The sequence below is a fragment of the Trichosurus vulpecula genome, chromosome 3, assembly GCF_011100635.1.
Source record: "Trichosurus vulpecula isolate mTriVul1 chromosome 3, mTriVul1.pri, whole genome shotgun sequence".
In the NCBI taxonomy this organism is placed as follows: Eukaryota; Metazoa; Chordata; class Mammalia; order Diprotodontia; family Phalangeridae; genus Trichosurus; species Trichosurus vulpecula.
The window spans coordinates 210,715,125-210,780,256 of record NC_050575.1 but is presented as its reverse complement, the minus strand read 5'-3'; the positions used below and the strand labels follow the sequence as shown (position 1 = coordinate 210,780,256).

General features: G+C 40.8%; 1 protein-coding gene across 1 annotated transcript; it reads right to left on the bottom strand.

Annotated features, from left to right (window-relative positions):
- Positions 1-17,928: 17,928 nt before the first annotated feature.
- Positions 17,929-48,782, bottom strand: DPYSL5 (dihydropyrimidinase like 5). The gene is made up of 9 exons (XM_036752665.1): positions 48,724-48,782; positions 47,730-47,774; positions 45,758-45,833; positions 41,503-41,659; positions 38,626-38,767; positions 36,750-36,892; positions 35,641-35,848; positions 24,348-24,516; positions 17,929-21,216 (listed from the first exon to the last, which is right to left on the bottom strand). Exons 3-9 carry the CDS (start codon positions 45,762-45,764, stop codon positions 21,131-21,133), a joined length of 912 nt encoding a protein of 303 aa, XP_036608560.1. The 5' UTR covers positions 45,765-45,833; positions 47,730-47,774; positions 48,724-48,782; the 3' UTR covers positions 17,929-21,130.
- Between the last annotated feature and the right edge of the window lie 16,350 nt (positions 48,783-65,132).

The following is a 65,132-nucleotide window of genomic DNA, read 5'->3' as shown; positions in this document are numbered from 1 at the left end:
TGGATAGTGAGCCCCTGTTCTACCACTGGCTCTGTCTTCCACTGGTATTTGTTAGACACAAAGTGCCGATAGGTCCCAGATCAGCCTGTATCCTGGGTACAGAGCATTAAGCTCTTCAAGGTGATTGGAGGGCTCATATCAGCTTTCTGCAAACCCTCAGAACCCTGGAGTGTGTCAACTGATAGCTGACCTCCTTGGAGGAGCTTTTCCTCACATCTGGGCCCAGAACTCCCTGAGTTTAACTTCTTGGGGCCTCTTCACGGGAGTACTCAGTATAGTCTTTGACTGCCTTGGGTTTCCTGGCTGGAGTACCCTGAGGTTGAGGGAGCTGAAAGGCCTCCAAATAACTACTGCTTGACTCTTCCCAGTTTCTCTAGCTGTGATTCTGATCTTAATGCCTGTAAGTTTTTGAGTATCCCCTTTTGTTGACCTAGGCTAGATGATGGGATTTCATTGTAATTTCTCTGTTTATTTCTTTTTTTTTTAATCTATTTTTTGTGGGGGGGGGGCGGGGAAAGGAAGGGCAATTGGGGTTAAGTGACTTGCCCACGGTCACACAGCTAGTAAATGTGTCATGTGTCTGAGGCCGGATTTGAACTCAGGTACTCTCACTGTGCCACCTAGCTGCCCCTTCTCTGTTTATTTCTTAATTATTATTTAGACTGACACTTTTTTGGTTTTGTCTTCTCTGGAGTTCATGTCTGGGATTTGGTCTGTTTTGCTCATACTTCACTGGGATTTCCCACCGATACCTTTTTCTTTCCTTTTTTTTCCCCAATCAATCAACAAAAATCTGTGCCCAATTATGGGGAACACAAAAACAAAAATGAAACCAGTCCCTGCCTTCAAGGAGCTTACATTCTTTTGGGGGAGACAACATGAACACCTATAAATATATGCAAAATATATTAAAAATAAATACAAGGTTTTTTGAGTGGGGAGGGGAAAGGCACAAGGAGGACTCATGCCTTTGGATGTCAGACAAATCTACCCAGAAATTTTCCCTCCTTTCCCCCACACCGAGCACAAATTTCCCCACTCCGTTCCTTCCATTTCACTTGTTCTCTTCGGGCTTTAGCCTCAGATCCCAGAGAACAGTAGAAATGGCTGCTGAAGACTTACTTTTTAGCCTGTGCTCCTCCTTCCTCAATCATAGCCCATTACTGCTGTAGTCCCATGTCTGCCATTAAGCTGGTGAGAGTCTAAACAGACTATGAGTAGGATAAGGATTCTTGATTTCTCCCTTCATTCTTCCTTGGGACCCCTGACTAGTTGATTCAGAAATAGGGGGTGAGAATCCTGAGAAACAAAGTTGATTAGGTATAATTCCTGCTTTTTAGCATGATATTTTCAGTCATGTTGTCTAATGCTTTTAATGAGGATGAATACCACATCAAAGTCAGCTACCACACTCATGGTAAACTCTTCAACTTGAAAAGGCTACAAGCCAAGACCAAGGTGGAGGGAGTGTTGGTGCATGATTTTTTGTTTGCAGATGATTGTGCTCTCAAAGCAGCCTCTGAAGCTGAGATGCAACAAAGTATAGATCACTTCTCTGCTGCTTGTGCTCTATCAGCCACCACCATACCATCCATATGTGGAACCATTGGTTACAGCAAATGGAGAAGTTTTGAATGCTATGGATAAGTTCACTTACCTTTGTAGTGTACTTTCTTTCCAAGGATGTACACATTGATAATGAAGTTGACACACTCATTGATAGCTCAGTGTTTGGGAGGCTCTGAAGGAAAGTATGGAAGAGAAGAGGTATCAGACTGATTACCAAGCTGAAGGTCTACAGAGCCATTGTGTTGACCATATTGTTGTATGCCTGTGAAACCTGGACAGTCTACTAGCATCATGCCAGGAAACCGAATAATTTCCATTTGAATTGTCTTAGGAAGATTCTGAAGATCACCTGGCAGGATAAGGTACCAGACACTGAGGTCTTTGCTCAAACTAAACTGCCAAGCATTCAAACTGCTTCAGAGAGCATAACTTCAGTGGGTTGGCCATGTTGTTTGAATGCAAAAGTATGCTTGCCAAAAACACTATTTTATGAGAACTCACACAGGGCAAGCTTTCACATGGTGGTCAGAAGAAGTAGTACAGGGACACTCTCAGGGTCTCTCTCAAGAACTTTGGAATTGTGTGACAGGGGAGACACTGGCATGGGACCACTCAGCATGGTATGCCCACATCAGAGAAGGTGCTGTGCTCTCTGAGCAAAGCAGAATTGAAACAGCTCAAAAGAAATGCAGGATGTGCACATTTAGAGTATCCATCCCAAATGTTCACACAGACTATTTGTGCCCAACCTGTGGTAAAGCATTCTGAGCTTGTATTGGTCTGATCAGCCATAGTCGGATACCTTGAATCTTGACTCTAGCATAGTGATGTCATTTTGGTCTTCTTCGAGAACAAAGGACAGCAACCGACCACATAGACATTTGTCCTGTTTCTTTCCCAACCTTGCAGCTTTGTCCCTCAGTGACCTTTTAGGTTTTGGGCCGATTCTTTCTTTCCAGGGGGCCTAGTCTCATTCCATTCCCCTTCTCAATGATTCCAATCCTTATCCCTCTAACAAAGAGCCAACTAGCCATTGTCCTTCAATCTCAGGATCTTTTCTATGCCATGGAATATTTGCCTAAGCTGGAAAAAAATCTCTTAGGTTCTGTCTCAACAACTGCCCTGTTCATTTCATCCGATTCTTTTCATGATCTGCTGGTATGAGTGGCTGGACTCTTTACCCTTTCACACCTGAAGATCTGGACAGGATCCGAGAGGAGGGCTAGGAGATGGTTGTAGACTAATAGACTAATGCCTCTATACAGAAATGTTTGGTATAGTTTGTTTTTTCAGGTTATTCTCTGCAGAATAAACAATGTGATTATAGCATGCTAAGTCTTTGAATCTCTGAATGCAATAGACAGTGATTTGAGAAGGTGCATCACAGACTGTATGGACAGCTGAGCCAGGTACCGATGACATCTTTCATATTTTTATGTTTTAAGTAATATTTTATTTCATCCCCTAGAGTAATTTTAGATCCAGCTAGGAAGGGATTAGTTCAAAAAGAGGGCCTGGGCTTGCCTATAGGAAAGTCTGGGTGTTTGTTGGCTGAGTGCCCTCTGGTGGCCAAAGGGGATATTGCATGGTTTTAGAAAAAGACCATCTTGTCGAGGTGCCTGAGAGAATACTGTAATTTTCAATGCTAAGCTAGAGACTCAAGTAAAGGACTAACTTGTAGACAATTCACACACTGTACGCTCTTTATGGATAATTAACCCTGTCTTTCTCTAGCCTAGTGACGTATGAGTCACTACCAAAGGGACGCAAGTGAGAGCCAGTGTCATTTATTAATAACAATTTAATAGCCTACTGTGCTGTTATGCCAGGTACTAGGAATACAAAGATGAAATGAGACTGTCCCAGTTCCTTTACCACCCCCCCATCCACCAAGAATTTGCAATTGTATAGAGGAGCTTATAGTCTACATTTTGGATCTTTATTTCTCTTCCTTCCAAAGCTTAATCTTAAGCATTCCAAAAGTCTATGTCAAAATAATTTACCTCACTAGCTATAGACTAGCTTACCTCCAAGGACCTGTACCTTCTCCAGACAAAGTATAAAATCCTAGAAGTCCCACACTTTGATCTCTCCTTGCTCTCCTTTTTGGTAATTACCATTGATTCTTTCCTCTTTACATCAGGAGATCTGGAAGAGACCCAGGAAAAGGGCTATGTCTCCTCCTACTACATTCTGAGTTCTTCCAGGAGTGGAGAACCTGCAGCCTCAAGGCCACATGTGGCCTTCCAGGTCCTCAAGTGCAGCCCTTTGACTGAATCCAAACTACAGAAAAGTTATTAATATTGTTCTCAGAGAGTGTGAACCCCAGGACCACTGTGGTTAAAGCATTCAGTTTAATTCAGAAACTTTTTAAGCCATGTACTAGGCATTGTAAAATTCAAAACCAAAAAAAAAGTTTCCGTCATTTAAAACAAAAAATAAAAGTCTCTTCCATTAAGGAGTATACATTTTATTGGAAGCCTAACAGGAAGATAAAAATTCTGAAAAGCTAGTGGAAGTGTGAATGGATTGCCTTCTTGGCAATGGAGGACAGCTAAGGAGAAGGCCTGGAGAAGCAGAAGATGGAAGACACAGTTTGGGGTAAAGGCCAATTTGGCTGGAACATAGAATGAGTGAAAAGGAATAATATGAAATATGTCTACAAAGGTAGGCTGGAGCCTCATTGTAGAGGAATCTCTATTTTATCCTAGAGACAATAGGAAGCCACTGACACTTCTTGAACAGGGGAGTGACAGGGAGTCACTTATGCCTTAGGAAGAGTATTTCGGTAGCTGTGCAGAGGATGGATTGGAAAGGGAAGAGACTGGAAGTAGGGAGATCAAATAGGAAGCTAAACCACAATAATCCATGTGAAAGGTGATGATGGCCTGAACTAAAGCTTATCCCTACTGAGGTAATTTGCTATGACAGAAGAAAAGCTCATGGTGAGGGAGGAAGTAGGGATCTGGGAGAGGTGAGGATCATTGCTTGTAGTACTGGAGGAGAAAAGGAAAGACCTAGGGGTTAGTGTGGAGGCTGAGCTTAGCACTCTGCAACCCTCTAAGCCAAAAAGCAAAGGGAGGACTTTGTTTCGTCTCACGTAGAATGGGACCTTCTTGAGGGAAATGCATCAGGGAGAACACGGAGATAAACACTCAACAATTCCCTAAGCTATGTTCCTTCCTGGTCAAGGAAAAGGTGGCATACAGACACCTGTAGGTTGTATCCCTTCCTGGGGTGTTCAGGGCCAGCCTCTGGTTCCATAACTGGGGTCTGATGAAGTACTGGATACATGAAGAATCCTTAGATAAGACATTTTTTTTTTAACGTACTCTACAGGCCTGCCAGTCCTAGCTCAGATCCAATGGTACAGGTTCAGACCTAGGTGACCCTAGAGGAAAAGTTATGATTTGGAGTAGCCTCAGAAAATCTAATCCAGCTTGGTCATCCTTGGTCATGCATGATCTCCAAATGGTTGGAATGATATAGAAATAAACAAGGCACATGTCCATTTTTTGTAATCTGCCCTAATGTGCAGATGATTTGTGGTTTTCATACTTTTCTGGGGAAGTTAAAAGTATGTAGAGGGATTCAGTGGTATTCTGTGACGCACTAGAAATTGAGAGAGTAAGATTTTAGTTTGGAATAATAAAGCCACATTCTACTTTAATGGTGGGCTTGGGTCTTAACTCTGCAACTAGCTAGTTACATGACTTTGGACAAACCTTTTCATCCCTCTAGGCCTTAGTTTCCTCATCCATAAAGTGAGGGAAGTAGGCTAAAAGAGATTCCTTTTAACTCTAAAATTCCAATATTCTGGGAATTTTAACATATTGTAAAGCTTCTAGAATGTCAGCAGTACTTGATGAGATTGAAATATTCATTTGATTCCTATCTTAGGGTAAAGTTAAAAATGGGAAAGGGCCTTGAAATTAAAATGGATCAATTCCATATGTATGGGATGTATGATCCCATATGTGTGGCATATTTGACAATTGTGTCCTAGAAGAAGAGGAATTTGCTTATTTAGTTTGGCTGAAGGAGTTCAGTGTAGAAAGCCAACTTGTTGAATGAATGGGTGTGCCAAGGATGGATATGCCATTGTGGTTTGGATTTACCCTTGCATGAACTGAGATGACCTTCAAACTCCCGGGCCAGATGACCCATGTTCTTATCCTCGAGTAGATCCACGTATTCAGGCTGGCCTTGGAAGTGACATAGTGTTCCAGGAAGGGGAGCTCTGTATGAGGAGGGATTATCTGAGGCTATTATAGCCCTACCTGACCTCACAAGGTTGGTCTATGGAGTGGAAGGTCAAGGTATTCTTGACACTGGCACATCTACCTTGTTCAAGGAGCAGCCTGTTCTCTCCTGAAAACAGAGCAGACCCAAGTGGGCTAAAGGGACCATCTGGAGGCCTCTACTGATAATGCTGCTGCCCAATAGGCTCCAAAGACTACAATCCTTGCCCCAAACAGAAAAGGAAACCTTGAGGAAGAGGAAAATAAGGGTAGGAGCTGTGTCCTGTGTCATATACAAAATAGGTATGGAAGAGGTGACTAGTTGAAGCTGAAATAGAAATAGGCAGGTCTTGAGTGTGGAAAAGAAATATTTCTTCTGGGCTTTTTCTTCATGCATTTAGTGCTTCATTGGATAGCATATGGACTGAAGGCCTTTCTGAGATATAGGCCGTTAGGAAGGGGCATTGTTAGGGCCTTCATTTCTAGTGGTCTGAGCTTCTTTTGACTCTTCCCATCTTATCTGCAAAATTATTGTTTCATGAGAGACTCCAGTATGGGAAGGGTGAGCACTAATGGCACTCAAAGTTGAATTTTAAGGATAGGTTCTAGCAATCCCTCTATTACCCTTTTAGCTACTATCTCGTGTGGACCCCCAAATCCTTGAATGAGATCAGCATCACAAGATCATAGATGTAGAGCTGGAAGAGATCTTAGAGATCATCGATTCAAATCCTGCACTTAATGAATGAGGAAATTGAGGTCAGTGATGGAATCTTAATTTCAACATATTCCCATTTGCCATCTATCTCCTTATTCTCCCACAAGGGTCAAGGAGATCCATGGTTAGACATTCTGGTTGCTTAAAATCCTTATGGTAAACTCTTGGAGCACCGAGGCTTTTATCCAGAAGAGAGAGGGAAAGGAAACAGATGTAATGATGTTTACCTCATCCCCACTTAAGGCTCTGGGTGGGAAGATTTTTTTAAACTTTTATTTTAAGTATTTGCATTTTTATTTTTTGCTTCATGAGGTGACAATGTGATGAATACTTCACAAATACATCAACAAATCTTGAAGGTTATTTATGAAGTTATAGATGGGCCATGATCTGTATTGGTGGGGAGAAAACACAGATTACCAAACTAACAAGTAATGACCTATTAAACATGATACATATCTATTCAGAGGGGCTTCTGTTTAAGTTTCCTCCCTCATCCCTCCAACCAGAGTGGACCAAGGAAGAGCAGGTCTTTCCTTTGTATATTCCTCTTCTTCTCCATGGTAGAGCAGGCCTGAGCCACTGTGGAAATACCGATACTTTTAGCTCACCTTTCGAACTGGTAGGTAACATCTAGCTTTTCAATGAACTATCCCCCCAAGCGGTCAGACTACTGGAAACCTCACCATCTTCGCTAGCCCCAGGAACGTAGGGCTGAAAGGTACTGTCTTTCATACCCTGGCTCTAGATAAATTCTTTGGGGATCATGGGGCCGTAGATTTAGAACAGAGAGGGAATGTGGGGTTGCTAAGGCAGGGGTGATGTCACAGCAAGACTCACCAAAAAACCTACTCAAAGTTGTTCTTAGAACAATATTGCTGTTACTGAATACGGCGTTCTCTTGGTTTTACTCATTTTGCTCTTCATTATTTCTTGGAAAGCTATCCATGTTTTTCTAAGATCATTGAGCTCATCATTTCTTATAGCACAGTAGTATTCCATTACATTCATATACCACACTTGTTATATAACCCAATTGATGGGCATCCCTTCAATTTCCGGTTCTTTGCCACCACAAAGAGAGCTGCTATAAGCATTTGAGAACATATAGGTTCTTTTCCTTTTCCTAACCATTTTTGGAAATAGACCTAGTAGTGGTATTGCTGGATCAAAGGGTGTATATAGGCAGTTTAATAATTCTTTGGGCATAATTCCAGATTGTTTTCCAAAATGGTTACAAATGAAAGGTCTTTCAAAGGAACAGTTGGTAAATGGATAGACCAGAAAACCAATCAAGACCAAAGAAGTTAGGGCAAAAAGCACTTGCTTTGGAGGGTTGGGGGATTAAGGCGTCTCACCCAGGTACCATGATTTCCCTACTCATTCTGCCTCCATTTCCATTCATGAAGCTAAGCTGTGAATAGAATTCTGAGATCCAGTTCTTTTCTACGGAAGGCTCCAGCCCAGGAGTCGGGGCTAATTGGCTCCTATAGGAATGATCCAAGATAATTTACCATCTACGGTAGCTGTAATTGTCCTACACTAAGAAGAGAGAAGAAGTCTGACTGTCAGTGTGAATAATTGTACATTTAAAATGAAAAAAAATTGGTGGTCAATTAACATCGAAAAAAAAAATGAATATTCCCAAATACAATGACCAGAAAAAGAGGATCGCATAAGAAACTGTGATTCTCTATTATGTACAGATTTTTTTTAAGTCCATGTTAAATTTAATATGATAGTATCAACATTTCCAGGCTTATCTGGGGCTCCTTCTGAACTTTATTTTGTCTTCTTCAGTATATTTTTTTAATGTTTAGTTGGATGTTCTTTTCCTCCTTTTCTTTGTTTCTTCCCATCATTATCATTACTATGGCATAGTAGATAGAGAGCCAGCCTTGGAATCAGGAAGACCTGGGTTCCCTACCTCTTACACATTTGGCTATGTGACCCTGGACAAATCACTATACATCTCAGTGTTCTAGGCCAGAGGTGTCAAACTGGAGGTCTGCATGCAGGGCAGCTGGGAACATGTTAAAATGAAATTGGGAAATGTTTAACAAGATAAATAAAAATACAATACAATATAGATAATGTCAATTTGTGGTTTTCTAAGTTAATATGTGGTTAGCAGGGATCTATTTTAATTTGAGTTTGACACTACCAATAGAAGATATTCTTTTATTAGGTGGAAGGTTGGGCCAAAAGACCTCTAAGTTCTCCCAACAAGACTATTCTGTGATTATTTTCCCTGTAAATACCCATAATTTTGTCTTAGCACAGGGCAACCCACAGCTAGTACTGTTTCTATCCATCCCTCCATTTCTGAGATTCTTTCTGTCCTCAGCTAAATATACACTGTCAGAAACAAATGGTGCTATCAAGAAGATGGTCTGTTCATTTGAAGGCTTTTGCCATTTATGGTAATTTCTGCTCAGAAGGAAATGCTTTAAACTTCTAGTATTGTTTTTTGTTTTTTTTTTTGTTTGTTTGTTTGTTTTGGAGGGGGAAGATGACAAATTCTTATCCATAGACTTACATTATTTAGACGTAGAAGAGTTCTTAGAAATCATTTAGTCTAGTCTTCATTTTACAGATGAAGAAAATGAAGGGCCTAAGTGCTTTCCAGAAAATGCCAAAGCTAGCAAGTGGTATACCTGGAACATGTACTCAGGTCTTCTGATTTGAAGTTCAATTTTATTTCATTATATTATTTTGACTTTGTATTTGCTTAGTTTCAGGGTACATTCCTCACTCTTAAAAGTAATATGTAGCATTAAAAAATGAAATAAACTGAACTGCTTGGGGAAATTTTTTTGAGAACTTCATGCTATTCAAATGAGAAGAGGAGACAAAAGACCAGCCTTGGTGCTAGTCAAAATATAAATCACTGGATTATTGTCAGTTAATACTTGAAACTGAGGAATCAGGACAACCTAGGTTCAATGCTTGCTTCGGACATATATTGGCTGTACGGCCACTGGCAAGTCACAACCTTTCAGTGTCCTAGGTAACTCTGTAAGGCTATTAATTGCAGAATGGTTGCTAGATTGATAGAGGACATTTCCTCTTTGGGAGCTCCGTATAATGGTGAAATCACAGATCTGGACAAAAATAAAATTGAGGACACCTTATAATATTGCAAAACCAGCTTTGGGAGTAACTGCCATAGAATATAGAAAGGAAGAGGTGTGTGTGAAAAGGAAACTGCTACTGTAGGCTGGTTTCTAGGTTAAGTTCCTAGGATCATAGATTTAGAGCTGTAAGGGACCTTAGAAGCTATATAATCCAATCCTCTCATTTTATAGATCAGGAAACTGAGACCCAAAGAGATGGAGTGCCCAAGGTCACATACATAGTAAGTGGAAATGCTGAGATTTGAACTTAATGTTCTGTGACTCCATGTTCAGTGTTCTTTATGTTGTATCATGGTGTTGGAAAAATAATAATAACTCATGCTTGTAAAGCACTTTAAATTTTATACTTTGCCTACATTATCTTATTTGATGTTCATAAGGACTCTGTTGGTACTATTATCATCTTCACTTTACAGATGAAGACACTGGGGATCACAAAAATTAAGCGACTTGACACAGCTAGATTTTTGAACCTGGGTCTTCTAAATTCCAAGTTCTGCACTCAATCCACTGTGTCATATTCTCTCCCTATGAATGTCTTGCTGGGCCAGACAGTAGTGCTCAAATGACAATTATCTTCCAGCAATTTTATGAAAGCACTCACAAAAGACATCTTTATAGCTACCACAAAAGCTAGGTCTCTATGTGCTGGGTAAGAAAGACAGTTCATATTGGAGCTGTGAATTTGAAGTTACCTGATCAAATCTTAAGTATTAGCTAGCACCATAGTTCTGGTACAGCTAGACCCAAGGAATAATTTTGGTGTTTCAACATCAATTAGGCTGAATTCTAGTCTGTTCAACATATGGTCAGAATATTGTAGTCTCTGGGTTGGGTCTACCTGGTCACTCTATAAATTCATTCCTTCTATGCAAAAGTTTATAAGAAGATAGAAAAAAATTGTGATCAAGAGCATTGAAGGCATATGGTATATATATATATATATATATATATATATATCCTTCACTTTAAGAGTGGGCTCAGAGGTTGAATTTAATGACAATCTGGTGCCTACAGAATGAAAGGAAAATTTGAAGAAGAAACTCAGTATTAGGACTCTTGTATTTTCACAGCATGAGTGAAATGTCCCCATGGAGTAATGGGAGGGGGAGAGAACAAAGCATTTGTTGTTTTTGTTCAGTTGTGTCTTACTTTTTATAACCACATTTGGGGTTTTCTTGACAAAGATACTGGAGTGGTTTGCCATTTCCTTCTCTAGCTCATTTTACAGAGGAGGAAACTGAGGCAAATAGGGTTGAGTGGTTTGCCCAGGGTCACACAGCTAGTAAGTGTCTGAGGCCAGATTTGAACTCAGGAAGATGAGTCTTCCTGACTTGAGGCCTGGTACTCTGTCCACTGAGCCACCTAGCTGCCCAAGCATTTGTTAAGCAACTACTATGTGCCAATTATCCCAGAGTCCACCTCAATGACTCCCACTCACGTCAAAAGTAGTTTCAGAAGATTTTCCTTTCAGAGATAAAAGACCTCATCTCTGAAGGAAAAACCCTGCAGTCCAAATGCTTTTCTCATAGTGATGGTATGGAAGATAATCTGGAAGATCTGGATTAAGATACACTAGTATTCTATTCCACAAAGTCAAGATGCCCTGCCTGGATTTTTTATGAGGTATGTAGTAGTTTTCAATGCAAAATCTCCACTGAAGAGGCTATCAGAATCTAAGTGTAGCAGAAGATAAAGAAAGGACAGCCTAGTAAACTTACAGGAACTGCCATGTTTCAATGACTTAGACAGAAAGGAGTTGGAGATATGAATAATCTTGGGGGTTGTTATACTTGAATGGTCTTGTTGTCTTTTGGAAAACACTGAAAGAACATTTAAAAAGACAAATGAAAGTGTTAGATCAGGTAGAAGACACTGGCCTGAAGTTGTTAATTGACAAATGCTGTATCTACAAAGGTTCTGTCAAATACTGTTACATTCTCAGTAGGAAGTGAAAACTGATTTAGAGAAGATGGTACTTGTTAACTGGTTACAACCAAATAACATTAAAGAACTAAGGGTTTTTCCTAGGATTTTGTGGCTGTTCTTAAGAAATAGGTGAGGAATTATACTACTATCACTTAGCCACTCAATTACCTCTCTCACTCATGAGTACATGGTTGGGAAGAACTGAAGGCAGAAGGGCAATAAAAGGCAATGTGAGCTGGTCCCTTTAATATCATTTCATGATCATTTGGATAAGAAATGCGAATGAGCTTTTAAGGACCCGACCAACTGTCTCACTCATGCATCAATATTAATCTCTGCAAACTGACACAAGTCCTTTCTACTACACTCTGAGTCTAGCCTGGAAGGCTTGAAAGTAGTCTTGTATCCAGACAGTAATGACCATTAGAAACTTATTACATTTTCCAGTAGAAAACTTACTGATAGTGAGTCTCATTTTCCCATACACAAATTAAAGTTCTTGAGTTTGTGGACTGTCACTAAGAAGTTCAAAGATTATGTATATAGAGCTCACTTTCAAATATGGACTGTCAACAATCCACTTCCATTTTGACTAACACTAAGTTGGATTCTGCTTTTGTAGAAATGGGAAAGGGCATTAACCAGTTATGAGTGAATGAGGCCAAGTAAGACTATGAGTACGGATGCTCTGTTCTGTAGTCTATGAGTCTAAAGTGATGCAAACAGTTATTGAAAGAATGAAGGTGACCTGTGACAAGAAGGGAGATAGGTCACCTGAAAGTATATTTGAAATTTTCGGTCCCTCAACTGCCTTAACCCCCAGTACCTACTCCTGGACTTTACCTCAGCCCCACCCAGGGAGGGGGACACATTTGATTTCACCATTACTCACAAGGGTCCCATTTCCATAATCATGAATTCTGAAATTCTTTTGTCTAATCCTAACTTGCTATCATTCCATCACTTCCTATTAATTACTCCTCCTAAACCTATTTTTCATACTCACAGTCACCTCCATTCCCTCATTACTTCACTGCTTTTCCTGTCTATCACCTCTGCTTTTGCCTCTCTTTCCTAGAGGGAAACATACAACCATCTTGACTGGATCCATCACAAATTTATGTTATCTAATCTCAACTGGTCCCTCACTGCAGCAAGGCAATCCTTTTACTCCTGCCCAACTGATTCTCAACTGATTGTCTATTGAACTCATAGAGGCTGGTACAAACTTTTTCTTCTCTCAGACTTCCAACAGCATGTCTCCCCCTACCCCTCAATTGACCATCTTGAAACTTCTACTAGAAAAATAAGAGGTCAGTTGCCATCAGGTTCCTCTTCTTCACTTCTCTATTCTCAAAATCTATTGATATCATCCTCCATTCTCAACTGTTCCTTTACTTCACCCTCTGATGAGGCAGTCCTTCAGGAAGCCAAGGTCAAGCCCTCTACATGAACCCCATTATCTCCAATCTCCTCAGGCAGTTTGCACCCAGAATCAATCCTCTGTCCCTCAATCTTTAATCTCACCTTATTTACTGATTCTTACCCTGTCTATCCCATCCTGTTAACACCTAATATACCCAGTCCTCAAGCCTTAAAAAAATCCCTCACTTGACTACCAATCCCCCAAGCTACCATCCCGTATTTTTTTTCTTTCATAGACAAATGTATTGGTAATTAAGGTGGGACTTTTTTGTTACTGTTTTAGAAATGCTAAAGTAATCAAATGCCTTTGCTTAAGCCTTACTAGGTACAAAGCCCCAGGCCCACACCCTTTTGCTGACTAGGTTTACCTCAGGCTCATGCCCTTTTGCTGATTGGGTGTGAATCCTTTGAGCCCTGAACAGAGATCATGGCATTCTGTCTGGGGCTTTCACTCCTGAAGGAGTGTTGATGTGGAGACTCTGGGCAAGCCGTAGTTAAGAGCTCCCCATCTTGTGAACCCAGATGTTGATGCTTTCCTGCTAACTATGAATTGTGATTTGGTTTGTTTCTAATGTATGTTTGCAATTTGTTTGTATTTGCTCTGAAGTTCAGGTTGCTGGCTTTTCCTCCTGAACTACACGTGAATGGTATTTGTATGTTGGATTAAAGTAAGATTGTTAACCTCTTAACGTTACTTTCCTTAGTAAAGCAGATCAAAACAACCTATGCTGGCAGCTGTTGTTGCTGGTCTTGTTGGGTCTTATACCCCACAACAGCTGCTAGCCGAACTGTTCCAACACCAAACTTCCAGAAAAAGCCATTTACTCTCACATCTCAATCCTTTGCAATCTGTCCTCCAACTTCATCACTCACCTGAAATTGCTCTCCAAAGTGACCAATAGTTTCTTCATCACCAAATCTGAGGGATTTTCATTAATTCTCATCCTTCTTCAGTTCTATGTAGCACTTGACAGTGTTGACTTCCCTCCTCTCCTGGATACTCTGGGTTTTTGTGATGCTCCTCTCTTGATTAATTTACTATATTTCTGACCATACCTTCTCAGTCTTCCTTGGTATATCATCATTTGTATCTGCCCCCTAACAATACCCCCAAGGCTGTGTCCTCTTTCTTGGTGACATTATCATCTCCCATGGGTTTAATTATCTTCCCCATGCAAATGACTCCCAGATCTAGATATCTAGCTCAAGTCTCTCCTGAATTCTGGTCTTGCATCACCAGTTGCTCATTAAACATTTTGAATTGGATGTTCTATGGGCATATTGAACTTGATGGGTCCAAAACAGAATTTATCTTCCTTACCCCCCAAATCCACTCTTCTTCTTAACTTTCAATAATTCTGTTCAGGATACCACCATCTTTCCAGTTATTCAGGCTTGTAACCTTGGAGGTATCCTCAGCATCTCATTCTCATTTATGCCACATATTCAATCAACTGGCAGTTTTACATCCACATCATTTTTGTCTATCCCATTCTGTATTCCAAAGACTACCACCCACTTTAATCCTTTATCATCTCTTATTTGGACTCTTGCAATAAACTCTTAATTGACCACTCTGCCTTGTCTTGGAGAAAGTTAGGTGGCACTGTGGATAAAACTCTGGACCTGGAGTCAAGAAGACCTGAGTTCAAATCCTGCCTTAAACACTTGCTAGCTGTGATGCTGGTTGTCACTTAATCTCTGTTGGTCCCAGTTTCCTTGTATGTTAAATGAGAATTATAGCAGCACCTACTTCCAGAGCTGTTGTAAGAATAAATGAGACATCTGCAAAGTGCTTTGTAAACCTGTATGTGCTACATAAATGCTAGTTTTATTGTAATCGTCTCTCCCTCTTCAAGCAATCCTTCCAACAGGAGCCAAGGTGATGTTCCTAAGGCACAGATTTGACCATGCCACTTTCCAATTCAATAATCTAGTGGCTGTTCTCTCTAGAATCAAACATACATCCTTCCTTCACAATTTGGCTCAAAGCTCTCTCTTCAGTCTCTAGCACCCTCCCCACATATGCCTCATTTCAACCAAACTGGCCACCTTGCAACAACAAGGTTATCCACAACAGCTCAGTTTCCATCTTTGGAAAGGTTGCCTCTAATGCCTTGAATGCACTCCTTCCTCACCTTCATCTCTTAGAAGCCCATCCCCTTCAAGGCTTGGTTTAAGTACTACTTTCTACCCGAGGCCTTTACTGATCCCTCTAGCTTCTAGTGCCTTTTCCACCCCCATAGAACCTTGTATTAATTTTGCATATACCTTACTTACATTACATACATGCTGTCTCCCCCAGTAAAATCTAAGTTTCCCAAAGGCAGGGAATTTTATTTTTGTCTTTCTATCCCCAGGGATTAGCACAGTGCCTGACACGCAGCAGATACTCAATGGTTATTAATGTTATTATTTTATTCACTACCTGCACCTATTAGATGTATGTAAGTCTAATGTATTACATAGTTGGGATGATCATCTGTGACTATTAAAATCAAGTTATATCACAACCTATGCAACCTGTCTGGGGTTGACATGTACCTCTTCCCAGGCTATCCAGCATGAGGAGGCTGGGCAAGGGGGTGGGGGGAGGGCTGGGCAGAACAAGGAGGGAGAACATGTCAGACTGAGCAAGAACATACACACTTTGGTGTAATAGAAGAGATAGGAAATTATGGTGGTAGCCTGATTTACAATCCTGATGATTTCTTAATTGTTGTTGTCATTTGGTCGTGTCCAACTCTTCATTATCCTATTTGGGGTTTTCTTGGCAAAGACACTGGAGTGGTTTTCCCTTTGCTTCTCCTGCTTATTTTACACATGAGGAAACTGAGGCAAACAGGGTTAAGTGACTTGCTCAGTCACACAGCTAGTGTCTGAAGACGGATTTGAACTCAGGTCCTGTGGACTCCAAGGCCAGTGCCCTATCCACTGTGCAACCTAACATATGACTTTTAGTATTGATGCCAGTGTACTCTTTGTAGACTAGAGCCAAATAAGAACTGAAGGCATGGCCAACCTGAGTGACTTGTAGCAGTGATGACAATGATCGAAGCAGGGACCAGAACACAGGCTGATGAGGAAGGATAGCATCCATGTGTGATCTAGCCAAATACCCTCAGTGACTAATTCTGCCATGGCTAGTTAATGCTGCTCCCTCCTTGTGGTGGAAGGAGAAAAGTTTGATTTCAAGCACTTGAATTGTTTCGTTTTCAGTGGGTTTTGGCTTGCCTGTGACAAAGTGGGGAAGTTTGAATTTGAGCTCCAAGGTTTTTGGCGGCCTCATCTAGGAAGGATTTGTAATTTGAAAGGCTGCTCATGCCTAGTGCCTTTGATTTTTTCCCCTTCTTAATGTTATATTTCAAGAACTGTGTGTATCTCTGTTACAGTTTTAGGAGTAAATTCCATTGAAACAGCGGGCACTGGAGGAGTGGCATTTTTGTCCCCTAGTGGGTGGGGGCATCAAGCCAAGATTCTGAGTGAATAAAACTACACTAAAACCTTAAAGATAAGCAAAGCCACCACAAAAGGGGAGAGGCTAGGGAAAAGAGGGAGCCAGCTTTCTGACAGCCCTAGCCCCATTTAGGGTTCAATGCAGTGCAAATCCCATGAAGATGAGCACTGGGTTGACAGCAAGGTCCTCATGATAATTATATGGGACCTGGTCAATGGCCCTCCTTGGTAATTAAAATTCTATAGTAGTGAAATATTCTGCCCTAACTATAGTATTCCACGTGGTTCTTTCAGTCAAGGCCTATCATGTCAGTCTCAGAGTTGTTTCCTTACTTTGTATGATATAGTAACACATGACATGTATGATATAAAATCCTAAGACCCCTTTAAATATTTTCCCCACATTCCTTGAATTTTTTCACTTCATCACGATTTTTAAAAATCTCACCATCAGAAGTTCTTTCTTTTAGGTTAACCCAGATTCTTCTAAAATTTACGAATGTGTTTTACCCTGGGAGGGTAATTCTGGAACTCGGGGTATTGTTAGGGAGGGCAGATGTAGGGCACTGAAGGGTGGGATTTTGGACAACCAGATGCAGTACTGAGAACCTGGTGGTGAGAAGAAAGAAAGGGGAACAGAAAGGAAGGTATGTGGGATTTAGGGACAAATTTTGTCTTTTCACACTTTTGACTAGAATCAATCCCACTTCTAGTCACTTAAGTGACCAATCTTTACCATAGGAACAGAGGTTTCTGTGAGTTTTATAAAAAAGGATGGGTAGAGGATTATCAGTTGGAGAACCAGCTTTTAAAAGTACAGACTAAGAATGGGAAAAGGTTCATGAGTCAAGGACTTCCAAATGGCTAAAAAAGCAAGGTTGATTAGGAGTGGGGGGGAGTGGGAGATAAATCAGCAGAGGACACCTTTGTTCTTTCCTAAAATGTCTTTGCATATTAAGCATCCCAAGTTCAGTAAGAGGTTCCATGCACATTTTTCCCTTGAAAAAATACAACTGAGACAAAGTGAGAAGTAGCTACAGTTTAATACAAACCTGCACCAGAACACAATGTGTTGGGGTGTTTTTTTTTGTGGTGGTGGTGGTGTTTTGTCTGAAACAGGTGGCTAAAGCATAGGAAAAGTGTGTCATTTTGGGACTGACACATTCTTAGCACCATAACATTTACGGAGGCATAAGGAAAGTCACTTGGGTGTCTGGGCTGTGGGGTGGTTCCATGCTGACCCCAGACCATGCCTGCCGCCTTTGCTGCTGCTGGAAGAAGGTTTTGGTTTCAGTTTGGTTCTGTTGGTTTCTGGGTCAGAGTCCAAAAAGCCCTCATCACGGTACAGACTTGACAGAGACCTACTGTGGATTCCTAGCACTACACACGCACACACACACACAGTAGTAGCACAATGTTCCCATAACACAACCCCACAAACCTAGAGAGCAGCTAAGGCAAGAAAAACAGCATTTATTCCAGCAAGTACAAGACCAGTTTGAGAGCTGCATTCAATGCAACCAGAGACCCTTTTACATTCCAACCATGAGAGACAAGTATGTCTTCCAGGTGGCTCTGGGCTCTGTAAAGGGGCAAGGAGAAGCGGGACTGGGGGAAGAGGAGACACTGGCTATTTCTTATGACATTTTGGACCACCTCCTGATTTTTCCAGCTAGAAGCTTTTTGGTGTGGGCAGGTCATGGATAGAGGTCAGGAGGGTTGGGGTGCGATGGGGGAAACAACAGCTTCTCAGACCTGCAATTTTGGTGAGAGAAGGAATGTGGTTCCACTGCTCCCCTTTCTCCCTCCTCCCTGTACTGGGCACTTTAATTCTAAAATTCTAGTATTGGGACCTGTATGGAAAAGCTCTGCCAGCAAAAATATGTGGTAGTTCTGGCCTGCCATGCTGGTCAGCTCTCTCCTATGCTCTTTGGCATCTGCCCAGTCCCACTGCATAGAAAGTGGGGAGAAAGGTAATAGCTGTCTTATTCAGGACCACAGAGAGACTAGAGACCAGAGCAGCCATAGTAGGCGTTTATAGCCTTATGGGGTTAAGTTGGAATTCACTCCCCACCTCAGCTGCAGTCATTACATGCTGGGTCCTGACCAACCTATTGCCTACTTGGCCGCCACATCTATAACCCCCTGTAATCTCCTTTGGCCCCACCAACTATTCCCCTTTCATCTTCTGGCTAGCTGTGACTCGCCCTCTCCAGTGTGCTAATGAGAGACTGAAATTGGGTTGGGAGTAGAGGCTGGGTGTAAAAATGCCACAGCAGGCTAGAGTTCAAAACACAAAACAAGCTTCTAATATCCTACTAGTCTTAGCTTAGACACAAAGGACTTAGTTTTAAGGATGTCTGCATTAGACTGAATGGCCATAAGAGGAAAAAAACAACCAAACAAACGCAGGTATGCCCTGCCAATATAATTCACTTGGGAGGCAAATTTTGCAAGTGATTTTGCAATTATTTGGTGAGGTTTGGCAACCAGAAGTTGTCTCATGCCTCCTCTCCACAGCAAGGGTGCAAGATCAAAGCTGTTGGGGGAATTCTGGCAACTTCTGGCCTGAAACTAACAAGGGGGCATTGCTGAGCTCCTATGAGAGCTTGGGAGCTATGGGGGATTGGCTTCCTGTGAGCTCTAGGAGATGGAAGACTGGTCTAAGCAAGAGCAGGGCTAAAACTAAGAAACTGGAATAGAGCCCAAGAAAAGAAGGGTATCTCCCGGCCTGGGTAACTCCTCTTATCCTTTCTTCTGTCAAGAGAGAATGTCACTCAGTAATAGATGGAGACTCCACCCTTATGTAGTTGAGGTCTCCAATGGGTCTGAAAAGCCCAGTTGGTCTTCAATGTTGGAAGGCAGACCGTCTCTAAGATTTCATTTCCTTTCAAGTAAAGAATCCCCTCAATGTTGGGGAAGGGCTTGACTGAGACATAAGGAATCTTGAGAAGAGGATGGCAGCAGGCAGGGATGGGGGTGAGGCTGGCTGGAGGCACAGGGGAGGGGGTGAGGCTGGCTGGAGGCACAGGGGTGGGGGTGAGGCTGGCTGGAGGCACAGGGGTGGGGGTGAGGCTGGCTGGAGGCACAGGGGTGGGGGTGAGGCTGGCTGGAGGCACAGGGGTGGGGGTGAGGCTGGCTGGAGGCACAGGGGTGGGGGTGAGGCTGGCTGGAGGCACAGGGGTGGGGGTGAGGCTGGCTGGAGGCACAGGGGTGGGGGTGAGGCTGGCTGGAGGCATAGGGGTGGGGGTGAGGCTGGCTGGAGGCATAGGGGTGGGGGTGAGGCTGGCTGGAGGCATGGCCACAGATGTCCTACATACAACCTTATAGGACCCCGTAGCTGCAGCCCTCCTGCCTAAACTCCCTCTCTTCTTATCGATACCCTTCTCCCTTCCTACTTCTCCTTTTCCCCCTCTCTTGAAAGGCAGGAGGGTTCTCACCAGTCACAAAGGAGGACAACCCAGGCCTCTGCCTGAATGCTCTGGCCAGCTCAGGGAGCTCAGCAAGAAGAGGGTAAGACCATACAAGTCTGAATTTTTTAAATAATAGATGCCCAGGCCATTCTTATAGGATCAGGTTCCTGATTTTGGTCCACGTGAGGATCTGGGAGCTGTGTCCTTATCTATCAGGCTTGGGGGAGGGTGGATCCAGGACTTTTTTTGCCCTTTAACCATCGGGAACACCCAATGTGGGGGACAGGAGGATGGGGGCTTTTCTATACCTGCCCTGCCTCTTGGGTTGGTGTTGACTGCAGCATCTCTTGAGGATCATGTCTATCCTCATTTCTATCCTAACGCTAAGTGACACAAAGCACTGTTTTTTTTTTCACATGATGCACTAACAAATCAAACCAAACCACTGCTCAAACCAAACGTGCAAAACAAAATCATTTACACGCGCATGGCACGAGGCCTCGCACCAGCTCCCAGCTCTTTCTTCTTGGCTGCTTGTTCTTTGTAAGTGTGGGAGGGTGACTGGAAGGAAGAGGGAGGGGAAGAGGGAGCTGGCAAAGGGTTCATTTGCTTCATCTGTATAAATGCCTTGGCTTGGAACAGGGACCACTGATGAACTCAGTAACTATGGGATGGGGCGGGAGTCTTAGACATGGCTGGGGAACAAAGACTCTAGCAGGATCGGGAAATATGGTTACCAAGGAGGGGGAAGTGACAGGAAGGAGCATGGGAAGGAAATAGGGAGGCCTTTTCTTTTGAAACACTTCTGCCAAAGTGCCCTGGACATTGGCTGGCCAGGCTAGGAAGAAGACCATTCAAGCTGGTGCTTTCTCACAAAGCAAACAGCCTGAGGCAAGTGTGAGAGTTGGGGCGAGGTTGCTGCCTATGCATTGCGGTCAGTGCATAGTGCCGGGTCCCCCCTGGCCCACAGATGCAGCCTGCTGAGGCCAGGAAAGGAAAGGACTACAGCAAGAGGAGCATCGTCCCAAAGTGCTTGTTAGGATTGGCTCAAAGCATAGTGAATGACGTTTCAGACATGTGAAGTGCTCCCAAGTGTCCTGTGTGCCCTTCCCTTCCCCCCCCTCCCGCCTTCTCGGGTGTTGGACTGTCTGGCCCAGCCTCCCCATGCAACCTGCAGTGGTGGCCAGAAGGTGGGTTGGCTGGCTGCTGCTGCATCCTTAGTTGGGAGGCTGGTCAGCGTCTTTACCAAATGCCGCTCGACCTGCCACCGGGGGGAGCGAGAATCCGAGCCGAGGCTCGCTTTGGAACATGGTCATCGATTTGAGAACCTGTAAGGGCAGAAGAGCAGAGGGTGAGATGCTGCTAACTCTCACTTAGATTGCTTTCATTAGATTGTAAACTCCCTGAGGGGAGGGATTGGTTTTTTTTTTTTGGCCTCTTTTTGTATTCCCAGCACTTAGCACAATGCCTGGCACATAGCAGGTACTTAATAAATGTTTACTTACTTATTTCTTATTGATTGATTCATTTGGACAGCCCATTCTATATTCTATAGATCTGCCCTGGGTACCCAGGGATTCTGGTGGTGTGTACCAAGTCAAAGGGTCTGAGCAGGCAGGGACCCCTCTCTTGGAAAGGGTCTGCTAACATATAAATCCACCTTACCAAACTTCAAAAGGTTGTTTTCATTTCAAAAATCTTTCACTGTACTGAGAAATTAAAGAGCCAGACCCCAAAGCCCCTGGATAAAGGGATACCAAAACTTAGTTATTAAAAGAGATTCACGAAACCCAGTAGAACCAGCTGATTTCTAGCTCTAGACTGCCAGCACAGGATTGATGTCCAGGTCATTGAGAGGGCCAGGGAACAGTTTTAATGTGGTGAGAAACACAAATATCTCAGAGCTAGACAGTTTCTCAGAAATATAACCCATATTCAATAATCCTGTCTACAATTTCCCTGATAAACGGTCATCCAGCCTTGGTTCCAGTGTTGGGGAACCCAGCCCATTCTACTTCCAGATAGCTCTAATTGTCAAGAAGCTTTTCCTGAAATCTAACCTATATCTGCCTCTCAATGACTTTCTCACACTGCTCCTAGTTCCACCTTCTATGGCCAAGTAAACAAGTGTAATCCCTCTTCCACATGATGGCCCTTTAGATACTTGAGAAACGCTCTCATGCCTTTCTTGAGTCTTCTACAAGCTAAACATCCCTGGTTCCTCCAACTACATCTTATAGGGCAATCTCTCTAGATCTCTCACCATTCTCATGGCTCTCTTCTCCTAACTGTCTATTCTATGACCTCCCCAACCTTGAGAACTCTCTAGCACATGTAAAAGCAATACTTTTTTTTTTTTAGTTCTGCCCAGAAAGCCGGGGATTGGTGGCTCAGACAACTAGGGTGAGGATAGAGGGTCTATTTCCTTCTGGGCAGAGAATGGAGAGGGCCATATATGATTCTGCATGGGGAAGGGTTTATTTTCTACAATTGTGGATGCATTAATTTAATGAAGCCCTGGGGTAGTTGGTGGTTCTGGTAGACCAGAGGGCAGGAGGAGATGGGTAATCAATACAACTTGCACCCTTTCAGTTAGGCTGCATGATGGTAACAAGAAACCATCAAATGTGTGGGCCAGTGGCAAACATTCTGAATCTCAAATAAAGTACCATCCCCCACTTTTTCCCACCACACACTACAGAGGGGTGGGCTTCCTCTTCTATTTTGTTTTCCACTCCTTATGACTGGTGGGAGCAATGACAGCAGTGGAAACTTTCTCCCCTGCCAGAGGGTTTGGATTCTTTTGCATACCTCTGACAAGGTAATATCATGACACTATATAGGCACTGAGAGAAGCAGGAAATTCTTAGAAAAGAGAGGTTAAAGACTCCTACTCCTGAGAACAAAATATACAATGATTACAAAAGAAAGCTGAATTCTGGGTAATGGAAAAACTAGTGAAGGTCCTGGAGGAGAGAGCTTGTAACAAACCTTTTCCTTCACAGCAGAGAAGTGGGGAGAAGTAGTCCCTCACTAAGACAGAATATTAGACCATATTAGACACTGTCAGACAAGGTTTCTAGATTGGATATTTTTCTTAATTTTTTTTTTTGGTCACAAAGAAGGGCTCAATATAGGTGGTAGGTGGTTGGGAAATAACTACGATAAGTCACTAAATGACCAGTCACTAAGCTGTGCATACCCCCTTTGGCCAGAGGTGGTCAGAAGGGAGAAAAAAAATATATTCTGGTTAAATGAAAAATAAAATTAAAATTTCTTAAAAAGGAAATGACTAGGATGTAAATACAGGGTCAGGTTCCTCATCTGTTAAGTTAGGGGTTGTACTACATGACCTCTGAGGTCCCTTTTAACTCTAAATATATTAAATTATTTCAATAAGCATCAATAGAAATACTTTTTTCAAAGGAGAAAAGACCCTTTCTACTCCTGGTTCAGTGTATCAGATCCTTTCTCAATCCAATTACCATGCTGCTACAGCTGGTGAGACTCTAGAAATGAAGTCAGATGAAGCATCCAATTATGGAGCGCCAGGAGAGCGGTCCTTTCTAGGGGAGAGATGACAGTGGATACAGTTCCTCCCAAGGCAGAGTAATTTGGAGGCCTCAGCACATTTTATAAACTTCAGAATCTCTGAGCTTGCTATCAAGAGGTAGCAGCTTATCCATACGTAGCTACTACATGTCAGAACATATGAAGACACCATCCTCGTCAAGAAGCAGCCCATGGCCCCAGGAAGTTGACTGGAGGAATTAGAGACGGGCTCCCAGAATCCACAGGGATGACAACCACCAGGGCACTGAGACAGTGCTACAGTAGACCTTGCTATATACAAGACCCTCAAAAAGATGGAAAAGAAGGAGACTTGCTGGGCTGGGAAACACTAGATGTTGGTCCAAACCTGGCAAAGTCTCAGGTGAGAAGGTCTTGGATATATCCAGAAGATCCCTCTCTTTCTTTCTCTCATCTCAGCATCCGTCTAATGTAATATCTATCTACATAAGAATTTTGAGGCAATGAGGTGTAGTGCTTAGAGAGCTGGCCTCACAGGCAGCAAGACCTGTGTTCAGGTACTGTTTTGGATTCACATTGGCTATATGAAGCTGGGCAAGTCACTTAATCTCTTAGGACCCTAAACAAGTCTAAGACTGTAAGTGGTAAAGAAGGCAGTGATCTACACTGACAAAGGGAATCAGCTCCTGGGGAGTTCTCTAGTCACAAATCAGATTGTGTCCTTGCCTGCTCCAAAAAACACTTCGCTATGCTATTCTAGCACTTGCTACTAGAGAGTGGGGGAAGGGATGAACAGGTACCTCAGGCAAAGTTTCCTACTACCTGATGTAGCTGTATCAGTTTCTTCTCTTCCCTCTGCCCTCCCTCCCACCCTGCCCCTCCCCGGGACCCAAGTGCTGATACCACACTGTGCTGCCCTTGCTCTTACCAGACAGGCTGAAGCTGGACTCGTGAAGGTCCCTCATGCCCCCATGTCGAGTGACTGGCCGAGTGGGAGTGTCTGCAAGTGGAGTTCCCATCTCTTTTTTCCCAGCATGCACAACCACAGCTACATCCCCCAGGTAGGGAGTGCGGTCCACTCCCTTAACCTTTAAGCTCTAATAAGGGGGGGGGGGGTGAGAAAAAAAAAAGACAACACCATCAGAGCCAAGTGGTTTGACTTGGGGCTTCTTCCAGGGATGTTCTTGGTGGCCTACAGAATACTGTATATAGCCACACTCACCTCATTTTTATGATAACTCTATGTAGCCAAAGATGTATACATTCTGATTTCTAAGGAAGAATTCTTTTTCTGTGTCCTTGAATTGTGTGTGAGTGTGTAGAAAAAGCCCCAGGCTCATCTCCAACAGTAGGGAGCCCCAAGGGTAGAGCAGAGGTACCTGCTGTCAATGGAGTATATAGCTCCTGGAGATATTAAAAATTAAGAAGCACTGCTAATATAGAATTAAAACCAAATAAACTGGGTGGTAGTTCATACACATTCCTATTGCCTAACATCTAAAAGGCAATGACACTTATTGTCATTGTAATTTCATTATGGAAACGGCTCTTATATAAATATTTCATCTCCTGGCATTGTCCCTTTGAAAAGGGAGGCATCTCTCATGTCTGGACTGCTCTCCCTTCTAGCTTTCTCCTCTTGAAATCTCTTGCTTTCTTCAAGGCCCAGCACAGGGGCTGTCCCTTACAAGAGGCCTTTTTTGATCTGAAATCCATCAGTTGTTAGTGACCCCCTCCCCATTACTTTGTATTTACTTATCTGTCTACATATTGTAATTCTTCAAACTTTTTCCCCCTCCCCATCATGCCCCACCAGCATGGCACCTGGCACCATGCCTCAAACATAGAAGGCACTGTATAAATGCTTAATGTATTGAATTGATTTCAACACTGATTTCGAGGATTGACCCAAAGAGATAAACAATTCTTTCAGAAAATTTGCCATGCTGCAGGTGGAGAGACACAACTTATGGGTGGGTACCTATTTCCACTACAGAGCACCAATGTTTAGAGGAAATTATTCATTCAGCATTTAAAATTTAGATTGTGGAAACAATATGCCAGGGTTGTATCTTACTAGCTGGTTAGGATGATTTGGCTGGTTCCCTTCTTTGCAAATTGTAAAACTGCTCTCAAGGGGATGACCGTCTTAATCAAAGGAATAAAGAGAAGCATTATGTAAGAGACCTCAGAGAAGACCATACTTAAAAATTGTTAATAAGTAGAGGAGAGAAAAATGAATGGCCTCATTAAAGAAATATGATGTTGTAAATTTTAGTTTTTTAAAATACTGGTGTATCAAATTTCCCCATAAGTCTTGGAAGTATCCACTATCACAGACAAGTGAAGCTGACCCTCTCTAATCCTACAGCAGCCAAAAGTCTATCATCTTTTCCTGTGCTCTCAATGAAATAGATTTCCTAGTGTAGGGGTAAAATTAGGCATATATCCTATGCAGATCCATGCTACTTTGCATTCTAAGGATAAGGCAGGGGAGGTGCCGTATTCACGTTCTACATAATTCAGTGATGAAGAGAAAGGCTCTTTTTCTTTCTTACCTTAATCTCAATTTCAGGTTATGGTTTTTTGGTCCCCAGTAAACACTGAGATTAGGTCACCTGTGTGATAATTTAAATTCTCTCTCTCCCTCTCTCATACACACAAACACATGTATATTTAGAACTGGAATGGACATTAGAGGTCACCTAGTCCAACCCGCTCATTTTACAGATGAGGAAACTGAGGCCCAGAAAAGGGATGTCTAAGGTTGTACAAGTAGGTCACACAGAGTCAGCCAGGGAGGCAGGCAACAAGCATTTATTAAGGGCTTATATGGGCCAGACACTTTGCAAAGCACCGAGGATACAAACACAAGCAAAAAGGGAAGACAGTCCTCTGCCCTCATGAAGCTTACATCCTCATGGGGGAAGGAAACACACAAATGGCTGCTAGAAAGCTGTGGGTAGGGGTGGGGGAAAGTATCTGTTTTTGAGGAGTAGGGGAAAAATGCTGGCAAAATCTGCAAAGTCAGAAGCAGAGGAATGAAGCATGGTTGGCCTAGGTGCCTCCCTTAAATGGAGGCCAAAGAGGGAACTCACAAATGGCAGAAAGGGGGCTGGAGGGAAAGAAGGACGTTTCAGGGTGAAAAGTCGTCTTCTGCTAAGCTGGAATTTGTCCTCGGGGCTTCTGGCTCTGAATCTAGGACTTTTCCATAGCATCATACTAGATACAGATGCTGGATGAGACCAGTGTAGCTATAAATATCAGTAATAAGCTAACTTGTCTCCTTGAAGAGTATTACATAGGAACAAGGCTCTGGAAGATGCTGGAAGCAGATATGGAACATGATAAGCTATCACATTCCTTTTATGTAGATCTCCATTGACTTCTAGAATGCTAAACTCCAAAGCTTGAGATAAGGGATGTCAGGGGAGAGAAGGAGGAGCAAAACAAGTTTCCTTTGGAAGAAAGTAGAACTTTCTGCCCCTCTGAGATCTTCCTTAATGGATGTAAAGACTCTTTGTAATTAAAAAAAAAATGCAGGTTTCCATTATTACCAACACCTTCAAAGAATAACTTAGTATAGTATATGCCTGCCCAAAGATTCCTTGGAATTCCTTAGAACATTTGGTTAGCTGTGATTTCTAAAATTGGTATTCAGCCAACAGAAAGCTCAGACAATGGCTTCCCACATTACTTTGCTTCCAGTAAGAAAAACCCTATAATTTAATAGTCTTATGCATGTACACACATTAAGAAATGACCTTTCTTCTCTCTCCTTTCTGTCTCTATAATCACTCACATGATGAGTATAAAACCCTTTAATAGTCCCTCAGTGATATAGATCAGTTATGATATATGTTGCTTTGGGCGGGATAACTGGTTAACCCTTTAGGAAGAAAACTTCACATCAATCTTTTAAACAGGAATTTTTCTAAAATGTATTTCGAATTTTCCAGCTCTAGTAAACAAGAATATATTGAATATATAATTTAACCGTTTTTTCAGGACCTCAAAGTTATCATTATCATTACTGTATTGTTCAATCATGCAGAGGTAATGGGGTATTTAGCTAATTCCACACTAATATAAATTCACCTTTACTTGTCTGCTTGAAGCAACTCCACCTAGCAGCTTGCTTTCTTGTCATTTGCCTTGTTCTCAGAGAAGTGGGGTATGGTATGTAGAGCTAATGATTGTTCTGGGCAGCATAACATAGCACCATTTTTTTTTAAACAAAATTTGTTCCTAACAGTATTCATCTTTTGCCCAAATTTTTTCTTGATCTCAATTAAAAAAACCCAATAACATTCGGTTTTTATCAGTATCCTCCTCGTATGGAGGTGATCTGGGCTCTGGAAGGCAATGCTAACGGAATGCAGCTATGGCTAGTTCTACCAAGCTGGGAAAATTTTAAGGTAATGGGCGACAATGTGTTTATCATCTGAAGACCAGTCTAACTTAGTTGAGAGAAACTCATGGTTGGATGTTGCCCACCAAGTACTAATACTTTTGATCACAGAAACTTGTGGAACTGCATACCTAGGCACAGAGGAGGTGCAATCTAAGTCTGTAGGGTGCATACTGAAACTGATGAAACACAGATCCTTGAAGTATTAGTGATCTTTGACTTTTTAACAGCATTCAACATGCTCTCCATTGTTTCAGCTTCGGTTGCTACCTTGAACCCATCAGCTTCAATTCACTATCTCACTCCTCTCTAGCGTTCACAAGGATAAGACATTCATGAGTTTATCCTTTTTCTTCATTTCTTACTTCTTGCTTTGGGAGGTGGGAAGGGTTGCATCTCATTTTGATTGCTACATTGTCTTCATTTTCAGCAACACTTCCACATCCTGTGGACTTTCTCCCCACCTTATTTCATTCTTCTCCCCTTTACACATTCCACGTTCCAAACCAGCTGGAGTACCAACTATTACACATTCTCAATTCTATCCTCTTCTGCCTTCATGCTCTCACATACACTGTGCTCCATGCCTGAAATACATTCTCTTCACATTTCCCAAGTGTTGTTTTTTTTTTCACATCCCAGCTCCAGTACCATGACTTCACTAAAGCCTCCTCAGCTAAAAATGATTCTCTAAATTTCTTGTCATGCTTTGCCTTAACTTCTTTTGCCTTTATCACATTCTCCCTTATAGCATACGTATTTTATAAGTGCCTTGACCCCATTATTAGACTATAAGCTTCATAAGGGCAGGAACTGTCCCATAGGTGTGCTAGAGCCAGCTCATACCAGCTCAAGAGAGTCAATCTTTAAATTTTCAGAATACTTATACCTCAGAAATTGAAAACTGACAAATCAGGGTTTGATTTATTGTTTTGTCGATTGTCTAGTCTTAAAGAAGTGGAGTAGAAAATGTTAATAATGCAGATTAAATTTAAAAGTGTAGCATCCATACCTTTTTTTGGGGGGAAGCCAGTTCTTAAACATTTACAAGCACACCCCTATCTTGTCTAAATCTTTTATCTCCTACACAGCCTAGCATAGAACTCTGCTCAAGAAAGCACTGAACATATCATCTAATCAATGAATGAATTATTCCTTGAGGAAAAAGAATGGGATGTTTTTTATCTTTGTAGCCCTAGTCCTTAGCATTGTGCTTTTGCACATAGTAGTTATTTAATAGATGTTTATGGAATTGAATTGAAGATTGCTTCTGAAGACCATTAAGATCAGACTGTGTTTTCTTAACCTACAGGTATAATGGGATTTTATGGTTCTTCTTAATGGTGTTAGCTCGTCAAGGTTTCTTCATTCCAGATACCTGAGGACACCAGACTTTGGGGGAACATAGGATTAGGGATAAACAACATTAAGTAGTCATATAGGACACATCATATAGGTTAAACTAGGGTACTTTGTAACGCTACTTTTTATAAATGCAAATTTAGTTTAAATTTTAATTTATTTATTTTTGTCAATGCTAAAGCTCAGAGGCAAATTTAGTTTTATGCAAGGTTGGTATCTCTTGAGAAAATTTCTTCCACTGTTTATTTACCATTTCAAAGGCTTTGGTGAACAAGAATTTTGATAGTTGACAAACACTTTGAGGGATTTTTGATCTCAGTGATGTGGGTCGTCTTTTCAACAGTACAGCTCACAACCCATCCATGTCTTCTCATCTTGTTTGATTCTTGTTTGTGTTTTCCCCTAGAATGCTGCAGAGGTATCCACTCAGCATTCTATTCATATAGATAAAAATGGAGCACGGTGGCTATCCACTGGCTATCTTTTACTATGATTATTATATGACCAGTCCTCTCTCTTTTAAGATATCCATCTCTCTGCTAACTTCCTGTATACTGCTTCTCCTATGCAGGTCTTCATTGGTAATATGTCATGACCTAGTAACATTCTCTATGTACCTCTCCATTGCCCTTTAAGTGATTTCTGACTTTAATTTTCTGGAGACTGTGATATATTGAGATACTCAGTTATACCAAATCATGAGAAGAATACTGATGTTATGGGAAAATGAAATTTGTAACTCATGAGACCTTTCTCAGTATTAGGGTAGTTGAAGGGAATCTATATATGTATATATATAGACAGAGGACACAGGGCGAGTTGAATATGAAGGGATGATATCTAAAAAATAAAATTAAGAGATGAGAGAGGAATATATTGGGAGGAGAAAGGAAAAGATAGAATACGGTAAATTATTTCACATAAAAGAGGCAAGAAAAAGCTGTTACAATGGAGGGGAAGAGGGGGAAGGTGAAAGGGAATGAGTCAATCTTACTCTCACTGGATTTGGCTTAAGGAGGGAATAACTTACACACTCAACTGGGTATATTACCCTACAGGAAAGTAGCAGGGAAGGGTTAAGGGGGGGATGACAGATGGGAGGGCAGATTGGGGGAGGGGGTAGTCAGAAGCAAACACTTTTGAAAAGGGGCAGGGTCAAAGGAGAAAATAGTGTAAATGGGGAGTGGGATAGGATGGAGGGAAATATAGTCTTTCACAATATGACTATTATGGAAATGTTTTGTATAACTACACATGTATAACCTATATTTAATTGTTTGCCTTCTCAATGAGTATTGGTGGGGCGGGAAGAAGGGAGAGAATTTGGAACTCAAAGTTCTAAAAACAAATGTTAAAAATTATTTTTACATGCAACTGGGAAATAAAATATACAGGCAATGGGGTATAGAAATCTATCTTGACCTACAAGAAAATAAGGAGGAAGGGGATGGGGTGGGGATGGGGTGATAGAAGGGAGGGCAGACCAGGGAAAGGGGCAATCAGAATACATGCCATCTTGGGGTAGGGGGAAGGGAGAGATGGGGAGAAAATTTGTAACTCAAAAGCTTGTGGAAATGAATGTTGAAAACTAAAAATAAATAAATTAATCTTAAACAAAAAGAAAAAAAAAGAAAAAAAGGGACAGGGTCAAAGAACAAAATAGAATAAATGGGGGTGGGATAGGATAGAGGGAAATAACAGTCTTTCACAACATGACTATTATGGAAATGCTTTGCATAACTACTCATGTATAACCTATATTGAATTATTTCCCTTTTCAATGAGTATTGGTGGAGAAGGAAGAAGGGAGAGAATCTGGAACTCAAAATTTTAAAAACAAATGTTAAAAATTGTTTTTATAGGCACCTGGGAAATAAACAGGCAATGGGGTATAGAAATCTCTCTTGCCCTACAAGAAAGGAGGAGGAAGGGGATGGGGGGGGGGTGATAGAAGGGAGGGCAGACTGGGGAAAGGGGTATGCATTTCATGAATGCATGCCATCTTGGGGTGGGGGTAGGGGAGAGATGGGGAGAAAATTTGGAACTCAAAATCTTATGGAAATGAATGTTGAAAGCTAAAAATAAATAAATTAAGAATTAAAAAAAAAAAGAATACTGATGTTAAAAAGATGGGCTTTCTTTCAGGGAGAAGCTTAGAGTCATGAAAAGCACCACACAGTTTCCTAAAAGCAATATAAATCTTGGCTCAATCCATTGTCCAGCCATAGAGCCTTGTCTAAGATACACACACACACACACACACACACACACACACACACACACACATATATGTATGTGTGTATACGTGTATATGTACATGTACACATATATATGTACATACATACATACATACATGTATGTATGTGTCTTATGGCCTTCAGTCTTTTGACCATGAGTTTTGTTTTTGCAAAAGATTCCTTTATATTGAGTTTCTATCCACGCAATCATCATCTATTGAGGTAATATTGGGAACTGAGCTTTCATTAACAAGAAATCCTATACAGTATCCTTAGATGTGAACTTGAATATTTTGGAAATATTTTTCCCACTTTTTTTCTCATACTGCTTGGTTAATATAGAGGGAAGGAAAGACCTACTATAGGAATTCACAGAATCACTGTCCAATGTTGATGAGATTATCATAAATCATATGTTATCATAAATGTAAATATCTTGCATTACCCTTCTGGCTCAATGTAAAATATTTCTTAGAGACTGTGTTGATGCCTTTTGTATTTGGTCCTTATTTCAGCATAGTATCATTTTGGATTTAATGTCTTCAATATTCAAACATATGCATTCCCAAGCAACCAAAATCTTCTTTTGTATAGATGATGCGGTATTGGATTTCTTCTCTTCATCTCTGCTGGCTCCTAAAAGAATGTTTAGGAACATTCTAAACCTTCAGGGTATAGGATTATAGAGAGCTTTGATATTTTGCTACAAGGAATTAGTTTCGCTTTTCTTTTTTGCCTTATTGAAGATCTGTAGAAATGAGGTAAGAAATTCATCCACTGAGATTAAGTAACATTCCTCACCTCATTAATAGCATGAGGGATCTAAGAAGCATCATGCAATGGTGGAAACCCAAAGAGAATACAATAAATTTGTAGATCAAGGAAGTTTCCTGGTAATAGAAAACGGAATTCTGCTATATAATAGACAATCCTAAATTCTCCTTCCTGCTCTCCTAGGAGCTTAAGCCTGTTTGGTGATTTTAGAAATATGGTTGGAGATCAAAAGAATAGGAAATAGCAGAAGCTTGAGAGCCAGTAACATTTCATTTTTGTTTTGTATCTCCAATGCCTAGCAGAATGCTTGATACCTAACAGGCACTTTGTAGATACCTGCTGAATAAAAGGAAACTATTCTCTAGGTATTAACAATCAAGTGTACTATTGTTACTAATATACTAACCTCTCAGCACAACAAAGCTAGGCATAGGTTAAAAAATACATTTATCATTTTTATGAAAAACTTTCTGCAGAAGAGAACTAAAAGACTGAATGTAGGTAAGACTAAAAGTCCTCATAGACATATGGTGAGAGGGGCTCTGAGACTGCAGATAGCCCATCCATCTCATCCCACAAAGGGGGCACGGGAAACCTTAACACCTCTCCTTTGTTCTATGGATCAAATCAGAACCAACATCCTTGCCCAAGGTAATAAAAGGTTTTGCCCCAGAGACTAGAACTAGAAGGACTGGGGTAAGTTGCAAAGAAGGCAGATTTAGCTTTTATGTCGGGAGAAACTTCCTACCAATTAGAGCTATCCAAAAGCAGAGTATGTGACGCATTCCTCCTTCTTACAGGTCTTCAGGCAGAGACTGGATGACTAGGGTGTTTTATAATGGGGATTTCTTTTGGGTATGAGTTGGCTAGTGTGGCAAATGAGGTCTTGTCCAAGTCTGGAATTCTGCGATTCTGTGCAAACAGGGGTTTCAATGGAAAAACTTAATGAGTAAGGGGAAAAGATGGCTGACTTTGAGGCAGATTCAAGCAGCCATCTGGGAAATCTTTGGGGCAGAATTAAGGATGGTCAAGTTCTAATGATTGCCTTAAACAGTCAGCAAACAAGTACTGCTATTGGTTTGACTATAAGCATTGTAACTGGGTATTAAAGGTTTGAAAAAATTAGAAAAGAAAATTTAGGGTAAATGTCAGAGAGGATGTGATCAGTTAGTTACATCTCTTCTCTAACCAAAGGCCTATCTGAAAATGCCTTATTCCTTGAAATGAGAATAAATCAAAGTGGTGATAATTATATCTTTTACTTTATTTTTTGTTTTGTTTTTGGCAATTGGGGTTAAGTGATTTGCCCAAGGTCACACAGCTAGTACATGTGTCCACCTAGCTGCCCCTATCTTTTAATTTATAAACAAACTTTTTGCTTTCTGGTGGAGAGGTTCTTATGACCATGGAGAATGTAGGAGTAGAGGCTAATACCAGAGGCCTAGGAGGGTTGGGAGTGAGAATCTGCCTCCCAACTCAAGCTTCTGGATAGTATCTGCAATCCAGAGCTGACTCAAGAGCTGGGGATGAAGGAATAATTTTGTCCTGGAGCAACTAGGGATTGCAATGGTGTAGATGCTCAGAAGGAGTCCCCCGGAAAACACCTCTGAGTCTGTCTTGAATAAAAACCTAGAAAGTAACCTCTTCCTGGGTATTCCTATTTAAATGGGCACCTGTACTTAAGAACTGCAGGCCTGAGGCCAGTACCAGATCCTTGAGCTGGTAAAATCTTCCTCTTACCTGGAAATTGTCTCTGGCATCACATACCCCGAGGAAGCCGGTGGTCCAAAAAAGCCCCCAAACCCTCAGCACCCATTATGCTCAGAGCACTGTACTAGTGGGAGAATAGTGGAGGGAAAAAACAATAACGAAGACATAAGTCCTGATCAAAATTTCAAGCAGAGACTAGAGGACTACTTATCCCACCTATGGGTGGGGTACCTTTCAGTCCAGGATGAGTATTAAAGTCCCTTCCAACTCTCAAATTCTGTGACTCTGGGTATAATCTAAAAGCAGATGAAGAAGTTGGGGTAAGAAGAAAGGATGGATTGTTTTTAAGGATTCCATGTTCCTGAAACAAGAGACTTCTCAATATTTGGGTGGGGAGAGGAGACCTCTTATACTTTTTGATGGATTGGGGGTTATGGGGATTGGGGCTTGAGGACTCTTGGGACAGAAGGTTGAGACAGGAGTAAGGGATCCTAAATGCCTGACAGGGACACCCCGCAGAATATGCAAGGAAGTACCAGGAAGAGGTCTGATTAGAAGCATTTTAATGTAACATTAGGTTGAACTTAAGAATTCACACTTTAGTACAGATTACTTAGGGAAGCCATGATAGGAACAGTGAGGGAAATAGCAAAGTGCCTTCAGGATGTATTTCTTTCACTGAATCTCTTCCAGTCCCTTGGGACCCTCACCCATGTGACAAGTCTGAAATAGGTGACAGATATGAAGTAACCAGGGCCCAGAGTTGTCCACTTGTATTAACATCAGGACACTCAGGGCTAAACTCAAAATGATGTTAAGCCTCTTCCTAATAAGAGCTAGCATTTACATAGCTCTTTAAGGTTTGCAAAGTGCCTTACAAATATTTTCTCATTGTATCTTCCTAACGACCCTGAGTATTATCTTTATTATCTACATTTTACAGATGAAGAACCTGAAGCAGATGGATGCTAAGAGATTTGCCCAGAGTCATACAACTAGTAAGTGTCTGAGGCTGGATTTAAACTCAGGTCTTCCTGACTCCAGATCTGGCACTCAGTTCACTGCACCACGTAGTTACCTATATATTTCTAAGCAATATAGAAGTGAGTAGTCTTCTCTGGATCACTGCCCATCTAAATGCCTGTTAGGATCCTTAGGGAAAAAGCTTGGGTGTCAAGGTTATGGTGAAAATGCGTAATGATCTATCCATGATTCAGATTTTCCGGGATAACTTTAGATGCTGTAGAAGCATAGATTTTTAGAAGAGCCCTATCTAATGCTTGTTTATTCACAGGTATATCCACAATCCATTAAGTATATCCATAACAGAGTTTTCAGGGAATAAAGTAACTCCTGGGCAATCAATCACCAGGATACAGGAGAAACTTATCTACATCAATTGAATCCTACTTGGAGGCTGGGATCAGCAATTTCCCACCATCCTGGTATCTGAGAATGGGTGCTGAGAATCTTTCATTTGCTTTCCTGTTAAAAAAATTAAAGAAGTGCTTTCTCCTGAATTCCATTTTGCCCCACTGACATTTTCTACTCTTTCTGTTTTTTGCCAAAGTGAGATGGGGCTGAAGAATGAAAGAGAAAAGGCTTTAAGCCATTCAAAGATTTGGCAGAAAGTTAGGGGTACCAGCATTTATGAGAAGCAGAACTTGCCTATGACATCCGTGTAAGCAGCCCAAGCACATACTCCTACTCCCCTCTCCAACTCTTACCTTCTCTCTCTGGACCATCTTCTTGTACACAGTATCTGGAAAGGATCGAAGCAGGCAGAACTTGCCTGTGCCCTCGGCACACATGAAGACTCCGTTCTCATACACAACTCGTCCTCGGCTGATAGTGACCAAAGGTACCCCGTGGCAGCGCATGTTTTCATATAAATTTATGTCTCCTCCTTGCACTTGAGTGCTAGCTGAAATGGTCCTGGGTGGGGAGGAGGGAGATGCTGTGTCACAGGTAAAATATAAGATGCTTTACAGATAGTGCTTATATCCAGAGGTGCGATTAAATTCTAGAAAAGTTACTATGGATTGCCATATTAATCTAAGAATACAGTAAAAGAACCACTAACAAGGGATGAATTTTAAGTAATCAGCTACTCAGGAAACAGCAGGGAATAGTAGAGAGCCCACCTCAGAGACAGGGAAGACTTGGATTCAAGTTTAAACTATGACACATCTTGGCTTTGTGACCCTGGCCAAGTCATGAACTTACAAAGAAGATACTAGTCTCCCTCTATAGAGAAAGTTCCCTATACTAAATGAAATCAGAGGTCCAATCCAATCCTGTTCTCCACCCCCAAAGTAATCCACCTAGATAAGCCTGAACACTCTTATTTAGCTTAAGAAGAGGTTTGAAATAATTTCCCTGGACTACTACTTTTTTAACACTGATCTTATTCTCTTCTTGTATCATAGGTATTTATGTGCATGTCATCAGATGGTGAGCTGCTCCTAGAAAGCTGGAACTGTTTTATATCTATCACTGTATCCCTGGCACCAGAACAGTGCCTTGAACATGGTGGGTTCTTAAAAATTTTTGTGGAATTGAAAGAACTCAATGCTTCAAACCCCTTCATCCTTCTAACCCCAGAGCTCTAGGGTCAGCAAACTAGGTCTGAGGGCCAAATCAAGGCTTACATTTTAAAATACAACAAAACTTTTTTTTAAATGTAAAAAACATTTTTGGCTCCAGTTATACAAAAATGAGTGAAGGTCCCATTTTGCTGACCCTTATTCTAGAATGCCAGCTCTCTCTCTCTTTTTTTTTTTTTGCCAGCTCTCTTAAGATCCCAAGTCCCTTAAAGCCTGGGGTCTAGTTTTACTTTGTAGCCTCTGGGTCCCACACAACCACATCAGCGTCAGCTCCAGGTATGATGCGGCCCTTTCGGGGATACAGGTTGTGAATCTTGGCTGCATTGGAACTAGTGACAGCCACAAAACGGTTTTCATCCATCTTTCCTCCCACCTGGAAAAAATGACAGAAGAAATAAAATAATAGTGTCATGAGATGCCTGTATAAAACCATGCAATCTCTATTGTTTCTCTTTATTCATTCCAGAGGCCTATTAACTTGGCTGGAGAGAGCATGGTCCTTATGAGACCAAGGCTGTATTAGTTTCTTTGCTTTATGTAAGCATTGAGTATATATCCTAACCCCATCCAGACATTTAAAAAAAATGCATACCAGTGCTTCAAAGGGCTGTGAGGTATAACTGTAATGAATAGAAAAGCATTGTAGTATAAATCTCCATTGTAACTAACAGAAATGTATAATCTGTTGATGGCAAACCAACAATGTGTCTGTATATGTATTCGGTGTGGCTGAAAATACAGTTGTCTTACTCTTTTGTAATTTCCATTTTAAACTCCCATCCTTGGGGCCTATTTCCTGAACAGGCCACTAAGGTAGAGAGGGATAACCTCACATTCCTCCATGTATTATGTTTTTGGCCAAGAATATAGACTTAAATATATCAAAGATCTGACTAATCATATGCCATTAAAACAAAGACGTAGCTAACATTTATAATGTAAATCATGCAAAATGGCAAAAATTCTGCTCCAAATCTTGTTAAATGGACATAAATATACACTTGGATTATACAAAGGTTCTCAATTAATATAGCTGCATATATGCAGCACAGAAAAATTACAGTTTTATGCTAATATGAATTTTACCTAAAGCTAATATGGCTAGTTACCATAAATTTAAATGAAATATTTAATTAACTTCAATTTTCCTTGCCCTCTGAGAAATGAGAAAGGCTTTTGATTTTTACATTAAAGACTTCCATCCTTTCCCTTGGCAGATGTCTTTGCTTTTGTTAACTTATACTATACTCTCTTTGGGCAGCTTATAGTCTAAATAATATAGCACTGAATTTTGGGCTTAATATACTAGGCAGTTCTTTTTCTGTGCCATATGAAAAACAAAAATATTCACCTAGATGGACAGGTCATGAGGCCTTCAAATTAGGTCTCAGTCTCATCACTGAAGCCTCTTTCAGTGGAGAAGAATTCTTGAGCATTCCTTTGTCCTTAAACTAGCCTCCCTCCCACAAGATTCCTAATGACTGAAGGATGTGGAAAGATGTAGATCAACACTTCCTCCCCTGACATCATGATCCAGATTGCTGCTGTGGGGCAAAGGTGACTTAAACCTTATGGGAAGCGGAGCAAAATGGTAGGAAAGAATGCTGGATTCAGTCTGAGGAGCTAGATTCGTTCTGCCTCTGCCACTGACTACCTGTGTGACCTTGGGCGGCTTAGTTTAACCTCTGTGGTCCTGAGGGTTGGGCTGTATGACCTCTAAAGGTCCCTTCCAGCTCTAAATCTATGATCCAGTGATACGTATCTGCCCTGCCTTTGTCTTCACTAATGGTGGTAATAAACGGCTAAAAAAAATCCTCCCAAACCCAAACCTCTCCTGTACTTTGGTGGTGGTAAGTGATAGCGGTGGCACAGGGATTACTGCAAAGCTTAGCCTACCTGTAGAACTATGCTTCTGGGTACTACTGTGCCTGCTGTACCCCTGTGTGTTAATCAATGCCTTTGGAAGATTCTTTGGATAAGAAGCTGCTACAATAAACTGATGGAGCCCTCCTAAAAACCTTCTTAGGCGACATAGCCAGGATGAAAACAATGTGAGGCAGGAAATACAGAAATTTAAATAAAAATCAGGAGACCCAGAAAACCTACCACGCCTCTCTCCCAGATGATACTCATACGGTCTTGTACACCACTCACTCCATGAGGGATCTTAGTGAAATCCTCCTTGCCCATTGCCTTCTGTTTTGTGGTAAAGGGCCGATGGTCAGAAGCTACAATGTTCAGAGTGTCACTGAAGGGACAGAAGGGACAGAAGGACATGATGAGTAACAGATTAAATTAGCTGCTACTTAGTTATTGGTTGGCCAAAGGGCCAAAAAGCAGCTCAAGGAATTAATCTGAAATAGAAATCTCAGCATCATCAACCAATTTTTAAATATTTTTAAAAATAAGCATAAGGAAAGAGAGGAATCTTATGTATGATGGAAAATTTCATAATATAGAAAATATACCCCTGGGGTGCCATTGGTACAACAAAATAGCTATTGGAAAGATCACAGTGTCTTCATCTTCTTGCATATCAAATATTGGACTATATTTTTTTTCCTTAGGAATGATAAAATAACTGAGAGGTGTATTTGCAAACAAGGACTGAGCAACAATTATATTATATATTTGGCCAATAATAAAGTAGAGGCACAAGAAGTAATCTGCAAATTAATTTAAATTAGCGAAAATTACTTTGCTTATGTAAGGAACCTCAATGAATGTATCTATATACATGACACACAAAAATTATAATTTTATTCTATAAACATTTTCTCTCTTTTAAAATACATTTTTTTAAAAAATAGAAAGGCACTATAGCACAGTGGTTAGGAGATTTAATTTGGAATCAGAAAAACCTGGGTTTAAGGCCTGCCTCTGACACATACTGGTTAGGTGACTCTGAGCAAGTCACCTACCCACTATGGGGCCCAGGCCACTGTCTAGGACTATAAATTGTAGTGCAGGTACCAATCTGCGTTGGTAGAGGGAATTTCCTCACTGGGAGTTCCCCATACCAGTGAAATCACAGGGACAATTCAAAAAACATTACAAACATTCTACTTATGTTTTTTATCTTTACACTGAAATTCCCCCCCCCCCAAAAAACCCTAACATTTACAGATTTTACAAATTTTCATCTAAAAATGTTTAATTGTCATAACTTAGTTTAAGTTTAATTTCCCCTATTATCTTAGAATTGAAAAGGGTTTTTAGGGTGGACTGGGGACAACCTGGATAACCCAGATTTCTTTAAAAAGCTGTGAAACTAAGTACGCCTTAACGCCTTCTTTACTTTCAGTAAGTTTCCCTGCAGCAAAGTGGGACATTCAAAATATTCCAGTGATGTTATAGCTACATTCAAAGCACTGTAGTTGATGCTCCATGAATGCTTATTGATGATTGATGGTTGTTTTTCTTCTTCTTCTTTTTAAACTGAAAAGCAGTTTTTAGAAGAAAAGGTTGACCTGACATTTTCCCTTCTTCATCTCTTCGGATTATTCAAAACTACAAAGTACAGTTATTCAGCATTGGACCAAAGCAATGCTAGCAGAAACACAACATGTCACTGGAGTCTGCCTTTCTCAGTTTTCAGTACATAGGCCTACTTGACACTTTCATGATAATGTGCAACAAGGACTTTATACTTCACCATAAAAAGCAATTAGCAGCTCATTGGTAGACTTCAAAAGATGCTTCAAAACAGCTCTCTGAGAATTTCTAAGGCAGGAGCCTGAATGCACACAGCTGTTACCTTTATTGGTGCCTTTGTTAGGAACAGTGATAGAAAATCTCAGAATGAATCATTAAAATTCCATTTTATGGCCAGTGAAGGGACAGAGACTAGGAGGAGACTGGGGAACAGGGGGTAGGAAAAGAAAAGGGAAAGGAAACACAGAGAAAAGAAAGGGACACAAAGAAACTCAATTGGAAGGGACCTCACATCCACGTCAGCTGGCCCAACTGTAGGTGAAGAAGAATTCTCTTTACCATATCTCCAAAACGTGGCTATTCCATCTCTGTCTCATGACCTCCAGTGATTAGGAGCCCACTCTCTTCTGAGGCATCTCATTCCACTTTTAGGCACCCCTGGTTGTAGGAGAAGTTTTTCCCCCTAGCATCTGGCAGAAATCTGCCTCTCTGAATCCTCTTAGCATTGTTCTAGTCCTGCTCCATGGGGCCAAGATATTTATTTCACTTGGCTTTAGGTCTATGGAAATGAGCTGCCTAATGTGCAAGTGAGGACAGATGTCTAGAAAGAAGGGGAGAGTGGTAACACAGCTGGGACAGTCTGTCCAAGGCATATCTACCAGCTAAGACACATACCTGTATGCAGCTGCTGTCTTTGCAACTCACAACCAGCCTCCCCAAATAATTATCATTCATGGACAACTTTATTCTACATTTCACAGGCTGTCAGCCCTTATAAAATATGCACAATGCTACATGACAGATGGATGGATGGAGAAATGGATAGATGAGTAGCAGGACAGAGACAAAGAGATAAGGAAAGGAGACACACACAAAAAAAAGAGAGAAAGAAGAATGCAGAAGTAGAGTGCTTAGGTAGTCTCTGAGGTATTCCCTTGGGCTGTGGGTTTCAGAATGACTTATTGATGCCCTCTGATATTCTAATTAATCCTTGATCACAAGTTGACAATTGCTTTTTTATCCTTAAACCTTCAGACACTTTTACCCTGAATGGGCTAGCTGTTTCATAGGTTATTCTGAACTTATTTTGGGGGTTCTATACATGATAGCCAGAGAAATCTTATCCCATGGGCTAGGTGAAATTAAACAGATGTTCAATGTGGCCTGTGGGTGGTAAATTCTTCATCCCTCGACAAAGTCTACTCAATAATCTATAAATTCCCATCCTGATACACACACACACACACGCACACGCACACGCACACGCACACGGACGCTGTAATTCATGCTGGTGATGATGACATCAAGAGAGCACAGTAAGTTCCTTACTTGGCTAGCAGACTCATGAGGTAGGTGGAAGTGTTGGTGTCCAGCCTCAGAGGGGGCACTGTGACATAAGCAGCTGCATGGGACCAGTCCTGGTGGTAGTAGTGTAAGCCTGTCAATGTGGCATGTGCAGTGGTAGTCTCTGCATAGACAACCTTACCTGAGAAAAGGGATAAAAGAACATTATTGATCATTGTAAATCCAAATTTATTTTGGAAAAGCAAAACATTTCATTGAATCAAATTTTTGTTGGCCATTCTTTATCAAACTATTTTTGAGAATTCAAGTGTATCTTTGCTTATGAGTACAGAAGCAAAAGACTTTACTAAGAAAAGGAAAGAACAGCCAAATACATGCTGCTATAAATTTTCTGCACCCAATATTGAAAGACAGAAATAATGATGATGGTTTTGCACTTGCATTTCATTGGTCTATAAAATAAACAGTGCATTGAGGGCTTTTACATGGAAAACGTACTTTCAAATGGAGAAGAGAGAGCATCTTTAGGTGTTTGGTCCAGGAATACAGTCTGGGATATCCTGTCATATAGCGAGGCCTTTGTAAGCCAAGGATATTCCCTATCTTGCCTGATTCAGATTCTACCATCTTCTGCAACATGTGGAACAAACAGGATGGGGTTTGGAAATGAACCAAATCAAAAAATAAATTAAACATGCAAAAACATTAAAGCTGTTTCGATTCAGTTAAGCTTTCAGAAGTACGTGAAGATGAGAGCTCGCCATTTTGAATCAGCTCATATTTCAATAGCAGTATGATTAAAGTACAAAGTAAAGTGCAGAGAGCAATGGCTCAAAAAATGAGACTGATCAAAGCTCCTCTGTGGGAGAACAGTTTCATTCGATGAGGCTTCTTTTTCCTGAGCATACTGAAAACCATTTTTTCTGTATTTTTATAATTTGTAGGCTACTAAGCTCAGAAAGCATGTTTTTATTTGTTTTACTATACTGTTAATAGTTTCTTCTCCTGGTTTGGTTTGTCTCCAATAGACTGGCCAAAACTAAGAGAGGCCAGTTGAGCAGGGCATAGTGTGGCGTGAGTGGCACTGGACTCTGAGTCAGGAAGACCTACATTCAAATCCAGATTCAGATATGTACTAGCTGTGTAACCCTGGCAAGTCATGTAATCGCTGTCAGCCTCAGTTTCTTCCATTGTAAACTGAGGGTAATTATAGCACCTACTACCCAAAGCTGTTGTGAGGATCAAATGAGGTAATATTTGTAAAGTGTTTTGTAAACCTTAAAGTGCTGTATAAATACTAGCTATTATTGTGATTCCATTTATAATTAATCAATAAACATTTAAAAGAAAATTCAGTTAGCAAAATTTTAATTATTACATGACTTAATGATACCTTTAAATTTATTGGACTAATATGATAGTTTTATGAGCACACCAAGCTATACTGGACACACAGTATCTTGTATGTTCCTAATGCCTACCATCTGTGTGTGATTTTGTAGAAGCCACTTATCCTACCTGGGCCTCAGTTTCTTCACTGAGGAGGTTGTACTAAATGACCTTTGAAGTCATTTCTAGTTCTATGATTTGAAGATGGAGAGAGGGAGGGAGGATGGGAGAAAAGAAAAGAAAACAAGGAAGGACTGAAGGAAAGGAGGAAGGAGAGGAGGAAGAAAGGAAAGGAGAAAGGAAGGAGGGGAGGAAGGAAAAAAGGAAGAAAGAAAAGAAAGAAGGATAGAAGGAAGAAAGGAAGGAAAGAAAGGGGGAGGGAAGGAAAGAAGGAAGGAGGGAGGGGAAAAAGGAAAGAACAAAGGAAGGAGGGAGGGAAGAAAGGATAGAAGGATGAAAGGAAGGATGGAAAGATGGCAAGAAATAAGGAAAGGAGGAGGGAAGGAAGGATGGAAAGGAAGAAAGGAAAAAAGGAGGTAAGAAAAGAAGGAAGGAAGGAAAAAGGAGGAAGAAAGGGAGAGAGAAGGCAGGCTGTATTCAAAGTCAGAAAACAAGGGTGAACTTTGCTTCTGTGCTTACTTATTACTTGTGTGGTCTCACTCCTTGACCATCACCTGTAAAATGAAGAACCTCTGAAGTCTCTTTCAGCTTTGAATCTATTATTATGTGATCCTAGGTGGTAAATGACTTAGGGTAATAACAGCTTCCTTTTCTTTGGTGTTCCTGACACTGATGAAATCAGAGGAGTGGTTCCAAGATCTTCCTTTTACAGACAGTGAAACTGAGTGTCTTATCAGTGTTCAAAAAGCAAAGAAAAGTCAAAATCCAGACTTAAACCCAGGTTTCCTCAATCCAGTACTCTTTTCAGTGAACCATATTGCCTCTCTAGCATGTGGTAAGTGCTTAAGAAAATGTTTCCAAAGCTCACAAGAGGGAGAGGTCACTGCTAGCTAACTAAGAGGGAGTTGAGAGATCCTGTGGTGGTAGAATCACTGAGATTTAGCAAACAATTGGATGTAGGGGGTGAGGGAGAGGAAAGAGGAAAAGAATTAAGAATGGATGACTCTTAAGGCCTGGAAGATGCTCTTACCCTTGACAGAAATAGACAAGTTTGGAAGAGCATAGCAATCAAAGTTGGGAGTAATGGTACAGATAATCAAATGATGCATAAGTTCATAATCTTGGTCTCAGCATCATTGTCTGAACTGACCTTCTTTTGGTAATACAAAAGACTACCTTCTACTCCTACTTTCGACTAGAAAACATTTCACCTTGGGTGCAGATAAGTTTGATAATCTAGGAAGTGTTTAATGAGTGGATCATTTACTTTAGCCTCAAGGCCTGCCTTTTCCCCATAATTTGATTAACTAGCTAATTAATAATGTAAACAAAGAGAAAAAAGGAAACAAAACAAAATGCTGTATAAAAATGACAAATCTAAACTCTGGAACAGAAATGAAGAAATGTACCCCCTTTCCCCAAGGCCTTTCTCTAGTAGGCACTCAAAAATGTTATGTAGAGAAGTAGTAAACCTCGCTTCCTTTTTCTTTTAACTTTGTTTCCCCCCAAACAGTTGGAAGCCTCTCTCTAATAACCCATCCACCACCACCCTACCCTCCATCATTTACAGGATTGTTTCTATGGAAAAAAAGGTGATCCAAATTTCAAACTGAGTTATAAATGAACTTTGGGGCACCTGGTATGGGGCAGGTGTGCCAGATGAGTAGAAATAAAATCCATTTTCAAATTGGAACTTGCCTAAATTCTGGCTATGAGCTAGCTGGTTATAGTACTTTTGCTAAAAGACAAGTCTGGCTCACTCAGCCCTGACGTTGTCCCTGACTTATCTGCCCTAAGAGATAGCAAAAACTCCCCCAGAATTTGCGTGTAGAATGGAAGGAATTCTTAATCTGAAGATAAATGGGATCGTTAATGTTATTAATTTGTAACTGCTCTCAGAACACATAAATTATCTTTGCCAGGAGAAGCAGTTCAGTGTAGTAGCTAGAAGAACAATCATGGAGTCAGGGAATCTGGGTTCGGGTCCTGCCACTTACAAATACTGTTTGTATGACCTTAAGTAACCTCTGGAGGCAGCTAGATGGCTCAGTGGATAGAGCACTGGAGCCAGGAGTACCTGAGTTCAAATCTGGCCTCAGACACTTACTAGCTGTGCAACCCTGGGAAAGTTACTTAACCCTGTTTGCCTTAGTTTCCTCATCTGCAAAATAAGCTGGAGCAGGAAGTGGCAACCCACTTCAGTATCTTTACCAAGAAAAGCCCAAATGGGGTCACAAAGACTCAGAAACAAGTGAACAACAATAACAACAAATCCAGTGGTCATATCCTGATTTAAAATTCTACAACTCTGATTCCATAGAACCATTATGGTGTAGTGGATAGAAAGCTGGACTCAGAGCCAGGAAGACGTGGGTTCTAATTCTGCTTCTGACGCTTGTTAGCCAGGGAACCCTGGGGAAGTCGTTTAACTTTGGTGCACTTCAGAATTCCTTAGGATTTATCTTTAGTAGAAAAAGCATCCCAGCTCTGCTATTTACTGCCTTAATGACCTCAGGCAACTCATTTAAACTCTACAGGCCTCAGTTTCTTCACCAGTCCAATGAAGGGATTGGACTAGATGGAAGAAAAGGGTCATTAGAAAAACAGGAGAGGAGTGCTCAACGTTCTGGGAAACCCCAGCAAGCCTGAGCTAGCCCCTCTGAAGTAAAAGAGAAGGCGGCAGCTGACCTCGACTCCAATCACTTTTTAAATCCTATGACCCAAGGTGAGTTTCATCGGCCTTACCTTCCATCCCTGCCTGCAGGCTTACCTTGCATCTTAGCGGCAGCAATGACATCTCCGGCAGAGATACTGGAAACGTTGACCAGGTAAACTGGACAATGAGTCTAAATGCAAGAAACACAGTTTTCACACGATGGGTGTTTCAACAAACATGGCCATAGGATGTAGGTAGCATCTTCACAGGAAAAATAACTTTCAATAAAAATAACTCCGTTCCCAAAAGAACTCAGGGAATCTAGTTTCCTCCCCCTGCCCCCCAAAGTGGACATGGCAGACCTGATAATTCTGTGCCCTGCCCATAGAGTTGACAAATTGTGGCTGAAGCATTTGTATATAAACAGGGAGGCTGATACACACCAACCAAGCATATTTAAACTCCATTCTCTGTCCTGTGCCATGGAGGTCATTCTGTATGGGTAGGTTAGTGAAAGACTGACCCTTGTCATTGTCAAGTACTTAAGCTGCCCATTTTCTACCCTTATATCAGAAATGGACTTTAAGGAAAAAAAGGAAATGGACTTTAAGAAAATTCCTATGGAAAATGGACATCAATAGTTTATCAAAAGAGAATGTTTTTGTCTGAATGTGACTTGAAATTTACTAATAAAACCTTAAGTGACTAAGCACACATAGAGCATCAGAAACCATGGGGGCTAACCTCTGATAGCTGACATTCTAAATAGGCAAAACATATCCTAAGTCAAACTCAAACAAATGGGGTTTAGCCCAAATAAGCCTGCTCTTGGATATAGAGATTTGGGTGCTAGGACAGTTCTGCCACTAACTAACTCATAGACTTAGTGCTAGGACCACAGAGATAACTGAGTCTGACTCCCATCCCCCTAGTGTCACAAAGGAGGAAACTGAGGTCCACAAAGTCACAGTTAAAAAGTGAAGAACCAGGTGAACCCCAGGTCCTATGACCCTAGATCCAGCACTTTCCTCCACTTTTCCAAACTGCTCTATTACCTCGGATGAGTCCCTTAACTTCTATAGGCCTCAGTTTCCTCATCTGTAAAATAAAGGCCTTTTCTTGACCGTCCAGAGCTTCCTTTCAACCAGGAATAAATTGTCATTGGGAGGGACCTTGTGATTAAAACTATAGTTATTAAAAGAAGAAATACCTAAGTGGACAGATAGGCTGGCTCTCCAAAATGTTGCTTTGATGCAGCCTTTTTTTTTTCCAGTCCACATAATAAATATGAAGTCCCCAATACCTCTAAGGTACAGAGAACATACAGATTTTGAAACAAGCTATAGGTCCTGCCCTCAAGGGGATTACATTCTAACAATGGAGCTAAAGGCAGTATGGTCTAGGGCTGGATCTAGAATCAGAAGAGCTTGCTTCTAATTCTGTCTCTGCCACTTATGCTGTGTGGTGTCGGGCAAGTCATTTAACCTAAATTGTCCTCAATTTCCTTATCTGTAAAATGAAGGGATTGGACTAGATGACCCTCAATGATCTCCAAGGACCTTTCTAGCTCTCTAACTGCTAATCTTTAATTCTACAAGTGCAATTAATTACAAAGGAGGGGTCCAAAGGGCTGTGAAAAATTTGAGGAAGGAACTGTAACTTTCAGCTGGGGCTTGGGGAAGGCATCATGGAAGAGATGGCATCTGAAATGAGTTTTAAAGAGGGGTTCTAATAGGTAGAGACGGGGATCGTGGAAGATAGCCACTGCCTGTACCAGAAGGGAACCTCCAAGTTTGTCCTTCCCCTACACTTTCTATTGTCCCTCCACCTTCTTTATAATGGAAGTATTAATAACCCCTTATAATGGAAGTATTGATTGGGAGCTATTTATACTTTGGTAGTGAATCAGTTTTTATCTTAGGTTCTGAGAGGAGGGGCTGTATTTTGGGAGGGGTAGCAGCAAAGGGACACAAGACAAAGTATCTGAGAATGATGAAGAATAAAGTACAAAATGCAGCTGTTATAACTTCTGCAAGCTGGAGTGGTTGGGTTCTGATTCCAGGAGGGAGGAGGAAATGCTGCTTACCCTGTTGGCAATGGTGATAACACGGTGGGTTGCTTCGGCTTCCAGCTGTTTGGGGAAAAAAAACAGGAAGGAAATAAGATTCCTCATATTCCTCAACCCACCCCCACCCCCCACCCAAATCAAGTGTTTTTGAACGTAAAGCATTGTAGGGCTGTATGTCTGCCTATGCTATACACATGTACAGAGATTATCCATCTTAAGGTTCCCTGTGTTGTCTGGGATCCCTTGCATATATTTTCAAAGGTAAGGGCTTTGGACTATGAGTCAGGAGATCTAGGTTTGATTCCTTCCTCCAATACTTACTAGCTATGTGATTTTTCAATAACAGCCCAGAAAGAGGAGGAAGAGCTCTGATATTTTTCAGTCTTTTCCCCTTCTTAATCCAATTTTGCCCAGACTACCCCTGAGTGCATAGCTTTGGTTTCTCAATGAAGGACAACACAGGCCTGTTCCAGTTCCCTCTGAGAGAGAGTTGTCATTAGCGTACGGTGACTGAAGCTTTGCTTCAAGGCCCCCAAATTTAAAGAGAGCAAAAATTTAACATGTACACTATAGAAACAATTAAGCTCAGCATGTAGCTTACTCAGTAGTATTCATGTGTGAGCCCCTACAATAATCATCAGCTCTATCCTCCAGCTCAAATGTCCCAGTCACTGCTTGCACTCTTTTCATATTATGGGTTATAAAGCTGATAGAGAGTGTGGCCTGAACTGCCCACCCAAGCACCAAAATTGCTAGTTATGGCTCTGCCCTGAAAATTTCTCTCAGGAAAGCTTTAGGCCATACTTGTCCTAAATTATCATTTAGGACACTAAGCTACCCTGAGAATATTTAAAAAATGATCTCTGTGAAGCAGCCAATTGGGATTTTCCCTCATGGAAAGAGGAAAATATATAAAATCTAATTTATATTTGTAGGTGTCTCTAACCCTCACAAGATTCTAAGTCCCTGTGTGAAGGCTGATGGAAAAAAAGCCACCACAAACTTTTATTACCTCCTCCGGACGGCTGATCTCTATTCCTTCAGGGCCTGTGATGCCCAAATCTAGTGCCTCTCTGGCACCCTGAATAAATAGCAAAGAAAAAGGAAGTTGGGAATTTTTTATAAGATAGATCCAAGATGAAAATAATGAACCTTAAATGGCACAACTGTACAAAAACCCCACAGTTTTTTCTTTTTTCTTCATCATTTTTCCTTGAAGAGAAAAGCCTTGGGGTTTAGATTTGGCAGTTTAGGTTTGGCTCATTTGGCAGTAAGTTTCCCCAATTCACATTTTAAAATGGCTGAAGATGTTTTTTCTTTTTCCAAATGTGTTCTAAGTGATCAGTAAGCATGTGAAATAATAAATCAAGGATCTAGGATTTCACCAATATGAGTCTTCCCTCTTTTATGATACAACCTCTCTTAAGATTGGTAGATGATTTTGAAGAATCATTGTGGTTGAAAAATCAATCTCTGGCCAATCCGGTGTAAGCCTTTCTGAACCTATAGCAAGGCTGATCCTTAGGGGACAAGAAAAACATACAGCCCAACACTAGGCTTATATTTGAAGTCTTTCCAACTGGGTAGGACCTGTCAGAGCCTGGAGGCATGGCACAGGGTGAACGCAGAGTCACCTCAAGGATACAAGGAGGTATTGGGGCAGGACTTTAGCCTAAGAAATAAATAAAAGGGGTTAAATATCACACAGTGATTTTAAACAGGCACCATGGGGGATATTTAAGAATTAGAAGAGAGGGTCTTTATCCTTGAAGAGCTTACAACCTAGGCTGGAACCAGAAGGCTGTAATTCAGAGCGCCAGCTGAGGAGCCCAACTACCAGATCTACCTTCACTGCCCACCCTTTTCTGAATTTTGTCTCTGTACTTGCCTCGGCCACAAGTTCTCCATTCTCAGCATGGACTCGGGCTATCGCACCAATATCTTTGCAAGCACAGAACACTTGATATAATTCGCTATCTCGAAGCATATATAAGTCTTTGTAGGTCATAAACATCTGGAATGAGTTGACACCTTTCTCTCTCACCAAAGTCTCCATTTCTACTTTCACCTGATGGAAGGAAAGGATCAACATTACATATTTGAGAGATTGATGGATGGGGCCCTGGATGACCAGCATTTCATTCCCTCCCTCCGTGTGTACCAACTGTGTGATCTTTGATGAGTCACTTAAGGAGCCTGAGACATAGAAAAGTTATCTGGAACAGGAAAATAATCCCCAAACTGCCTTCTGTGTGATGATCAAACCAGGGAATGAATGTAGAACACTTGCTGAAAACAGTAAAGTGTGGTTGTCATCTTCATTCTCATTATTAATGCCATCAATTGTTAATAATATTGGGGATGGGGCTTTACCTGGGATATATCTGCATCTTAAGTACTCTGGAGAGTACCTAAGTACTAATAGTCCCTCAGGGAAGGGAATGGAATGGAACAACAATTTTTTAAGCCCTTACTATGTGCCAATCACTGTGCCAAGCACTTTGCATGCCTCATTTGAGTTTCACGACAGCCATGTGAAGTAGATTCTATAGCTGTCCCCATTTTACAGCTGACGAAAGAGAGGCAGATGGAGATTAAGTGACACAGCTAATAAGCATCTGAGGCTAGATTTGAACTAAGGTCCTCCTGACTCCAAGTCTAGCACTCTATCTGCTGTGGCACCTAGCTGTCTCTAGTCCATCTAGGACTTTCTGTGGATGCCCAAGTATAGCAGGAATCTGTGGGAGATAAATTAATATGCTTTTTGTTTTCTTTTGTTTTAGATGGTAATTAACAGTCTTCTAATATGTTTTCTTTACAAGTTAGACTTGCTTTTTGAGAAGTTTTGTATGGCTGAATGCTTACACAGCAATATCTCTTATATTACTGTACCTATTGTGAGTAAGGAAAAGGATATAAAGAGTATGGATGATTATGTACCTAAAAAAATAGTGACTATCTATTCATCTAGTGATGGTGGGAATGTAGGAGATTGCCCATGTTCGTTTTTTCCCCTACTTTTAAGCAGATCTAGAAAGCTTGACTTACTGTGACTTGAGTCTACGTAGCCTGTCTGATATCTTTAGGGCTGTAGATCCACAGGATAGTGTTTGCCTGAAACTCTAAGTAACCTTGAGTAATCAACTCCTGAGTACTTAATCCCTGTCTGGAGCTCCATACCCTTTTGGGGCTTTGTTTTCCATTTAAATTATTAGCTTGCTTGTCTCAGATGAGGAGTAAGAGCAGACCTCCAATTGGATTCCCTAGGGAAGGATCCCTGGAGAAATTTGGGGGCCTTATGTGTGTCCAATTGCATCTATGATGGGTAATATCAACAAGAGGCCAAGGTTCTAGGCACTATGCTGGGCAACCAAATCTCTATCCACCTTAGGGAAAAGGCCCATCCCCTTTCTCCCTCTCTTCCCCCCATCACCACTTCTTGGAGCTAATTTTTCTTTTGTTTTGTGTAGCTGGCTTTTTAAGATCAGGTATACAGAAGTATTAAACAGCCAGGACAGCCACAGGCTAAAATGTTGATGCCAGCATACCCTGGAAGACAGCCACGATCAAACTAGAGAAACGGTTACCTTTGGAGACCACCAGGTGATTCCCATGTGGAGTGAGTAGTCACAGCACACTTTGGGGTCAGCCAGGTTCCTGCACTTCTCATAGGCATCCAGGAGGGATGTTTCTTTGTCAGGTAGAACATGTCCTATGATCATAGTTGTTCCTCCCACCAGTGCAGCCTGTGGGAAGAAAGAAGAGAGATAAGCATAGCTTTAGTCATGTCCTCAATGCACAATGACCAAGTGGAGGTTCTTAAACTGGGGGTTGAGACCCCATATGAGGTCATGAAAAATTTGGCAATAGTAAAAGGTTTCTGAACATGCAACAGTCAAAATATCAGTATCTAATACTCTGCCAAGATTTAATTCTTTATGTAAAAATAAACAAGCACATCCATCTCACTAGTAAGGAAAGCAAATTTGCTTTCTTCTTTAATAAATGGTAAAATTATATACATGCTAAATAATTGTTTTAAAATAAATTTCTTTGTGATTTATTATCACTAAATGTTTGACTCGCATACTTATTTTATATACCTATATGCCTGGGGTTGCATAAAAATTTCTTAGGCAAAAAAGGGTCATGAGTGGAAAAAGTTCAAGTCTGTACTTAGCCATCTGACCCATGCAAGCAGCTTCCTGTTCAGCAAGAGTTTCTTTTGTTTGTTTGTTTTTCAGGCAGGCAATGTGACACAATGGAAAGAATATTACCGTGTATATGCGTATTATATACACACATGTACACATGTACATACACACGTATATATATATACATATGTGTGTGGATGGATAGATAGACCTCTTTGGATATATGGTGAAGCCAGAAATTTGTCTTCAACATTTTACTGGCTATGCCTGTGTTTTTAATTATTTTAAATTCCATTTCAATTTGACAGAAAAAGTAGTATTCTACTTTTCTACAGTATTCAACAGTATATTACTGAATAGTCTATTTTAAGAATAGACTCAGTTAACCCAAAACTCAAATTGAAAAACAGAATTCTACATTTCTTAAGAGACTGAAGTAATACATGTAAGGAAGAGATGCCTAGAAGGGAAAAGTTTAAGTTTTAAAAGGCACGTGATATCACCAGAAGGGATTGAGAGAGAAATGAATGAAAGATAAATACAATTAAAAGTAAAATGTAAAGAAATACGGACTGGAGTTTGGAGGCAAGAGACCTGGATTCTTTACAATCTGACTAAGACCTATCTTTCCTGTCTTATACATTATTCTGCTTCCAAAACTGTATGGTCCAGCCAAATTGGCCTTCTCTCTGTTCGTCATACATGATACTCCATCTCCCATCCCCATAGGCCTGGCTACTTCCCTTCTCTCCTGCTGTGTACTCCTTCTCACCTCCAGTGTACTACCTTCTCACCAAGGCTTCATGGGATTCTTGACTTCTTTCAAGATGAAACTTAAGCATCACCTCTTACCCAAAGCCTTTCCTGATCCTCACAACTGCCACTGCCCATATTACCTTGTGTTTACTTTGTATTTGTTCCGTGTGTCCTTACATAAGGACAAATTGTCTCCCTTGACAGGATGTAAGCTCCTTGAGAGCTAGGATTGCTTCATTTTTTAAAAAATCACTGTATCCCCAAGTGCCTAGGAGAGTGTTTGGCACAGGCATAATAAAGGCTAGTTAATTAACTGACTGATTGATTGGCTCTGCTGCTATAACTATGTGACCTTGGCCTTATCATCATCAGCTATGAAATGAATTGCTTAGATCTAATGATGTCCAAGGTGCCTTACAGCTCTAATATTCTTTTTTTGGGGGGAGGGGGAGGGTTAACAATCTTATTTTAATTAAACATACATATATCATTCACTTAGTTCAGGGGGAAAAGATAAGCCCCCTGGACTTCAGGGCAAATACAAACAGAAATTACAAGCATATATTATAAACAGAGCAAATAACACAAACCAGTCTATCCATAGCAATACATAGTTACCAAAGAAGCACCAACATCTGGGTTATCAAAGCCGGGGGTGGGGGACTGCTTCAATGGCTTGCCCAGAGTCTCATCATTCTTTCAATGAGTGTACCCCCACCCCTGCTCTAACATTCCAGAAAGCAATATTTGCCCTAGTTTCTTATAAGCACAATTTGGTGAAAGATCAACTGAAAGTAAATAAGATAGAGTGAATACATGTTTATATTCAAGGCTAGACATTTACATACAGACATTTAAAGCTCAGAAAATTCCCTGGTATCATCAAGAAGCTAAGAGGAAAATCAAGACAAGCAGGTTAGACTTTGTGTAAATTGATGATGGTGATATATGTCTTCAGAATCACCAAGAGTTCTAAAACACTGATCTGTTGAGGTTTGGACTCTCAATTCATATCCTAGCAGGGTCTCCCAAAGTTCTTCATTCTAATGAGAAGATGTCAATGTTCTAACAGTGAGGTGGGGTGGGAGTAGGAACAGAGAGAAAAGCTCTTGCTATTTCAAGATCCTAATAAATGTGTCATGGATAAAACTCTAAGTTATAATAGTCACCTGGAGTCTTGGAATCTCAGAGCTGGAAGAAACCTTTGAGTTCCTTTAGTCTAGCCCCGATTTTACAGATGAAAGTGAGACCCAGAGGTGTTAAGTGATATATCCAAAGTTATATTCAATAAGCATTTATTAAGAACCTGCCATATGCCCACCTGCCATGATTCTCGGTACAGGATTTTTCCAATACATCATGATTTCTCACTTGTACTCTCCTTAGGGTCCCTTACAGTCCTGAAGAAGGGTAGCTCTATGGACTGTCATGGAGCTGGCTAACAGTTAATGGGGTATAGCTTCAGAAGTACCTGCATCTATAGAAATCAAGAGGACCTTTGCATTCCTGTGCTGTCAAGACCTAGAAAAGAATTTTTCTTAACTGAGGCAGCAAGATGGAGTAGGAGATGGGGTGCTCAACTTGGGGTCAGGGCGACCTGGGCCTGAATACTGCCTCAGACACTTGCTGGCCAAATCACTTCACTTTTCTCAGCCTCAATTTCTTCATCTGTAAGATGAGGGAGTTGCACTCAATAGCCCTAAATCCATGACTCTAGGATGCTATGACTTGCCCCTGCCCTTCTGGGCATCTTAGGCTAGCCTACATCTCTTATGAAGGTTTGAGTTGCCAACATTTTTCTTTTGCGCTTTACCAACCTCCTCTTTCTTTGCCTGGTCTGCATGGGCGTGTCCTCCCCTCATCCCAATCAAACTTGAGAGGCAGAGGTTCTGAAAGGTTTATTTTAGTTATACCACAAAGTTGGAATATTTTTAAATTAAAAGAATTCTTTTTTTGGCCGGCATATCACTGCTAGGCCAGAAAAGGACTCTCAGAAATAACTAGAAGGTCATCTGCTTCTATTTGGCACCTGTCTTGGAAAGCAGTCATCTTTCTTACACAAAAGGGGATTTTGCCTTTGATTGAAGAATTACTTTGAAGGGGAACAGGCAGTGAGAGTAGCCAGGTATGAAACGGAACTATATTTGTTCCAGCACTGCTCCTGACCTTGGCGGAGCCTCAAAACCTCCATCTAGAAGGGTACTTCTCAGTTCTAGCTCAGTTTTAATTATTTCATGAGGAGTCATGAAATTCTATTTTAAAAATTCACAGAATATTACAACTGGAAGGGACTTATAGAGGTCCACCTTCCACCTGATGCAGAAGTCTTTTCTATATATTCCTAACAGATAATTTGTCAGTCCCTGATTGAATGCTTCCAATGAAAGGGAGCCTAGCACTTGAGACCCAGCCTTCTCCACTGATGGCCAGCTCTAATTGTTAGAAAGCTCTTCCTTACATCGAACTGCAATTTATCTCCCTGTTACTTTCACTCACTGGTTTTCAATATGGCATATTCTAGGTCTAGTGCCTGTTCCAGATGATAGTCCTTTAAATACTGGAAGGCAGTCATCTTGTTGAGGGCTTTTATTTTCTAGACTAAACATCTTCAAATGCCTCAAACATTCTACATATGTTTATGATTTCCTGACCCTTTCTTTACCATCTTGATCACATTCTCCTGGACATAGGTAGCTAGGAGGTGGAGAAAAGAGTGCACAGACCTGAGTTCAAATTTGACTTTAGATACCAACTAGCCGTATGACCCTGGACAAGACACTTAACCTCTGTCTGCCTTTTTTCCCCCTCGTTTATAAGATGGAGATAATAGCACCCATCTCCTAGAGTTGTTGTGAGGATCAAATAAGATAATATTTGTAAAGCACTATATAAAGGGTAGGTATTATTATTAAAAATTATTAAAATGAGTGGTTAAACTCCCTTCTTTCATTATAGAGGTGGAGGATTATGGGATATATGTCAAACGATGTGTTAGTTTTGCTGAACTATTTCTTCTTTTTTTATTCTTTGTTATAAGGGATGGTTCCGTGAGGAGGATATATTTGGAAATGAAGGAGATGCAAAAAAAAAAGTCAATAAGATAATTTAAGAGTGGTGCTTAGAACAGAATACAATAGTCCAGATAAGGTCTGATCAGCATAAAGTACCCTTTAGTAGAAGGCTATTAAAGTAGGAGGCTATTATCCTCCTTGACCTGAAAGCCATATTTCTATTAATCCAATTTGAGACTACATTAATAATAATATTTTTTAAAACTTCAGCATTTATGTCACAAAATTGGCTTATGCTGAACTTGTCATCAGTTAAAACTCCAGCTTCTTTCACATAAGTTCATGACAAACCAGGTCTTCCCCATCCTGTAATGAGGAGTGTGGTGTTGTGGAAAGAACACTGAAGATTTGGGATTGAACTCTGTTTCTGATCTTTAGTAACTTAACTATGTGATCTGGACTTCTCGAGCCTCCCTCAGTTTCCTCATCTGTAAAATAAGGATAACGACTGTACTACATTGTGAGGACGATGCTTTATGTAAACCTTAAGGTGCTACAGAAATGACAGTTACTGTTATTAGGATCATGAGATTACAGGGCTGAGACCTACCTACCTTCTTTGGGCCCTCCTGGCTCAGAGTGAATGTAAACAGTAACTGTTTCTCTTTCTGCCAGAGACCCTGAGGGTCTTTTCCTCCCAGTTTGATTTTTTTTTTTTAATTAAAGGGGCCATCCCTTGACTCACTTCTTAAAAAGGCCCATTCACTGAATGGGTGTTGCCTTACTCAAAATGAGAACTTGAACAGACCTTAGTTTTAAAAGGCCAAGGTCTCCCACTGCATCCCGGGCCATCTCCAGTAGACCTGATTGGTATCTGGCCCTTGGACCCAGATGGCTCTGGAGGAGATCCTCCCTCACTCAAATCAAATTCAGTTACAAGTCACGTCATCATCTTCCTGATGTCAAGGACAAACCACACACAAAATGAGATCACAGATTTAGAAATGGAAGAAACCTTAGAGGTTATTTAGTCCAACCCCACTGTTTTATGGAAAATAAGAATAATAGCTAACACTTATGTTTTAAGGTTTACAAAGTACTCGACATGCATTATTTCATTAGATCCTCACACAATACTGTGAGGCGGATTATCCACATTTTACAGATAAGGAAACTGAGGCTCAGAGAGGCTAGGTGACTTGCCCAGGGTCACACAGCTAGTCAAATATCTGTAGGAGGACTCAAAGCAAGCCGGGTGTTCCTGACTCTAAGACCACTGTTCCTTATTACTGTTCTACACTGCTTCCCCTTCCTGAATGAGGAAACTGAGGACAGGAGAGGTTAAGTGACTCGCCCAAGGACATTCCAGAGGTCAAGTAATCGAGTTCTGAGCCTAAAAGTAGAAATTTACATTTATCTGTTAAGCTTAATCTACTTGGGATGAGCAGCCTGCTGAAGAACAGCAAGTAGCTCACATTTTATAGTGTTTTACAAGTTAAGGTGCTTTACTCATAATCCTATCAGGTGGTAGTAGTGTAAGTATCACTAATCCCATTCTACAGATGAGAAAACTGAAAAGCTAAGTGATTTGTCAGTCCCTGATTGAATGCTTAAGTGATTTGCCCAGAGTCATGCAGGTAGTAAATGGCAGAAGACAGGTCCAAGCAGTGTACTTTCCATTATACATTTTGAGGCTGCCTAGAAAGTCTTTTGATGCAAAAGTAGAAAATTAGAACGACAGAATTTAACAATTAATGCTTAATTGATTTTAGTTGTTCTAATAATAAATTATCACATTAGTGAGTCAAGGATAACCAATGGACAGCCGTGTTTCCCAGAGTTTGATACCCACAATTTTGAAAGAAAACACGGAAGCCATCCAGGACATTGGTTAACTCCCTTATGGTGAATGTATGGGAAGACAGATGAGAATCACACTGGGGAGGCAAGCACAGGACAGCATGTGGTTTGCATCATTGGAAAGAATGCCTACATCTGATGAGAACACACATCTATTGGAGTATTTGAGTATAAGGATATGAGGTATAAAATTCAAAGTTGTAGTTTGTCCTCCAAGACCTCATAAATTGTAGTGTCAGTGCCACCTAGTGTCAGTTTGGGGTAACTGCAGAAGAGGTGCTGAAAATACTGTTAATAAGCATCAAGCACCTAGGCCAGGTGCACTATTCTTGGTGCAACGGATACATAGACACAAGGAAAACAGCCGGCCCCCTCAAGGTGGGAAACAAATATGCACATACACAATATATACAAAATAGATAAAAAGGTATTTGGGATGAGAAGGCACTAGATGTTGAAGAGTAGGGGTGGGAGAGTCAGAAACTGTTCATGGAGATGATGACATTTATTAAGCACTTACTATGTACTACAAACTTGCTAAGCACTGGGGATACAAAGGACAAGTGGAGAGAATCAGTGCAAAACCACAGAGATGTGTGATGGTGGTAGCAATAATAATCCCTTACATTTAAATAGCCCTTGAATGTTTAAAAAGTGCTATATAGAAACATTGCCAGCTTAGTCAATAGAAAATTACTGAATTTAATACTGTGAATGTTTCATTACTTTCAATCAATCAATATTTATTAACTATTTACTATATGCCTGGCACCTGGCTATGTTCAGTTTACCAATTAAGCAATTTATTGATCTACAGAATAGCATTTAGAGCCAAATATAAAGACATTCAGGGACAAAATGATGGGAACTTATAAGTGTGTCTCTCCCATGGCATGGCCTTGAAAGACAGAGTGCCTCCTTCGACAGAAGAAATTCCGGGGTGGGGGAAGAGTTTCATATCTGTAAAGTTCTGTCTGTGCTTTAAAAATCCTGGGAAAGGACAGACTGTTTACTTTTTATATAAGGAAATATAAAACACATGCCTAAGCTTGTTATTAGTAATTGGCTAGTTTGAAAGAAAGATTGGGGTAGACCTGAGTATGACACGATTCTAAAAAGTAAAGCCGTTTAAGGAGAAGTTAAAATGAGTAATTATCTCATACAAATGAGGGGTGAGAAAAAGAACCTACACAGAGGAATTAGATAGGGGAGGAAGACTGGCAGTTCTGGAACCCTACTCTCATCAGGAATGAATTAAAGAGGGAACTATATCCAGAAGGGTATAAAAGTCTTCTAAATTCAGAAAAAAATAAAAAGCTTAGGGGATAGGGATGGGGGAGAGGATAAAGGAGTGATTTTTAGAGGGAACCCTACTCACATCAGATCTGGGTTAAGAGAACAATATATACATTTAGAAGGGAATAAAAGCCTTCTAAATTTATAGAGAAATAAGAGAGTAAGGGAATACGATAATGCGGGGTATAGAAGGGTGTCTAGATTAACGACAACAAGATAAAGAGGGAATAACATATTTGGAAAGTTATAAAAGTATTCTAAATTCAGAGAGAAACAAGAAGGAAGGGGAAAGGGTAGGAGGGAAGAGGATAAGGGAGGAATCTTTGGCAGGGCAGGTTAAGTAACAGGAGGGCAAGGTAGTGGGTAGAAGTAAAGTAGAGGAGTCAGAAGGGATAGGAAATAAGAGATACACACAAACATAAAATAAAGATCAGGAGTAGAATTTATTAGGCAAAAAGCAGGTGCAGTAATCATGATCTCAGAAAAAGTTAAAGCTAGAATAGATTTAACTGAAAGAGAAAAATGGGAAAACTACATTATATGACAGCCATATTAATCAATATTGTTTTAGGCTGTATAAAATAACTAGACAGTGTAAGGCTGGAATATTGCTGTGATGTAGGAAATGATGAAGTAGGAGATTTAGAAAAATATGGAAAGACTTCTACTTATGAAGGAAGATGTTATCCACCCTCAGAGAAACAGAGGACAAACAAGTATAGTATGGTCTTACATAGATGCATATGAATGTATACGTCTATATGAGTATGATTATAGATATCTAAGTATATGTACATGTATGTAAGTGTATGTATGGGTATATGTATGCATATATGTTTTGTGTGTATGTATATATGTATACATATATGCATATATGTACCCACATATCTGCAGTTAATTGTGGCCTTCATAGGTAGGTGGAGGGAAGGAAGGGGAAAAAAAAGAACAAAGTTGAAAGTGCACAGCAGAGAACAAAAGAAAACTTACAAGGAAGCAAAGAAAAGATGGACAGCTCTGAACACAACGTGTAGTATTTATCATATAGGCTTTTTAGAAATGGAAATTTATTGCTGTATATCTTGAATCCTCTCTTAAGTTCTGCTGTGCACATAGCAATGATTTTTTCTCTTTTTTTCTTTTCTATTTAAGTTTAAAAATAAATTTTAAAAAATCTCGGGAAGCATTTCAGCAGGGTAGGAGCTGAAAGGACTATGTATGCTTGCAGAAGGTAGGACAGTCTGATTGGCAGTGACCATGACTGGCTACCCCTGGGGCTTTTGGACATAAGGCACCTAAGACATTAGTCCAGGGAACAGTAGAAGATGCTTTTTCCTTTTCATCACAAAAATTGTCAAGAACTTTTTTTAACTGCTATGGAGCTGGTATAAAGGGACACATACACAAAGTAAAAGGACTTGAATACCACCTTCCCCCTTAATGTAGGTTTCCTTCAAGGTTTTGTTCTTTTCCCTCTTCAATCCCTGGACTCTTTCCTTTTGGAGATCTCCATGCCTACAGTTTCCACCATCATCTCAGTATGGATGAACCCCAAATCTGTATCTCCAGCCCTGACAAAGATATCTTCTAAATTACTGATCCACATTTCTGGTTGCCTAGCAAAATACCTAGATGTTTCCCTGGTCAATTTAGATCAAAAACTTAGTGCCATCTTTGATGCTTTCTTTACCCTTACTTGCTGTACCTAAGAAGTTGCTAAGTCCTGTCAATTTTCTTTGGGAAATTTTACTATCTGTCCATTCCCACTGCTACCACCTTAGACCAGGCCCTCATTGCCTCCTACTTGGATCACTGAAATAGTTTCTGTGGTATGAGCAATATATACCCAATGCAGTCTAGGGCTAGGTTTCCTCCCCCCACCCCATAAGACAATGAAACTCTCATTGAGACTTAACTGGTTCTAGAGACTAAGGCTTAAACCATTAATATAGCTTCCGAGTTAACTGCAAGGCTTCTCAGGGTTTGATGAACTAAAGTCTTGTTGCTGCAGGAGTTAGCACATCCTCCTCGTCATGTCTATCTCCTTATGGAGACAAAGGTAGCTGTATCCATCAGAACCCATATTGTATCCTCACTGCACAGATTTCCACACAATTATTAAATTAACTCTTTTAATTAAGCATGTAAATGTCTCATTTCATTCCAATATCAAAACTGAGCCACCAGACCAGCCTGAGTCAAGCCTGGCCCAGAACAACTCGACTAGTTCCTTTCTACCTCCAATCCATTCTTTACACTTCAGGATTAATTGTTATTCACTGATTTTATAAAATCACCCCAGTATTCAAAAACTTTCAAGGGCTCTCTGTCACTTACTAATAAACCCCAAACTCCTTAAAGGCCTGGCATTCAAAGCCGTCCACAATCTGGCATCTTCCATACTCTGAGCTCCAGCCAAACTGGACTGTTCTCAACTATTTGTGATCTGGCTTCTGATCACATCCCTCAAGCAGAACTGCTCTCTCCAAGGTTAATAACAGTCTTTTAACTGCTAAATCCACTAGCCTTTTTCTCAGTCTTTATTCTACTTGACCTTGGCACATTTTGACAAGGTCATACTGGATGCACCTTCTCCTGTTGGTTTCTTGGTTCTCTTACTACCTGTCTGACAACTCCTTAGTTACCTTCACCGAAGTTTCATCTTCCTCCTGTCCATTAAGCATGGATGTTCCTTATGTTCCCCAATGCTCTTTTATAGACCCTTTTTCTCTCTCTCCCTTGATTATCTCATCATTTCTAATGAATTCAATTAATTCTGTGCAGATGACTCCTATTCAGTCTTATTTTTGGCTCTGAATTCCCTCCCGTCCTCCTCCCCCATCCATTCAGAAGGCGAGAAAAACAAAATTCATTAGAAATATGTATAGTCATGCAAAACAAAATCTTGCATTAGTCATGTCCAAAAAGAAAAGAAAAGAAAAGAAAAGAACGCTTCATCCCAATACTCTACGAGTGCATTAATTCACTGTTTGGAGGTGGATAACATGTTTCATCATGAGTCCTTTGGAGTTGTGGTTGGTCACTGGGTTGATCAGAGTTCCTAAGTCTTTCAAAGTTGATTATCCTTACAATATTATTGTTACTGTATAAATTGTTCTTCTGGTTCTGCTCACTTTACTTTGCATGAGTTGATAACAAGTCTTCCCAGGTTTTTCTGAAACCATTTCTTATAGCACAACAGTATTCATACGCCATTCATATGCCATAACTTGCTCAACCATTCTGCAGCTGTTAGACATCCCTCTCAGTTTCTAATTCTTTGCTACCACAAAAAGAGCTGCTATAGATATTTTTGTTCACACGGGTCCTGTTCCTTATTTATTTTCTTTGGAGAACAGACCTAGTAGTGGTATCACAGGGTCAAAGGTTATGCATAGTTGAATAGTCTTTTTGGCATGGTTCCAAAATGACTGGATCAGTTCATAACTTTATCAACTGCGAATTAAAGTACACGTTTTCCCACAGTCCCTTCAGGATTTGTTATTTTTCTTTTTTGTCATCTTAGTCAATCTGATGGATCTAAGGTATATTACAAGTTGTTTTAATTTTCATTCCCCTAACTTTTTTTAGTGATTTAGAGCATTTTTTATATGGCTATTTGATAGCTTTGGATTTCTTCTGCTGAAAGCTGTCTATTCATATCCTTTGACCATTTACTGATTGGGGAATGGTTTTTACTCTTACATATTTGACTATTCCCTATATACCTTAGAAATGAGACCTTTATCAGAGAAACTTATTCAAGATGACTCTTACATCTATACATCCAGCCCTAATCTCTAACCTGAACTTCAGTCCCATGTGACTAACTGCCTGTTGGAACATCTACCTGAATGCACCATTGGCATCCTAAATTCAACATACCCAAAATTGAGCTCATTGCCTTTCTGTCCTAACACATCCCTCCTCTAAACACTCCCATTGCTGTCAAAGGGCACCTCCATTCTTCTAGTCGTCCAGGCTCATAACCTTGGAATTATCCTTGATTCTTGCCTCTCTCCCACTCTCCCACTCCTCCATATAATCATCCAAATCTCAATTCTACTTTCACATCTTTTTCATCTAGTCCAGGGCCCTTGCTGCCTCTCACATGGACTATTTCAGTAGCTTCTTGATTGGTTTCCCTGCTTCCAGTACTTCATTCTCACAAGCAACCTATCAAAAAAGATGCCAAATTCATATTCTTAAGACACAGTTTTGATCATTTCATTCTCTGCTCAGAAAAATTCAGTTATTTCCTATTGCTGCTAAGATTGAATACAAACTCCCCAGCTTGACACTTAAAGCCCTCTAATGACATATCTCTAACCTACCTTCTCATCCTTATTTCACATTAATTCTCCTTTGTGAATTCTATGTTCTAGCCACAAAATCTATTTCCCAAACTGTATGTTCCATGTCCTGTCTCCCTATCTTGGCACTGGCTGCATCTCCCATGCCTGGAAGACTCTCCTTTCTCACCCCTGTCTCTTAGAATTGCTAGCTTTCTTTTGGACAGCTAGTGGATAGAGTGCCAGACCTCGAGTCCAGAAAACCTGAGTTCAAATTCAGCCTCAGACACATGCTAGCTGTGTGACCCTGGGCAAGTCACTTACCCATGTTTGCCTCAGTTTCCTCATCTGTCAAATGAGCTGAAGAAAGACATGGTAAACCACTCCAGTATCCTTGCCAAGAAAATGCCAAATGGGGTCATGAAGAGTTGAAAACAACTGAAATAACCGATCATCATTGTCCTTCAAGGCATTCTCAAAGATTAGCTTAGGTATCATCTCCTTCATGGAACATTTCCTAAATCCTCCAATTGTTAATGTTCTCTCCCTCCTGAAATTAAATTGCACTTACAGTTACCTGATATGGATAGTGATTATGAGGATCCTAGTGGATCCTGGTGGATAGGAAGTTCCATGACAAATATCCCAAACGTACCCAAACCTGGGAACTCCAGGATGAAGAATCTTTTTCTACCCAGGCAAGGTCTCTGCAATTTATAGCCTTAGAGAGTGTCTTTGATCACAGGTGGCAGTAGGACCAAACCAGATTAAAGCGTAATTGGGTTATGTTTAATAAAACAAATAAAAACAAAATGAAATATAGGTAGTTACTATGTTGTTTTCTAAGTCAATGTGCTCCCGTTTGTATGTGAGTTTGACACCCCTGGCCTAGATCACTAGGAGGTTAATTGACTTGCCAAAGGTCACACAGCCAGTATATGTCAGATAGGAGGCCTGAAAGCTGGGTTTTCCTGTTTCTGAAGCCAACTCTCTATCCACTAGCCCAGACTGCTTCCAACCTATTTTTCCACACTAATTCCCTATCATTGATCCTTACTAATCTAGACCTAGCCACCCTATACAGGTGATTCCATGCCTATTCTCCCTCCTCAAGCCTCTTAGAATCTGCAGCTCTATTTTGGGTTCAGTCAATGTGCCACCTCCAAGGCTTTCCCTAAACCCTCTTCTAAATTGTTACATCTCCCCCTCTTATAATTGCTTTGTATAAATAAAAAAATTATCTGTGTATCTATTCTTTCCCCCCAATAGAAGGTAAGCTCCTCATGGGCAAGAAATACATTTTTTTCCTTTGCTTTCCTGGTGCTAGGCATATAATAGACACTTTAAAAGAGCTTCTTGAAAGGAGGATGTGGGCAGTTCCTGTTTATCAGTGTATTATATTTCTCTTCTTCACTCATTCTACACTGCTTAATTAAGATACATCCCTTACTTCTTAGGAAGATGGAAAAAATATGTGGGCAGTTTATCCTATCTGACTTAGTACTTTTTTATTGCCTTTTAAGGGTCAGATTCCATGATGATTTGAAATATTTGTGAGAAATACTTGTGAGAATTATTTCTATCTTTCAATTCCCAGATGCATTAAAAAATGAATTGTGGAAAACATTAAAAACAATTTTTATTGGGTTAAAATCAGTCTTACTGAGTTTTATTTTGTAGGGAAAGCTGCAGAACAAGGGAGAGAAGAGATGGAATAATAGGATTTGGGGGAAGGAGAATGGAGATGAGAAAACTAAAACACAGAAAGGTGAGGTCCACTTACTTTAACACTGCACAGCAAATGAGTACCAGAGCCAGGACTCAAGTCTCATTCTCTCTCATGCCCAGTTACTTCAAGCGCCAGGGATTTTTTGCAAAGAATGGGATAGAAGAAGGGGGCGGGGGAAGGGAGGCACCTACCAAAATCTCCTTCAGCTAAGACACCAGCACGAGGGACACAGATTGGCAGAGCTAGTTATGACAGAGAAGGATGAGAGTGACTGACTTCTGGAGACACAGCTTTGATCTGATAAGGAACATCTGCATTTATAGCTT

Bases quoted from the DNA above. Each gene is read 5' to 3' on its own strand.
- DPYSL5 (XM_036752665.1), bottom strand. The intron at 36,893-38,625 runs GTAGGTTTTCTG...CATTTTTTCCAG, and splicing joins TCATCTGGGAGAGAGGCGTG to GTGGGAGGAAAGATGGATGA. The intron at 21,217-24,347 runs GTAAGAGCAAGG...CTGCCCTTACAG, and splicing joins GTCCAGCTTCAGCCTGTCTG to GTTCTCAAATCGATGACCAT.